Below are 72,089 nucleotides of genomic sequence, written 5' to 3' on the forward strand. Positions count from 1 at the left end.
CATTTTTTCAGGAAACTTCATGAAAATGTTAGGGGAGTGTGTGGGAACTGTTGAATCAGCCTGAACCACTGATTGGTCACCTGAGGCAAGCACCGAGTCAGCCACAGGAGCACAGGTGAAGGTGATATACCTGTGTGATTGGAAGGGGTGGAGCCTGGCTCCGCCTCTCCCAAACCCCATTTAAGGACTGACCACCACCAAGGAAGGATCTCCTCTTGGAGATCCCTGCTGTGTGGAGTCTATGGTAAGCCTCTATCATCCTAAAGGTGAGCCACCCTCTTTGCTAGCTATCTGTGTACCATCTATATCGACCTACTAAAATATACCATCTTCCATACTTTTTTAATTGAGTCCCATCCTTGGGGCTTTTTTTACCCTACAGGGAGGCAGAGGGAACAAGTAAACATTCTTCTTTCTCTATGAAAAGATCTGATTTTAAAAGTTGCGTTCCTCTTCGTTGTGCCTATGACCTTCAGTTTTGATTAGCATATCATTTTCCTAGAAAAAAGAAAAGGAAGAAGACCCTGGGAAGCTGCTATCACAATACGCAGCAGTAAATGCATGTAGATTTTCTCCAAATCTATTAAAAATGTGGTTGCTTTCAAGTTTTGTTAAAAGTATATGTTTTATAAAAGTAGCCTTTCTTTTTATCTCCCTTTTTCAGTTTTTCCTCCCTCCTTGTAAGAAATCTGCTGTGTGCATTTCAAGCATCCATGAGTTAGCTCTGGAAGGGAAACTTGGCTCAGACTTCTGAGGAAATTACTGAATTATGAGAGAGCTGTGAGGATGTCTGCAGAATGGAGTTGCATGAGATAAGACAGGAAAAAATGTAACAGAGGTAGGACTGTTGAAAGTGGGACTGCTGGTAGATGAAGCATTCAAGAGGAAAAACACCAAGATGGAAAAGAAACAAGTCATAAAGAATGAAAAAATATGGATGTTAATGCAGGAACAGCTAAGATCAAGGGAGCAGCAAACACCAGCCTTTGTGAGCTGATCTAGCTTGGGATCTTCTCAACTGGACTCCATTACTAGCTCTCCCTGGCTAGCGAAGACTAGGGGTTTCATGTGGGAAGAAGGAAAGACTGAGTAAATAGGTGTTTAGCCTCATTTTTTACTCTCACTATCTCTTGTACAAAACATTTATATTCTCTAATCTATGTTTATGACGCTGATACAGTCTCTTTGTAAATGGCTAGAAGTGTCCAAAGTGATCCCGAGACAGATAGATCCATGTGGTAACACTCAGCAGCTATGATGAGTTTCTGTTGTTGCCACCTAATACAAATTAGTCCAAAAGCAATTGGTTGTGGAACTTTAATGGAGAGAGGAGTTTGAGGTGTATATCATTGTTGCCTAATGAAAAGTATACATACAAAATGACTTGTACTATATTTTTCATGGTCCAGCCCTTGAAATCCAGCTGTGAGTGTTTCCCTCTGTAACCAGGCAGGAGCAGTACAGTCACAGACTGGTAAACTGCTGTCCCAAACTGAAAATCTGAGCTGAGACTGAGATAACTAGCAACCAGCAGAAGAGCTGTGAACTCTTTCCTCTCTACCTGGGAAGTTCTCTGGAAATAGTCTTCTCTGTATCAAAAGGAAAAACACCAAGATGGAAAGATATCCTCACTAGATCCTGAGGACTAATGGCTAGGGCATCTACCTGGAGTGCCATCTCCACTTCTCCTTTTCTACCATCTTTTCCTTTTATACAAAGACTGTCTGATGTAAAATGAATGAACAGATTCGACAGCAGTACTGAAACTTACAATGGAAAGTATTTCATCCATTAATCCAGGTTATAAACCCATTTTAAAAGCAAAATTTGGACTTCGACCAGTACTTTTCAGAGGGTAGTTTACAGGTATCCAACCTTAGGAAGAATCCAGGCTCTGTGCCAGTCCTATTTAGATATCTAAATCGGAAGGGGGAAAAAAAGTAAGAATTATTCTGCTTAATGTCTCCTTTTTTTTTTTTAACTTCCTCTTAATAGGGAAGAAGGAAGCTGTCAGAAGCCACATAAATCTTTAAGTCATAACATCAGTTTCTAGAAAGAGATCCCTTTTGGTGTGACAGTTCATTTGTGGAGTATCTTTCCAGGCAGTAGGAAGCTTTGGGCTAATTATAAAATGACACCAGAACACCTGATCACTATTTGGAGTTAGATACATAAAATATGGAAGGGTCAGCATTTAAGGTAGAAGGGTATATTGTCAGCAATTATTTCTTCCTTGATGTGTTCTTGAAACTGCTTATGTACATTCATGCATCATTGTACACTGAAATTATTTCACAATTTTCAGTCCATACTGCCAAATGCCTGTGACTCAAGTCCTTTTCTATATTTAAGTAATTTCGAAGTTCTTCTGCCAAGTATATGGTAATTAAAACAGCCTGTATCCCTTTTTCTGAAGTATTTAAAACCAGACCTAGCTCAGGATCTGCAAAGTGAAACCCCACCTAAAAGGAATGAGTAGGAGATTAAAAAAAAGAGGAAAAAAAAAAACCAACAGCAAAAAACTGGCTGACTAACAATTCCAAGACTATTTCTGCTGGATACTAATGAGCCTCATCATCTGTGATGGCCAGCTGCTGAACTATTTGGTCCTTGACTGTTTTTCACTGCTTGGGCTGATCTTGAGGGAACTATTATTGTACAAATGCAGCTGAATAACTTAAATCTCCGCTTTTATTCTTGCTAGCTTTTTAAGTAATTGCAAGAGACAATTTGTGACTGTGTGTTTTCTGACTGCTAAAGCCTCTGTGGTTTAGCACAAGAAATTAATAATAAAATTTTCTACAATAATTCTGGAATTTTGTCTTAGGGCAGACCACTGTGGATGGAAGGCTGTGGAACAGTTGAGCAAAGCCCTGCCACTGACCTTGCCATTCTCCTTCTGCTGGATATTCACACTGGGTGGTTTAGCTGCCTCAACATAGCATTCTCACTTCTCCTCAGTCTGCATTTTGAAGACATGAACATCAAGATGCAAGAAGCAGCCACACAGCCTGAGCCTAGTCTTAGCAATTTTTTCTTTCTGTTGACCGAGTAAAACTTCCATCTCCTTTACTTGGCAGTAGGGAAGAGGCCTATACAAAAGGCACACCTACACTGGTGAAAGGTCTGGGGCACAAGCCTTGTGAGGGATGCCTGACAGAGCTGGGATTGTTTAGTTCAGAGAAAAGGAGGCTCAGGAGAGACTTATCGCTCTCTACAACCACCTGAAAGAGGTGGTGGTGAGGTGGGGACTGGTCTCTTCTCCCAGGTAACAGCAATAAGAAGAGAGGTGATGGCCTTAAGCTGTGCCAGGAGAGGTTCAGGTTGAATATTAGGAAAAAAGTTTTCTCAGCAGGAGTAGTGAAGCACTGGTATAGGCTGCCCAGGGTGGTGGCAGAGCCACGGCTCCTGGAGGTGTTCAGAAATGTATGCACATAGCACTGAGGGGCATGGTTAGTTTATATGGTTGGGATTAGGTGATCTTCGTTATCTTTTCCAACATTAATGTTTCTATGATCTGGACAGTACCAGCAAGTCTGGTCTGGGGTGGGAGCAAAGTTAAATGTGGAGAGTAGTCTGTATGTACTAATATCAAGGTATCTTAGCATATATTCTTGTCATCTTGCCTTCCCATCCATCTCTAAACGCATCCCTCAGTGTTTCTAGAGGATAAGGAAGAAAAAGGTGAGGGGGACAGAAGAGCACTATCAGAAGCACCAAATAAATCTATAAATATTGTGTCTAGACAGAGATAAGTATACAGATAGCATGTATGTTTACCTATATCAGGTTTTGAAAAATTTATTTTCTGAAATAAGAGATTCAGATTTCCTCTTCCTGCCCTTAAGTCCCTGGAGCTCCCTTCTATTGGATCGACAAGCAAGCAACAGCAGCAATCCAGAGAAGGGCCACAACAGAGCCATGCTCCAGCCCTGGGCAGTCTCCACTGTTTCCAGTACCTGACACGACCACAGAGTTGTGTAAGCCAGACCAGAATTCACAAGCAATAACTCACAACAAAGCATGCACATTCATGCATGTTAAGACAAATACTGTGTAATTCTAAATGCATTTTACACTAAAAGATAATGCATTATAAAACAAAATATAAGCATGTATCGCTCCAATTTATATGAGGGAGAAGCGGTTCTTTTGATATATGTGTACTCAGCGACAAGATTAAGTCACAATGGCTCATGTGTTAGCCCAACCAGTTTATTACAAATCCTAATTGCTTAGGGAGGTAGGAAAGGGAATTTAGGCAATAGAAAAGAGATAGGAAATAAGAGAAAGGAGTTTTTGTAGAAAGCAAGAAAGAGAGAGTCACCACCAGGATTCCAACATAGCTTATAGTTCAAACATTGATCTTTGGTAGTTATGCATTGTTGGAGCTTGTGTTGTTTGGTTGAACACTGCTAACAGTGACAGTACAAACAAGTCCAAAGTGGTCAAGTCAGCTCTCTTTGGAGTTATAGCTTCTGGTCTTTAGGCCTCAGAGGGAGCACCTATGTTCATATCTTCCAGGCCTTGACAGTAGATAGAGGGAGCAGGGAGGCACCCACTTGTATCTTACCTTCACAGGATACAATGGTATCATCCCCCAGACTCTTGTACCAAGCTGGAATTATTTGACCATAGGCCAGATCTTCTGCTACTAAATACTCCTGGTCTTTGAAATGTAAAATTGTTCAAAAAATGATGTTGATTGCCACATGGTGACACCCACCACTCACCTCCTAGGTAAGTCAGAATCTTAATGCAAAAAAATGCCTCAGAATGTGAGCATTGAGACGAGAAAAAAGAAGGGTTCAGACAAAGCATGATTTCAGAAAGTTTGAACTGGCCACTTCTGTCAAAAATACAAGCTAAGAAGGCAGGTTATCCAAAACACATACAGTAGAATCTATCTCCTACATCATTATATTTTTAAGTACCAGGTCTCTTTCTAGTACAAAGATGTCACTTTATATACCTCAATTACTAAAATATTTAAACCTCCAACAGTTAAAATGTTATCTATACTGCACCTCAGATGCCATCTCCTGTCTTTCAGAAATCCATGAGATCTGTGCAGCTGTTGGTTATAAACCACTTCAAGCAGAAGAATTTACAGATACTGTTATAGAAAAAGTGCTTACAGACTTACAGTATAAGTGAGAGAAAAGAAAATTGAAGTAAAATTATGACTTTGTTTCTCTTATATGTTTAACTTATGAAATTTGTTATTACGTATGGTCTCACTTTTCTGTCCTGGTTGCTTTTGTACCACTGTGCTACACCATTTTACACAGCACGTGTTGTGCTTCACTTACAACAAGATGGAATTAACAAAATCGTACATTAGTATTTTGTTCAGGCAATCCTGTTCAGAGGTTTTACTATGAGAGCTGTCATATTTTTTTTTCCCCCCTTAGATAATCTTCAGCTTGTTGACTGTAGTCACTTTTAAATCTTTCTTATTACCTCAATAGCACTCAAGGATTTTAACTAAAAAAAAAATAGTAGCTCCATGACAGATTTAACTATATCTATTCTAATAATACATGAAAATGTTCGTATAAATAACTGAAGTGTAACACAGAAGTACTCGAGCTGGGTTTCAACTGGATTATAAAATCACTGGGCCTGGCAGCACACAGACCTGGTATTTGAAGACTGTATTGTGCCATTCAGAAGAGGCTAAGGCTGGAGAGAAGCTGTGGAAGAACAGGCAAGAAAAAAGTAACCACAAAACATAAAATGAGACACGTCTGTTATTGTCTTGTTTTTGCACAGACATGTCTATGCACACACACGACACATTTTGGCTTCTCAGTGGTTAACCAGAAGCTCCTAATTGCAGGTGTGAGAGGAAGCTGAAAATACAAGTTTGAAAAACAGCTTGCACGTTGGTGCTGCTGCAAGAATGCCTGCTGAGGCAAGGCATGCTTTAAAATTGCCCTGTGCAAGAATCTGGGAGAAGTCTGCCTCTTCCCTACATCCCACTACCCTGCAGGGTCTGGCACTGTGGACTCCAATACTGGCCACAGTTTTGAAGTCTACCAGCACAAGAATGAAGCTTTTACTTAAGCAACTCTGGACCAAGGCTGGGCGAGCAGCTAAGTTACTGAACTTTTTTCAACTTCAAAACTGAAGCAGTCATGAAAGCTCTTCTGTTCTCCCACATTTAAACATATGTACTGGAGTACTGTACCCAGTTTTGAGGGCCCCTGCATGAGAAAGAAGCAGAGCTGTTGGAGTGGGTCCAGAGAAGGGCCAAAAAGATGATCAGAGGCTGAAGCACCTCTCCTATGAAGAACAACTGAAGGAGCAGTGCTTGTTCAGCCTGGAGAAGAGTGGGCTCCAAAGAAGCCTCACTGCAGCCTTGCAGTAATTCAGGCAATCTCATAAACAGCATATGCACTCATTTCACGTGTAACAATCATTTTTCCTCTTGAGATTAAAGTCCAGAATACTGTTTTACTTTGTGTACAATACAACGACGCAGGAGAAAACTGAACTCTAGTTTCATAATCCTACCTTGTTTCTCTATCTGCAGCATTAACAAAATAATGAATTTAAATATATTTTATCACTAATATTCCAACGTGTGTGGTGAAATATTACATTTTATCAGTTTCCAAATAAAATCACGTGTTTGGGCGTTCTATGACTTTCTGCATTCTTTGTAAGAAAAAATAAAGAATAATAATGCTTGCAGTTTAAAGTTGAAATCATCCCTTATGTTCTTTCAAAATAATCTTCAAAAATTACAAAGAAAGGAAAAATTACAACAGTTGAAAAATTCCCAATACACTACTGAATATATTTTATCTAAAAGAAACTAATTTGACAGACATCTATTAATTCCTGTACTTCTGGAAAGCAACACGGAGAAACACCTGAACTCAACATGCCAACTCTATCTTTACTGTTCTGTTGATACCGTAATTCAAACTTACAGACTGTTCCCTCCTTTTTTTCCACTCCTAGCAAAAAACAGTACAGTATAATTTTATTGGCCCATCCACTGCAATGTTGTACAACAGCTGTTACCAGCTGCAGATGTTCTCTCTTCAGTTTAACTGACTTTTAGAGGAATTTCTCAAGTCACCTTCAAGTGAACATTTTTTTCTCCTTCACAGGAAATTTTATAACCTATAACTTCAAGACCATCTTTTGAAAGAAGTAAAAATTCTGAAATTACGTATGGATTGCAATAATTAAATGACTCAGATTTACTACAGAAAGGCTGACACTGATTGTTACAAAAAGTGTGCCGACCTCACTAGCAAAATAAAGAGATTTTTAAAATCTGTCGCCAGATCATTAAATCGGGGTGCCATCAGAGGAGTTATACACCTAATCTGTCATTTGCCATAGCTGACAGAACTAAGAGATTTTGACTGATTGCTTTTCACATGAATAAATGGACTTTCTGCTGTTCCAAGCTTTTTAAGCAGATTCAAAACTAGCAGATGTAGTTTCTGTGAAGAGTAAGTGAAAATTGATCAGTAGGCATCACGTAGGTTTGTTGTTGCTGTTTTCCAACCTGTGAAGTTCTGGTACATCAGAAATCCTACTCATGTGTGGCTGAAAAAATTTGCCTTGGAAGTCATCATTGTTGGTGCATGCCAAGTATCAAACTAAAATGACTGTCACTTAGTTACACAGGTTAAATACACGAATCAGCCCTGTGCTTCAGAAGTAAAGAAAACATGAATTGATTAACCAAGAGAGGACCGCTTTCACTATTTGAATAATAAGGTTTTTAATCGTATTTTATGCAACACCATTTATAGCTTCTGACCTAATTAATCAGTTAATTAGCCAGTGATCATATCACACAGTATGTGTAAAGAAAAAAAGCATATATGAAAAGTTCCTTGTGTTGACTAATTACAACTTCCTACCTTTCTCCAGCAATTTATCTTCCTAAAAGCAGGAGGAAAATGGAGAAATTTGGTTCTGATATTCACTAAATTAAGACTTGCATAAATGGACCCAAAGCTACTGTAATACCACAGCTCAGTGGTAGTACAAAGAGAGGCAAGTTTTTTCCTCACCCGTGCAAACAAGCTTCTCCAGTGTTATTATTTGCAGTATTTTAAATGTTAAATTACTATGATTATACATCTTCAACAGACAGCTGCTTGCAGTCTATTGTGTATACATCATTACCTTCAGCAGTATTATCTTTTGGACCTTTGACAGATAATTTAGCAGTTAACAGTGTGGTATTTTAAGTCTTATCTGCAGATGCAAGAAATGTATTTTTTTAAGCTCCTCAAAATGGCGGAAATGTCAGTTATTTTCAGTGTACAGGCACAAGAACATGAAACATGAAATAAAGTCACAGGACTGAGAAGCAGTACCAATGCGTAAACATCTAACAACTAGCGAAGACTTTCTTTGTTCTGCCACTGGTACACAGACTAATAACTTTATGGAAAGCAATCCTCCCACTCCCATAAAAAGCAAAACATTCTTACTCGTATTTTTAGGTTTAAACTTATTCATAGACTTAGCAAGACAGGTATATTCCAAGTATTAATGGAATTAGAATAATTCAGTAAGTTATCCTAGGAATTAATAACTGTTGTCAGTACCATATTCCATGCCTTCTGAATGTCAGTTACTTAAGATTGTGGCTTCTTACTTTCTCCTTTAATAGTACAAGAGCTCCAGCAGGTCCTAAATGTTGCTGTTTTCTCCCTTCTCTTTCCCTAATGGCATTTCTGAAAAGTGGCAATGAATAGGAACACCACTAGACTTTACTTCCCTGAAAGCATAACATCTACAGTTCTTTCTTCTCAGTTCTTTTCTTCCTCCTCTTCTTCGCAACCATCATCACCTAAAATAAGCTTCGTATCACAGTGTAAACTGGAAGGTTTGCTTTCAAGTTATTTAAAAAAGAATCAAATCAAATCAATTTTACACAAGATGTAAATAAGCAAAAAGAATATTCACCTACAAAATCCCTAGTTTCAAAGATGTAACTGTAATTAAGGAAATGGGAGCACTTACTGAAGTAAAAAGTACTACAGGACAATATTTCATAATCAGAGGAGGTCTTTAGGAAGTTCAAACAGCAGACAAGTATTTCAGCCTTTTGATTCCAGCTTTTCCTCTCTTGAGCACTGTTTCTGATGGATGATGATTAGCTGGTAATATGGCTAGTTTTATCTGGGCATTTTTTGTTCTGTTTTGTTGGTTTGTTTTTATATACCAATCAGAATAGACAGAAGACAGATTTTTTTGGTACACAAACAACTTTTCTGGTCTGTCTCAGCTCATACCACTACCTACAGATCTTGTCTTATATTCATTCTTCCTTAGACACCATGCTAGAAATCCTCTGCATACAGAAACCTTAATTATTTTGACTTCTTAGGAAAAGCTTTAGTGCCTGGAACAAGCATTCCTACTTCTTGAATCATTTCCAGCCTTCAACTGTTCCTCGGAATTTTCTTAAAACTAAGCAGATCCACAAAATTCTTCATACCTTTTTCACTTTTTCCAGTAGTCACTATTCTGCCATGAGAAATGATTCTGCTGTGTACTCTCCCAGCCTATGTTCTAGATCAACACACCTCACCCACAGAGCAATATAGTCCAGCCACCAAAGTGTCCATAGAAGATCCCTAAAGATCAACTAAAGATCCCCTTATTACACTGATTTATGAAGTACAGAATTTCCTGTTAAAACATTTTAATGTAAACTTGCAAAATAGTAACTGAAAAAAGAAAAAAACACCAACTAAATTGTTTGACATTATCCAGCATGCTAACTATCATGCTATATATAAATATGCATGAATAACAGAACTAACTTCAAAACTAATTTCTAGCCCTAATTACAACTGAGGCAAAACACAAAATGAGACATGAACTAAATCGGCATACCGAGCCCACTGGATATTTTTAATTGTTTTCTGTGGAAAACAAACCTGCTGTTAATATGCTGTGGGAGTCAGTAGGAAGACTATGAAATTTGCTGAAAAGTTACTACATTTAGATTTGCCAGGCTTGCATAGCTTTGAAGAAAAGTACAACTAGTACTTCCTATTTTTCAAGACATACTTTTTGCTTAAAAATAAATACATAAACAACAAGCAGATATAAAACTTATTTTATTTAATAATTAAAAATATATATATTCAAGGAAATGTTTGGAAATTCATTGCACATTACTGAAAAAGCATATGAAACTTTTTTGAAAGATAAAGTGCAAAAGCTCAGTTATGTCATGGTTGATGGTTTAACTTGCACTGTAATAGACAAAAGATATCATCACAGTTAAGTAATAAATATGTACTGGACGTATATTGGTAAGAATTACCTTATTAGCACCTCAATATGAAGTTTAAGTTCTGTTTTACAGTGTTTATTTACAGAAAGAAACATCAGATCAATGAAATACCCTAAAACCAAAGTGCTACTGAGGTTGCACAGAACTTAATACTAAAACCAATGTCAACAAAGTAAAACAGTACAAAGAAAGCTTATAAATTACTCAGTTACGTACCACATGAAGCACATATCATATTCTTTTTTTTTTAAAAAGTGAATCTCACTGTCAGTAGATAAATATAGTAAAAAATCTATTACACAGTTAATTATTGTCTCCATTTTGAGCAACAGAGGCAAGCATTACTATTTGCTAGGAATTCTCTTACCTAAAAGATTAGACCTCCTCTGAGACCCGCTATTGAATTAAAAGGCGGATATTACTTATCCTGTGGCTTTTTCTCCCTCACCAGCATAGCTTTGCATTCTCTTGCTTCCACAACAGTGTAGCTACAAGCCTTCCTTTTAAGTCCAAAAATACCGCGTTATTCTTCAGCCACAGGTTTAAACAGACATAAAAACACAAAGAAAATTTAAGACAAGTTCATATTATCCGAGTTCATTCATGACCACAAGATTACTTTTACTCTAAGATTAAAAGCCACTTTAAATTAAGAACTGATTTTCATTCTTTGGGACTCCTTCCTTCACTGACTCTGTTACCCACAGCTCAGATACAATTTTAAATTTTTTTCCAAACGTTCTCCTGAGAGCTTTCATCTCTTTTACCCGGGAATGATCTTCTCCTATAACAACATGGGACACACCCTCCTTGAGGAGAGGAACTACTTTTGCACCATAAAAACGGAGCTCCAAAGCTCTAATTGATAGCCTTGTGCCATGGATTTTGGTACTGGGCTCGTTAACAACAGCATAATAGTCCACATAAATAGTGTTTCCTCTGAATATACACAGTTGACAGCTGTTCCATGAATAACGTTCTTCTAACTCAGCAATCATGTCCAAAGGCATCTTCTTATTATCCTTCACTCTTGAGAACACTTCCTTGAGTTGTGCAACATCTGTATCTGCTGTATAGCTGTCTCCATAGCAATCATACTCACGAGCAAAATGTTCTCTGGTGTCAGGAGACATATGAATCATAAAGGCTGGCTGCCAAGGTACCAGCATTTTGGACTGAAAACACTGAAGAAGCCACTCAGCTTTCACCACATCATATTTGTTGGAAGCAATGATGTTTTTAACTCTGACATTCTCAGCTCCTACAATGACACAGTAAGTATCAGGCCCAGGATTCTGTACCACGCTGCCACCACATTCAGCTATTCTGCTTTCCAGTTCAGACTTGGAGTATCTTCCCGTTCCTGTCATAACACAAAATTCTACATCCTCAAACACACTGGAAACTTTGTTGACGTGAGAAAGATCAGGAGCTTTAAACTGCTCAGCTATTCCAATTACCTTCTTCACCTTTGGTACAGTTTTCCTTTTCTTCTCCTGTGGCTCATCATATTCATCAATATAAAGGTGCTTGGATGCCAGCTTCCCTTCTGCTCTGCTTCGGAGATGTTCTAGCATGTCCAAAGTCATGCATTCATACCATTCTTTGTCCTCTCTTATTTTTTCAATTCGGGGGAATCTCAAAGTACAGTCAGTTTTGTACATATCACTGTTAACAATCTCAGCTGCCTTGACCTGAACTATGACAGAGTTGCAAGGCTCAATGTACATTTCAGGTTTTTCAGTGCCACACAAAATGTTAGAGGGAGGGTCCTTCCTATTGTAAGGCTTCCAGTGTTTAGCCAGTTTCAAACCCAGATCATATAATTCCTTCATAGTGTAGCCAGAGCCCACACGACAAATAGAGTGGAAAACAGTAGGTTTTTCATTTAGGGCCGGAGTCTCTGCAATAGCACACAGAAAATGAGACATCATTCCACCACGTGAGCCTTTTCCCCAGTAGCCACCAACAATGAGAAGATCTAGCTCATCCATCAGCCCATTGACATATTCAGGCTTGATTTTTAACCAACCTTCCCCACGTTTGTCGGGCTTGTAGGTGGACATGGGATCTTTTACCATAATCCCCTCCTCTCTGTTATCTATTGCTTCATTTAAAGCATCAATTACTTCTTTTCTTGTCCTGGCACTTTTTTTATGTACAACATGTATCCTGCCTGTTACTGGGGTAAATATGCTACTTAAGATCCTGTATCTTTTGCTCAGGGCTTCATGACCCAATTTCTCATCATTAATCATTAATACATCAAACACACAGAAGCAGGTCTGCAGATCAGAGTCCTCCACCATTCTTTTGATGTCAAATTTGTTTCCTTTTTGCATAAAGGTTTGTGTTTCGGGATTGTAAGCCATCATTTCACCATCAAGAATGCAATTTCGTATGTTGCTTTTAAATACATTATGAATAAATGGTGTCAAAGAACCATCAAGTGGGGACGCACCAAACTGCTGAGTATAGTCAAACCCATTTCTGGAAAAATATTTATACACATCACCATCTTTGTGCATCTGCATACGTTCACCGTCCAGTTTAGTTTCAATGTAGAATATCTGGTTATTCATCTGCTTCTCAATTTGCTGGACATCAGCAATAGCAGCAAGCATTGGTTTAAAGGCAGAAAATAACATGATAGAAACGTCGCTAAGTGAGACAGAGGGGTCATGCAGCTGCCTACAAACTTTTTCCAAATCTGTTGTGACATTGTGTAATTCAGCTGCATCAGGATGAAAAATTGAAAATATAGTTTGCTGACTAACACCAAGTTTCAGATCCTTTATAATCATCCGGATAAGCCACTTCTGCTCCAGTGCTGTGCTTTGGGTAATTAACTGAAGAAGGCTTTTCTTTACCAGTCCCTTGTTTTTAGCAGCATTGTTGTTTGCTATGGCATCCAGCAGTTCATTGACCTGCTCTACTGTCAACCTGCCCCGCTTAGGGCTCCGGGGTTTTAACACAAAGTATGCAATCATTGCAAAGTCTCCAGCATCTCCACGTGAACCAGTGGGCGTTCTGTAATTTAAAAGTTTCACAGCATCCTTTCCATCTTTTGGTAAGTTAAGCAGCTCAATGTACAGTTTTGCAAGCATGGTTTCCTTAATCCCATAAGCCATCCTTTCCCTTTCAAGCTGTGGAAGGATAAGCCGCATAGCAGGATAGAAAGAATCCGTGACATCTTTCTCTTTTTGATGGAGAGCATTGTGGAAGTTTCTCCAGGAATCTAAGAAATCCTTGAAGAACTTGATTTTCTCTGGCCGGGATTTACACGTCTGTATTCGCTCCAGGGTGGAACACAGGTCTGCAAAAGGCACATGAGAGGCCACTGTTGTCTTAGGAGAAGGCTGTGATGCAGGTGCAGAAGCCATCCGGGTTTGTTTTTCACTAGAATAGAAAAATATATATAGAATCATAGAATCACAGGGGTTGGAAGGGACCTCAAGAGATCATCAAGTCCAATCCCCTTGACAAAGCAGGTTCACTACACCAGGTAGGGAATGTTTGTAGAGGAAGATGCCAGCATACTATCCGATCTCAAAGGAAAATACAGTAAATATAGGATGTGTCCCTCCATACACGCCCTTACCGCGGTCAGGCCCACTACAACCATCACACCGTTGCCATGGTAACGACGAGGCCCACCCGCACCGACCGAGAAGTTGAAAGGAACCGCCGCGCCCCGCTAACTCCAAACAGACTTACGGCGACACAGGAAAACACGAAGCCCAAGTCCACTGTGTTCAGCCTTACCCCCACTGCTCCGGAAGGGGTGGAGCGAGGCGGCGGCGTCATCGGCCGCATCGCCACCGGGACCAACGGTTGCGCCTGCGCGGAGCCCGGCGGGGAATGGCACTGCGCCTGCGCAGTGAGCGCTGCCGCGTCGGTGCGGGAGGGCCCGAGAGTAAGGAGATAGCGGAAGCAGTGAGCTGCGCCGCCCGGCCCGGAAGCGGAAACGGAGGCTGCCCGACCCGGAAGCGGGAGTTACGGCCGTGGCCTTCCTGGCTTGGGAGGAACGGAGTTGAAGTTGCGCTTTGGGGCCGCGCACGGCTGAGGCTTCGCCGCCGGCGGTCACCGCGGGACGATGAGGCGGGTGGGTCTGGTCCCTTCCTGTGTGCCCCGCCGGGAGCACATCCGGGGGGCCATCCGGGGCTCCGCCGCGCGAGGCCGCGGAGTCTCTGGGAGCCTGTGGCCGTTCCGTCGGTGGACGCGGCTCCGCTCGGCCGGCCCCGGGCGACTGTCTCAGCGGCTCTGGGCAGCTCCTTCGTGTGCCTATGTGGGCTAACGGAGGCTGCTCTCCCTCGGCCTCGTTAGTTTCCACGTGACGCAGCTCCTACGCGCGGGGGTGTTTGCAGAAGGCAGGACAAGAGATGATGGCTTCTTTTTCCATAATGTGCCACGGGAATAGATGGAAAAGGCTGAACGGGCTGTGAAAATACAAGTAGCACGTTTTAGGAACCCGTACTCGCTAGAATGCTAAGGCTCTAAGACAGTAACAGCCCTCGTTTTTGCTGTTGCGCTTGTTCTCTTAATACGCTGCCACCATAACATACGATATGCTTTTAAGAATCATGAAGATTTGTTATTTGTGCGTGGGATGAAGAGCATAGTGGAGGTTAAGAGGTCTTAGGCATGCGCTGTTTCATGCGGAGCTATGGCAGTGTACTGTTTTAGGAAAAGTAGCTTTCTGGTTCCAAAAAACAGCCCTTCCGTTTTTGACACTACATTGTGAATGCTCTGCTTTTAGCACAGGTGGGAGGAGCAGGTGCTTTTTTTTTCCTCAGTCGGTTAATCTGTAAGATTTTTAGAACTGAGAGTGTATTAAACTTCTTGTAAGTAGACTAGTTCTTTCTCTAGATCTGTATTTTGATAGTTGAGAACTCAGTATTTCTACTTATGGAAGCCTCTGAAAGGAGCGTGAGTAAATGTTAAACTTTTGTAAAGCTTGTCTGGAGGAGGTGGAGTGTGGAGGAAGAAAGTGCCATAGGACAGAACAGGTATCTTCAGATTTTAATCTGTATTTTTTTTAAATAAAAAGCCTCTGTTTCAAAACCATAATGAAATTCTAGGGGCTGCAGTGATTGTTAAAATTTTAACATTTTTGAAGCTCTTTAAAGAGAGATCAGATATAAAGTATCTGAATGCTGCTGTTCTTACAGCTAAGTGTGTTCATATTCTGACTAAAGGTTAGGTTTAGGTGGCACTGTAAATCTATGTAATTTTATTATTACATACTGTACATACTTCATACTATGCATAATATATGATAGTCCTAGACATTTAAGAGTAGTTCTCAAACTACGTTATAAAGTGATGTTTTCAAGTTTATTAGCTCTTTTGTGCAAGAGCTTGAGTATGACATGTCTGGCTTCATCAGTGATTCATGTACATAACTTCTAAGAGTATTGGCTGTCAGCACTCCTTAAGCTTCTTTCAAGTAATCCAATAAAAACATTGATTGTGTGTAATGCAAAAAGCAATTTTACTCAAAGTTCCCAAATGAAATTGTCTTTCAGGCAGAGATGAAGCACGGAAAACCATCACATCCAAAGGTAAATGTTTTATAATGTGATTAGTGTGTAAGATAGCTTTTTCAATTTAGAAAAAGACTGAAAATAAGACTAAATCTGTGGCAAACACAAGGATAATTTCATCTGTTGTTTAAAATGAGTGACTAATTGTTCTAAAGTTTTTATGGACTTAGCTGATAATGATATGAACCATTTAAGACTAGCATTAGGGCACAACAAAATACTATTTAAACATCTTGGTCATTAAGACAGTTTTTTTCTCAGTTTTTATTACGATGATTGATTTATGTTCTGGGTAGTTACTTAAGTAAGAGACATAGCTTATCTGATAAAATACGAAAGTCTGTCTGTGACAATAATTCCTGGACTGTGGATTCAGCAGTGAAGATAGATGGGTAAGGCTGCAACTCAGCGCTGCCAAATTTCACTTCTGTTTTGAGAGGCATCACAGCTTGTAGCACTGTGAACTGAACTGGTCTTTAGTGGTCTTTAAACAAGATGCATTGTTTGAGGAAGAGCAACCTTCTGACTGTGTCTTAATTTCAAATAGTTCTTAATGTTGGCTCATGCCACATTTCTGCTCTTCTGTTTTAAAGGTTTCTGCTATAGAACTTAGTATTTAAATTGTCTTATGCTTGTTCCTTAAGTTTACAAGCATAATCAAAAAAGCTTCAAGAAAACACTGTCTTTTTCAAAAGCTGCCTTTTCTTATATAGCTTTGTCAGAAAGATAGGAGAGCAGTTGAAGCAATTAAATGATGGACAAAATTCTAATCATAATTGTGACTAAGAAAAGAGCAGAAGTGCTTGGTTTATATAGGTTGAAGAAGAACTGAAGGTAAATTACATATTTGGAGTGTATACTTCTAGTATTTGTTGAATTTAGTTTCTGGTAGCAAGGCTTGATTTATGAAATCTTGTTGTTTCATGTATATATTTAATATAGTAGTCATTTTGTTGAATGAAATGTAATAGCACTTTGGTAATATAAAATTATGTTGAGTTGTAGTTGTTGGGAGCATTAGATTTTCTACTCCAGTGGCAAAATACAGCAGCAGTATTTCAGTAGTATAGCACCTTAGTAGGATTATCTGACTGAAAAGAAAATAAGAACCTATGCAGAAATGAAGGTAATGTACTCACAGCTGCTTTTATAACTTACCTATCTGCAACTATCAATCTTTACAATATGTGGAATAGCCATCTGCAGAATATCTAATTGTCTTATGTAAGATTTTTGACTTTTTTTTTGCTAGTCGCATCTTGTTGAGAAAACTTTTGGACTCTATTTCGTTTTGTAAGAGCAAAATAGAGTAGGAGGTGTTGCAGGAGGAGTGTTTTTATTGTTTTGTTAGCAATGCTACCAATTTTCTCAGTGTTCTAATTCAATGCAGGAAAGGTTTGTCCACTTACAGAATCACAGAATGGTTGAAGTGAGATGGGACCATTTGAGATAATCTTGTCCGACCTGCTTGTTCTTCAAGCAGAGTTACCTAGACTAGAACACATTGTTCAGGAGATCACATCCAGACAGGTTTTGAAGAGAAGGAGACTCCGCAGCCTCTCTGGGTCAGCCTATTCAGTGATTCATCTCTTTCAGTCTAAATAAGATTTTTCGATTGTGCAGATGGAACTTCTTATGTTTCAGTTCAAGTTCATTGCCTCTTGTCCTGTTGTCAGGCACCACAGAAAACAGCCTGAACTCATCTTGTTGTTACCCTCCCTTAAGATATTTGTACACATTAATAAGACTGCTTCTTGTTCTTCCCTTCTCCAGGCTGAACAGGCCTAGTTCACTCAGCCTGTCTTCATAAGAGGGATACTGCAGCCCCCTAATCATCTTTGTAGCCTTTTACTGGACTTACTCTTGGAGCTCTGTGTCTTTCTTTTACTGTTGCCCAGAATTCCACACGAAACTTCAGCTGTGGCCTCACCAGGGCAGAGTAGAGGAGAAAGAGAACCTCCCTCAACCTGCTGGCATCACTCTTTCTAGCACCCCAGGATACCATTGGGATACCCCAATATGCATACCCCAGGATACCTCAACTCTCCAGCTTTTTCAGGTCTCTCCAAATGGCAGTGCAGTCCTGTGGTGTATCTGCCTCTTCACCCAATTTGCTATCATCAGCAAACTTGCTGAGGGTGTGCTCTCTGCCTTCATTGGAAGGTGAATAATTGGAACGAGACTGGACCCAGTTGAGACACCTGCTGGACACCACTAGCTACAGGCCTTCAGGCAGACTCAATGCCATTGATCACAACACTGAGCTCTTGTTAGTCAACCAGTTCTTGATCCACCTTGCTGTCCACTCATTTAACCCATGTTTTCTGATCTTACCTGTGACGAAAGAAAGTTCTGTTAGAAATGGAAATACCTAACATCCTCTGTCCTAAATTGATCATAAGACTTAAGTTTTCAGGCAGTGTTTGTGCATACGTGAATGGGATATTGAACACGAAGTCATAAATAATATATGAAAGCTAAGTTGGAAACTTAAGTTCCCTAGGCTGTTTTTTATTTCACTACTTCTACATATTTGGTGTAGGTAGTATGTAAAAAAATACTTTATTTCATGTTTCATTTGGTAAATATGCAAATCTTAAGGTGTAACAGATTTATGATGTACTTGTAGTCATTTGCATAAAATATGGCAGTTTTTCCTAGACTTTTTGCATGCTTATCTGGGAGGTGCGAAGTCTGGCTACAGAGGTGACTTTTTTTTTTTTTTTGCTTGATCCACATAATTTAATCCTTTATCATAGACCGTCACTGTCATTTTATGCTTTGTATGTTTATGATGTCTCTTCTTTTTGGACTTATCAGCAGCTGTGCTTTTCACCGATCAGGGAATAATGTCGGTAGCTACTGTTCTCAGTGGTCTTGTATAATGACAGTCATGCTATTTTGCTGAAGATTCAGTGTGGCTTACTGATCTGATACCATACAACTATCTTTATAAATCAGAACTAATAAAAAAATAGCAAAATGTGTGTTACAGGTGAAGCAGAATGTGGTGTCTTGCTGTAGTGGAGTTTCTTGCTTCTGACAGGTTGATATGTTACTCTGTAATCACAGTTGATCAAGGTTGTGCAACAACTACTGAACAACAGCTCTCCCTATGTGCTCATTGTTAGCCTCGACAGCTTTCAGAGTGAAGTACGTAGGCTTACTGAATGTTCCTCTTAACATTATTTAATCAAGAGCAGCATAGAAAGAAGAGCTATTTTTGTTTGTGTTCCCTGGATGTTAGAATTACTTACAAGAAGCTTTGACAAACTGATGTGTATATTTTCTGCCTTGGATAGCAGGGATGAATGAGGGAAAACAGCTTGTGGTTCCAGTAAACTAATTTTTAGTGCTGCTGTTAGATATTGCCTGTTGAAATACTGGGATCTGGGAATATTTTAAAGTCTTATGTTTGCTTTTCTACTTGTTACTCAGAACTGAATGTTTTCCAAAAATTGGAAGGGGTTTTCCCACTGAGTATAATGTTTATGTTTTTGTGTAGTGATGTACAACAAAAGCATTCATACTTTCAGAAAATTAAATCAATTCTTCTTATGTTTCTTTTTGGATTTTTTACAGGATTTACTTGGAGTTGAAGATCACTGACTACTACAATGGAAAAGTCACGGATGCTTTGGACCTTTGTTGAAAGATGGCTACTAGCTTTGGCTTCCTGGTCTTGGGGTCTCTGCCGAATTTCTCTTTTACCTTTGATAGTAACTTTCCACTTGTATGGAGGCATCATACTACTCTTACTAATATTTGTGTCAATAGCAGGTATATTATATAAATTCCAAGATATGCTGCTTTACTTTCCTGAACAGCCCTCTTCTTCACGCCTTTATGTTCCTATGCCTACTGGTATACCACATGAAAATATCTTCATCAAAACCAAAGATGGAGTTCTTCTCAATCTTATTCTGCTGAGATACACGGGGGACAATGCAGCATATTCTCCAACCATCATTTACTTTCATGGGAATGCAGGCAACATTGGCCACAGGTTGCCAAATGCTTTGTTAATGCTAGTAAACCTGAAAATAAACTTAATCCTAGTTGATTATAGAGGGTATGGAAAAAGTGAAGGAGAAGCAAGTGAAGAAGGCTTGTACATAGATTCTGAGGCTGTGTTAGACTATGTGATGACTCGGTCTGATCTTGATAAAACAAAAATTTTTCTCTTTGGCCGTTCCTTAGGGGGAGCAGTAGCTATTCATTTGGCTTCTGAAAATTCCCATAGGATTTCTGCCATCATGGTCGAGAACACCTTTCTTAGCATCCCACACATGGCCAGCACTTTGTTTTCTTTCTTTCCGATGAGATATCTTCCTTTATGGTGCTACAAAAATAAGTTTCTGTCCTACAGAAAGATCTCTCAGTGCAGAATGCCTTCACTCTTCATCTCTGGGTTGTCTGACCAGTTAATTCCACCAGTTATGATGAAGCAACTTTATGAATTATCCCCAGCTCGGACTAAGAGATTGGCAATTTTTCCTGATGGAACTCATAATGACACTTGGCAGTGCCAGGGATATTTCACTGCACTTGAACAGTTCATCAAAGAAGTAATAAAGAGTCATTCCCCTGAAGAAATGGCAAAAACATCATCTAATGTAACAATAATATAACTGCTATTTTTCTTTGGTGTAGGGGTATACCTGCACTGTATCTTGGTTTGTGAGAAGTGCTAAAAGAATGCCCATTTTTAAATGTATGTCATGTCTGTACTTGCCTGAAGAGTGAAATTAAACTTTGAAAGGTCCGATGCTTTATGAAGATGATACAGATAACTTTTACATTTGCAGCATTGTAAATGAACCATTTTGTCTTTCTCATACTTTTTTGATATCTGTCCAAATATTCCATTTGTTTGATATGTACAACAGTTGCTATTTAAAGAAAAGAAAAAAAACTTGCTACAAGAATAGTACAGAACACGTTAGCTTAGAACAATGGGAGGCCTCACTGCTGTGTGTGTGAGCTTTATGAACAGTCATGGTTTGCTCAATGATTTGTTGTTTCTCCTAGAATTTATTTAAATTGTGCCATGCATGAGATAGTTTTATTCCTTGAAATTTTATATTATGCAAGGTGGGAAGTCTTTTAATGTGCTAAATAATATACAATAACATTAATGATAGTGTATACTTATGGTATACCATCCTTGACTATGACTTTTTTTTTAAACAGTTATGCATACATATATATATTTTGAACTTCAGCTGAAGAGGGAAAGGCATTTTCCCTGTTTTCACTTTACTGTTTGTATTATACTATTGCCCATAAAGTTGTATGTGGCTGAACATGATGGCTGATGGATTTTGCCCAGGCAGTTTCTTCATAAAAGGTGAAGGTAACACTCAAAAAGAGAGCAGCATGATTTAACTTCTATAGCTCTTGTCGAACAAGTCTCATCAGTAACTTACAGGCCAACTATCTGTTGATGTTACCAGCCCTTGTACTTGAGATATTTCCTAAGGCGGAGTGGTCAGTGTGGTGGAAGAGAGCATCACACAGGTTAAAAATATCTGTTTGTGTTTGGTCTTAGGGTGGTGTAATTAAATGATTTTGCTCTTCATTTCTTTTGGAGATAAATCATCTAAATAAATGGCAGTGATTACAGTTAGGGAGGAACACACGTAGACGTTACAGTAAGAATAATACAAATGAGCAGCACATTAAGTTTAACAGGCATAAAATTAGTCAGAGATGGTTAACACTGTTATTCATTTGCTTATAAAACAATTCTTTTTTTACAATGCTATCATGGTGTGAAAGTAGTCCATGCATTGGCAGTAGGAATGAGTTTTAGTTACACTGCTTTTTTTTAGGATCATATCTCACCACATCAGAGCAAGCAATACTTTTGAGTGAATGAGCCTGACTCTGACTGAATGTTGGATTTTGGCTTTATCTTAGGTAATCTTTCCGAAGTTGTATGGTACTAGTTCAGTGTAATGGGGTGTGTTGTATAAATTGCTCACTGCTGCAGCTGAGAGTTTGCCTCTTTGAGACATTTTTATGGGAAGAGCTGTGGAAAATCTTCCACCAAACCTGTACAATTGCCCTTCAGGTTGAAATTTTTAAATAAACTTATTTTTTCACCATGATGCTGTGGTTCAGAAAAGCATCACAACATTTTAAGCTTGTGCTTAAGTTCTTTTGTTGAATAAAACTGCTTTCCTGGACTGGTGCTTTAATAGTTATGCCTCCAATTTTTTTACATGGAATTAGTTATTACATGGACATGCTTATTGTCAAGATTACAGATAGTGGTACTTATTTTATTATAAACACTTCAATATCATCTTTTCTATTTTTTTCTTTTTTAAACAAGCATACGTACCAGAATTTGCTTCTAACTCTGGTGAGTATATTTTGTCATCCTATTACTTAGATTTGTTTAGAGATAGTTGAATAAGGTATAGACAATTTTGAACTTAAAGACTTAAAATTGTCATAGAGTATAGCTTAGAACGTGACAAACCATCTCCTCAAATGTAAATGGTAATTTGTTTTCAGAGATTTTTGGAAGAAAAGATTCTGGTGCCAATCACTTTGGGAGGACTGAGGAGGTGTTTGTATAGCAAAAGAACTTGTGGACACAGCGTTCCCTTTTTGTCATGTTTTATAAAAGAATGTTGGTTCTTCTGTCACCAGTGATATATTGCTTCAGCTATTTCATAATCCTTTTGAATTAAGGTGGGAGGGATAAGGAAGAAAGAAAAAAAAAATAAGTGGGTGTGTACTGCTTTTTCTGAAAACAAGTGATAAAGCCAAAAGAAAAAAGATTGCTTGAAGACTGAATGCAGATAAATAGTTGTTTCAGAAGTTGTCATAGCCTGTCATTAAACACAATTGTATTTTTCATTAAATGTGAATTTCCTAAGTAATAGATGATTCTACTCCACTTTGCGCAGATCAAATAGGCAGACAAAAACATCAACCCCAAACACCTCCAGTAGCCTTCCAGCCTTCTGGGTTATGTGGCACTCTCATACAAATGAAGTATTCACGTTTGGGCCCACAGCGAAGTCAGTGTCAAATGTGTGGCCTTGGATCATGGTAATCAGGAGCTCTTCATAGTGCACTGTATTTAAACCTTACTTTTTATTATCAAGCCATATCTTTTCACCATAGTGTCTGCAGGACATAAAGATATCTGGTTTTACAAACAATGAGTATGAGAAGATGTAATCAATATATATGCATACTTAATGTCTTTTCTTCTACCTTCCACATAAGGAAGAAGTAAAAATAGGCTTAATACATTGGACACATCCACATGTGGATTAATATCTATTATCATTCTGTTTTTCATAGCTATGAAATCCACCAAAAGAAAACAGGAAGGAAGTAGTTATGCAAATATTCAAATGCTATGAATATGATCTGAGGGAAAAAGGGGAGGAAACTTGCAGCTTGACAAGACAGAACTTGCTTTGTTTTGTGGTCTGTATGGTGACAACTCATGGTTGTCTGCTGCTGAAAGCCATTTTCAGACAGTACATTGCAAGAATCATAGTAATAATTTCAAATTGCCAAAAATTCTTACGATGCTATTGCATTTATTGCACTTAATACCATTATATGTTTTTTCCATACCAGTTCTCCATTTGTGTATAGATGTTTCCCAAGTGTTTGTTGTATGTATGTACATGTTTCTAGTTTGAGAAGAGGAAGTTGATTTATTTTCACAGATTTGTAAGAAAGCCTTTCACATTGAATATATTCATTAAATGAATTGTCTCTTTTATAAGAGGAACTTTGTTTAAAAAAAAAAAAAGAAAAAAAAAAGAAAAAAAAGTCCAGGGATGGGGAAGGAATGGTGGAGTAATGAACAGCTGTAGCTGTAGAGTCCTTGTAAGGAATCATGTAGTAGAAGACCTTGTGTGTGTGGTATTAATTAGTGGAAATACTTGAGGCTTTCTGCTGACCCAAGTTTACATTCCTGGTATTTGCTTCTGAACTGTGAAACGCAGAGATAAGCTATGCTTTGAGATGGGGAAAAAAGCAAAAGGTAAACTGATAAAACTGCCCTCATGTCCATTTCTCAGGTAAAATTAGAAATATAGCACAAATGCATTTGGTAGGCTATGGACAATCTCTCAGACGAAGGGCAAATGGCTTAACTATTTATACAGAATATGCATATCAGCATCTCTTAGCTAATCATTTGTGTCACCTTGAATGTTCCTAGTGAAGAATATAAGGCTGAATACCAAGGTATGGTCTCCTATTAGCAAAAAGATGCAGACATACCTCCCTTTGTATTCCATAGTTTAGTTCTTGAAAAGTTGATTTTTATTTTGTTAATAACAAGTGATTTTCCTAAGAGTACATCTGCCAAATACAAAAGCAGTGCCTCCTGCACTGGTGGGATCAGCCTGGTGTATCCCATTGAGAATAATTTACGATGCCATCCTGCTTGTGTAATTTAGAGTAGAATTGTGCAGAAGTGTAGATAGAGAAAGCATATTCAAGTTCTAAATAACACTCATGTTTTGAATTCAGGAATAGTCACTGAATAAACGATTCAAGCTTTCTATTTGATTTTTATTTAGTGTATAGTTAATGGAAAAATGTCTTATTAAAGTATTCTTATGTTTTGTAGATGAAGCATAAATGTTACTGTATATGTGCTAATTGTGGCAGAGTTTTACATTCTCATTCTAGTCTCGTTTTTACAATAAAATTAATTTTACAAAAACCACTTTTCTATTTTTATGTACTGACATATGCAATAAATTGATACCTTAAAAGTGCTGTTATGTCTTGTTCTAGTTTGTGACCTGTCTTCAGTATGAGTACAGGGTAATTTTGTATGCCTGGTGAGGGTATCATTTTCAGTTACTAATAAAACAAATTAGAGTACATGAAATAGTCATCTATGTTGTTAGAGGTGGCGTTTGTGGAGAGTTATTACAGCTGGGGGGAAAAGAGCTAAATTAACTGTGTTTCTAAGCTTACTCACGTTCTTGCTTTCACAAAGTGTTAGTAGGTAAAACAGATGGTACCCCTCCATGGTTTTCTATCACCTGCCTTTCAGAACTTCCCTTTTGTCTGGAGATCTGAGAGTTGGTCTGAACATGTCACCTAGGAAATATTTTTCATTGTGTTTCTGACTAATTTTATCACCCATTACTGTTCATATTTTAAATGTCAGTGTTAAATTTGTTAATAATGGTCCACTAGCAGGCTTATAGTTATAACACATGTAGTTACCATGGAGTACTCAGACCAAAGCATTTACTGCTCTCTCAGGATCTACTGCAACTCAGATTTGACTACTTCATGTATATAATACCCTTCTCAAGTGAAAAGCAGATTGCTGTCTCGTGAACTGTTGCTAAACCTTGCTTGAGCAGTGTTATTCTGAAGAATACAAGTCTTGTGCTTGGTTTTTCTTATTAGAAAATTGTTTAGCACCTGGGTTACAAAACGGAACAAAAATGGTATCCTGGAATGCCTCCTGAAGTTACTTGTTTGTAAGTGAATCTATATTGATTTGATTAGTTGATGTGTGTAGGCTCTTTTATCATATAGAGAAAAGGACAGTATTTGAACTCCTAAGAATTTGCAAGGACTGCTTAAATCATACTATAAGTTCATAGAGTCCTGTAAGACTCAGAGCTAAAGTGTTAGAAATGAATCTTAAACCAAAAGTAGTGAACTTCACAAGACCATACGTAGATATCGTCTTGAGAAAATACTGAACCATTGGCTCCTAAGGTAATGAGTGTCCCTGAGTGTTAAATCCTTTGCCAGACCCTTTTCAAGGTCTTAGTTCTAGTTTACAGAGTTCTCTTTCTGTAAGTAGATAAGGAAAATAAACTGAATATTTTCTGGAAGCATGCTGAAAACATTGTTGTGATTAATTTGTTATGGTTCCGCTTGAGTGGGGACAGAATAACCTTCCTCTGTCTTGAAGAATGGCAATTTTCCTTCCTCCAAAAATAATGCAGAATAAGAGCAGTCTTGTTTTTAATGCATTTTGAAGCTTGATTTCACTCACAGCATTAAATATATTTAATTGTCTTAAGTGCAAAGCTGCAAAGGCATAGTTGCTGGCATAAAATTTAACTGTGTTCATAGACCAAATTCCAGAAAGATGTTGCTGCTAGTTTTGACAAGCATCTACAAAGCAGATTTTGCTGCTTGAAGATGGAAAGAAAGGAAGTTCTACAGCTGTTCTGCTTTATGCTTATGTCTGGTGTGGGGTAATTATTTACAAGAAGCCAAAGTAAAAGGTCAGGCAGAATAGTGTCCCTTTCAGTCCTTGGGGATTCAGGAACAGTGTAGCAAATAGATGTAGCTATAGAGAAATAACGCTATGATTTGAAAATATTTGGATTCCCATCCTATGCCCTCTATTAAAGGTCCACAAACTTCATCAGCAGAAGAGCAGCCATTCCCATGTGAAAGGCCATGGCTCATTGTTTACTTTGCTGCCATACAGATGCATTTTTAGCCCATCTGTGTAAAATTTGTCAAGATGCATTGTGTCAAAGAGGTGGAGAAACACTCTGTGTTGCTAGTTACCCAAACCAGTGAGGCTACAGGACAAGTGAGCTACAGCTGTATGACAGAGCTTTTCCTCCGCGCAGTAAGAAGGAATTACCATAGCGTCACGGGGGGAGTGGGTGAGAAGTAAGCTGGCATAAGGTCCTGTAGTATATAATTTGTGTGGGTGTTTTTGTTGTTTGTTTGTTTTTCTAATTATTTATTTATTTTATTTTTCTTTGTTCTGTTGCGTACTTTGAGAGAGATCTATAAGAATTGCTTTTCCTACCTGTGACATTTCCTATCCTCTTTGAAAGCGCTGTAATAGCCATGTAAATGGCAATGATGATTGCAAGTCAGTTGCATATTTGCTTTGTGTAGCGTATGTGCAAGGTTTGGATCAAAGCTGTCTAGGTGTGTAGAAAAATAGTCTTAGGTGAGGCATAAATCGAGCACTGCTATCTCAGATGTGTGGAGATATTGGTATTGTCCTAGGAGGCAAAGACAAAAGAATATTCTCGTTTCAGAAAATTCTCGTATGGCTTATTTTTCTTTTAACCAGTTAATATATAATATTTAAAACATTTGTATAACACTTCCTCTACTTGTGATGTATTCAGTAGTTTCCTGAGCTTTAATGGGGTGTAAATACTCAGTCACATGTAAATCCTAGCTAGTAGCTGAAGGAACTTGGTAAGTGTCCTTGAAGAGAATGTGTGCTGTTTCAGAATTCTGTTTATGATAACTGTAACAGCAGGATTTATTCTAATCTTCTCCACAACAATTTGACGCTTTTCTCCATCATCAGAAAGGATTTGAAATGCATAAGCTTTGCTCATTCTGTGCTCTATCTGCTCCGTGCTGCCTTGTGTAGTACAAGTGCCATAGTTGGTCTTTTTTTTTTTTTTTTTTTTTTTTTTTTTTTGCAATAGCCACAGGAACCAGTTCCATTTTGTGGCTGTTTCACAAGTATATTGGACCTTTGCCACTAGAAACATACTCTTTAATATGACCATTGATATTGGCTGCATCTCTATGTTGTAGCATCTGCACAACCTCCCTCTTAAAAACAGAATATTTGCTTTTAGGTAAATTATTACATTTCTTCAGTGAGCCTTTTTTATTATTTTTTAATCCAGATCTTTTTATTTAAATCAGCTGCTTCTCTTTTTTACATTAAACTTCATTAGAAGATTTTCCTTCCTCTCAAAGCAGAAGATGCTTTTTGTGGTTGAAGTACAGTGCTGGATTTCAAGAAATCAAGGGTTTAGTTTCTGGTTCAACCACAAATTTCCTGTGTGATTGCTCGCTATCTCTGCTTTGGTTCCCTGCAGATGTAGTGATTATGTTTTACTCATTTTCAGGTTAGCAGGGGCCATCTTGACCTTTTAATCAGATATCTCGTGTAACGGAAACAAAAGAATTTAGCTGCTTGCAGAAATTAGACTTCGTTTCAGCTGTAATAACTCAGAAGTCTAACCAGTCTTCATTTTGTTAAAGATCCCACCTTATCTCCAAGCAAACCACCCTCACCATTAATAATCTCAAGTGGTATGGTTTCTTTTAACTATTACTTTTTTCCCCTTCTTAGTTTGACTTACACTCTCAAGAAACTTGTAGATGTAGTACTAAGGTGGTAGGTGGAGTTGAACTAGATGATCTTTTCCAACCTTTATGATTCTACCTCATACTCTTTTTTCCCAAAAGTAAAAGTCTGGCTTCAGTAAAATTTTTAACCAGCTAATCCATTTCTTAATAACTTTCCTTGGCAAAATTAGAAAAGTCTCTTACCCAGTCAGCCTGTGTTTAAAATAGCTCATTATTTGGATTAAGGTTGCACTAAATGGTTGGATTATTCTGCATGAATCAGTCATAATGTGCATGTAGAATAGACCATATTTTCAGAATAGCATTATTTTAAAGGCTTAATCCTATTTACTTCCAGTATTATACGGCCAGTACTAGACTACTGCAATTCAATGCAGTGGTATTTAATTTTCTGGAGATACTTTGGAAGAAAATGCTTTGAACTGAGCTTGAGGTGGCCACTTGTTGCCATAAGGTTTTACTGCATGCATTCATAGCACAGTGTGTGCATCCTGAGCCAAAAGAGTTAACATGGCACAAACTTTTGCAGAGGAGCTTTCAAGAACGACAGGCACTAGAAACTGGCTGCTAACCACAGAGTGAATGCCCTTTCTATAAATTAATTCTGATGTGCATGGTCATTCTGGATTTTCATTCTGAACCATCTTCACTGCGAAGTTTTGGCAATGTAGGTTAGTTAAAGCACAGTAATGACTGCCTCTTATTTTAGCACAGTATTTTGCTCCAGTATATATATCCAAATGCTCCACTTCTGTTTCAACAAGGAAATCCTATTGAAAGCTCATGTTCAGATCCCAATGTCAGGCCTAACCTGAGCACCCTGCTTTAGTCATACCATAGCTTAAGGAGCTGAAAAAACTGCTCTTCTGTTAACCTTACTGGCATTGCTTCAAGGCAAGTGTGAGGCCTGCTGTGTTGCACTGACAAGGCCCAGCCCCAAGGCACCACCTGCCCATGAGATTCACAAGCTACACCCTGCAGCCAGCATGCTCGTTTGTTTTCTAAACTAAACTTTCTGAGACATTGTTTTGATGCCTTTTGTGGTCTAATTTACTGAAGCTTCACTTCACTGTGATAAAATGTTAAGTTGTACAACTATGTAAATATATAGGCAGTTTGTGCTTTTTTTCCCCTCACGACTGATTTCTCAGTGTCATTATTTATTGTTCCACTGCATTTCTGTCATGGCAAAATTCATCAACAATTGTATTTTCCTTCTAATCACTTAAATGCTTGTGAAACTGTAAAACAGCATGCCATCAAAACCAGACTGATCCCTTTGATACTTGAACAGAAACACCTGTTGAATCAAGAATTTGCTATGTGTGGGTTGCTCTGATTTTCCTCCTCTTCCCTTTGAAGTTTTCATCTGTCAGAACGATGAGCAAGCCAAAGCCAGATGTCTTACAGGAGACCTCTGTGTCACTGCAATTATTTTGCCCAAATAGCGAACCCATTTAAAGATGTGGGAGATGGAAACAGTCTGTTTTCTGTAGAAGTAATGAGATTGATGCTAATTACAGATCCATCAGCTATTTTCTTGTATGTTAATGACCACAGAGACCACACTGGCCAATTGTTTCCCAGTATTCCTGGATAGGAAGTTATGAATTTCATTTCCTCACTTTGTTTCATTTGCTTATATAGCATGCCTTTTCTGGCTATCATATTATTTTGAAACACAGAATAGTAACATTCTGATGTCTGTTGATACTTCAAGGCACATCTGTTTAGTTCTAATCACTGCTTATTGTGTGCCAAAAACCTACCATAATACATCGTAAATTTCCTTTAAAATGCAGTCCCACCTTAGTTGCACCTTAGCCTTGTAAACAGATACAGGCAGGTTATGGTATTGGTATGGTATTCTGCTCTCGTTCCACTATATGCTAGTTTCCATATCACTTTTCAAGGTACATAGATGCCTTCTAGAAGTGTGTGGTATCTATTTATTTTTTTTCTCTGCTTTTAGGAAAAGAATATCTATGCAGGACATTGAGTAGTTGTTAGAGGTGGCAAAGCAAGGAAAAGAATACCTTGGACTGCAATGGGAGGTGATAAAGCCTTTAATTACACCAATTTCCCAGAGAAGAAACAGATTTGGGAGGGACTACATAATTTTTTTACTTTATTTCTGCTCCATCTTTCTCCTTCTCAACAGTATCGGCTTGATCTGAACTGTTCTGACAGATCAGAAGATACAATTCACTTGCACAGTATTTGAACAGACCTGTAAAAGCTCTCTCTTTCTCATGCAGTTAAAGTTTACTTATGTGGCCAAAAATTACAGTTTGCAGTGGGGGCTGAACTGTTGGTTTTAGTCCTAATTGTGATTCTTTTCATCTTTCTCATTTTTTCTGGTGCAGATCACTGAAACCCTTCATGAAGAATTTATTTATTTATTTTTCTGAGAAGCCAATACAAAAAGCAGACACATGTTTGGGAAATTGTAGTAGAAGAGAAGAATTCCTGATTCAGGGGCATAAGATGGAAGGATCAGTAAAATCTTACAAAAAGATTAACTGAGGCCAGGCACAAAGGATTCACCTGAAAAACTTTCCCTTTTCAAAATTCTCTAAACGTTATTTTTCTTCTACACCCATCTGTTTTCTTTCTTCCTGTTCTTCTTTTCCCTCTCTTATTCCTTCCCATTTTCTAGGTCTCCTCTCCCTCACTCTGTGTCCTCATTTGCATCAATGCAGGTCCTTGAATTCTACAGTGGAGTCTCATTTATCAGATGAGCTTGATTAGAAGTCATCCCTTTCCATGTGCATAATGAATTGAACTGCAGTCTCTGCCACTTCATGCACTTGAGAGACCAGTAATTTGTTATTCATACCTGGGAATATTTTTCACCACTGTGATTAGGAAAACCCCCCAAAATGATATTTCAATAGGTTGCTACTTCCATAGGCTTACAGTCACTTCAGATATATAATGTATATATATATTATATACATATATGCATATATTTACAGGCATGCATAATGACATATGTTTATCTCTTTTAAGTAGCACTCAGAGATATGCTGCAAAGAAACCTTATGTTGTTTCTGCACTTGTAGATAAGGTTTTAAATACCCATGGTACTGGTCGTGTCTAAATTTAAAGATAATGGGAAATGGTGAAAGCGAGTTGCCACAAAAATAAATAGCTGAAAATGAAAGGAGGAAGGCAGACTGAGCAAGAGCTCATCGGCAAGCACTCATTGCCAGAATGCAGCACAGAAAGGAGAAAACTAAACGGAGACTGAATCAGATGTTCACTCTGTACATTAGGTTTAATGGTTGTATCAACGGCTTCATATGACAGGAAATGATCTGGGCGTTTTGTTCACTTATTCTGGATGCCCTTAGTTTCACAGAGCAACGGGTAACATGGATTGCACCTCGGAAGGGGACAGCTGAACTCTCCGTCTGGCTTTAGTGAGGAAAGAACAGCGATGAAATCCGTGGACTGTGTGCACGTCATCCAGCAGAAGGATACCGCCTCCTCTCCCTCTGGCCCCCCCGGTGCTGCTTCAGGCACCACGGGACTTTTTTCTGTCACATTCCTGTGGCTTGCAATGCTCCTGTCCTCTTGCCTTGCAGCAGCGTCTCTTTACCATGCTATCACCCTGAAAACAGAGCTAGAAGCTCTGCGCAGTGAGCTGATCTACAGGGTCCGGGCAAGGTCTCCGCTAGAGCAGCCACCTGTGGTCCCTGGTGACAAGAAAGCAGGTGTCCCTGTTTCTTCCTTCCTGCAAGTGTCTGCAGCTGGCGCCAGGCAGGTAAGCGTGCGTGATGGCTGCAGGGCATGAACTCGCAGGAGATGGGCTTCTCGCACTGACTGCTGTCTGTCCCTGCTAGGAGAACAGGCTGCCTGGTCCTAGCCCAGCTGAAAGTTTCCAAAAGGAAATCCGGGATGGGAGCAGAAACAGGGGCAGAAGGTCTGTTGTCCACACAGAAGAAACAGGTAAATAGCACTGGGCAGAGTGGGATGGGATGCTGAAGCTGATTGCTTTCTGAAGCAAGAAGCAACGCTTGCCTCCTGTCTCCTCCTCTAAGCTAAGTACTGCTCCCAAAGCTTATTAGAACTATAAAATTATAAATACAGTTATTATTAATTGATGCTCTGAACGGCATTTTCTAATCTTATTACCATACTGTTTAAGGTACCAGATATTCCTGCCGACTGTGCGTTGAAGTTTGGACATTGGTTCCCAGTTCTTGTCACTCAAGTATTTCTCAGTGATCAACAGTAGTGTTGAGTATGGGGACTTGAACTTTTTCATGTTGGCAGTTGCTTGATTCTAAATCCATCATTCTCAGATCAGGGTAATGCTTAACTTGTTTCTCTCTGGTGAATATTAAAAAAAGGAAAGCTATTATTAACAATTGTAACGTCATTTTTCTGGGAAAACATACTCATCCTAAAAGAGAGAAGTAGCAACAAAGCTCCTTGACTTTAGGGAAGTAGGAGCTTTCAAAGAGAAATGCTTGCTTATACCTGTCTGAAAAGACATACTACAAAGAATTCAGAAGATTAGCATTATCTCTGCATAAAACCATCTATTAATATAAATAGAAAAACTAATAAAGGCATGCCCATTCAATAAGGTTAATACTGTGGCATTTTTCAAAGGTGCTGTAGCAAATACTGAATACTATGCTCTATAAAACATCTCTGATGTGCATTATAATGTTGATATATTTAATGGGATACAATTGTTTTCTTCAGGAATACAATTCCTACTTTTTTTTTTTTTGTCTTTCCAATACATTGATGGATGATAAAATGAAATGCTAAATCAGTTCAGTCTCCTTAGATACTTTCAGATTGCTTTGTCTGATGGAAGCTGATATCTTGAATTACTGATTAAGGTAAAATGAAATAATTTGTAACTAAAGACTTAATCAGAGTTTGCTTAAAATGTATTTTTGATTATTTAATGTGAAATGTATTTCAGACAGGATTCAGAGAGCTAACTGAAATCTAAGTTCTATTGCACTATCACTCAATTTACCTCCAAGTCTCTCAACAGAGAATATTCAATTAGGAAATGACCCCAAATCCATAGGCTTAAATTGAGTTTATTCTATTTTGTTTATTTATGTTATATTATTTATGTTGATAATCGTTGGTTCGGAGTTTTGGTTAAGAGTGATTTCACAAATAAGGCTGAAGATGAGATTACTTCAATCATTTTTTCTTGAAGATTATTTTTAACTGAGGTAGTCACAGAACTTCCCTGCTCTCCCCACCGTAATGTTTTCCAGATAAAAGCTAGTGATCTTTTAAACCTAAATCACAACTACCACCAAATATAAGGAGACTTGTCTTCTTTTAAATTAGTGTTACAGGCATCAGCGCTCTGCAAGTTAATCAGTTCCCTTCACAGTAGTTTTAATCTTTATTCTTACTGCTATTTGAGAGTGCTTGGGGAGAGGAGAGTTTTGTGTTCCTCAGCTGTGCTTCTGGCTGGCTTAAAATTATTCTCCCCAGGCAGTCACCTCTGAATATATCCATATATCTTTCTTCATCTGAGCTTCTAATTAAGCTTTCAAATTAAGGTATATGGATAACATCACAGAATGTGAACATTTATTTGAAAGGAAAACCCATATAGACTGATATACTACAAAACTGTTTACTTACACAATTATCTTACTTTGTATATAAACAGAAGAAAAAGAATCATATTACAAATCTTACACTTACATGTGTCCACAAATCATAGTTTAAATTAAAATGACAATTGAACAAAAATAGATCCAATGCAATGCTGTTCTTCTGTGTTTTTATAGGCTAGATGTTAGTCTGTGTTCATGCATGAAAGTATTAGTCATTAGTATTTGTACATTTTGTGTCTTGAGAAAATTTCCAACACAAGTGTGTTGAAGAAATAGGATTTGAGTATCAGTTACAAATAGAACTACAGAGTTAGCAGCCAGAACAAGAGTTTTTGATACAATGAGTGAGAGATAATGGAGGGTTTTATTATTATGTGGACAGATAGATCATCTAACCACTTCTAGCAGATGTCATGTCAAGACAGTTAGGAAACGAGATACATTTTTGTCTTTTTCTAAATTTTGCCTGTAGAGGAAAGCTGAAATAGAAACCCCTCCTTGTTATCCTTGTCACAGTTACTGTCTGCCTTGACAGTATGCTGCTCTCTGAGATATTTGAGTTCTTCAGTCCAGGATCAAGGTACAGAACTCATTACACAAGGCAGCTCAGAACAGGAAGTTTAATTCATACACTCTCTAGGTGCCTTGTTCTGATCATCACTGTGTCTTCTGACTCCCATGGTCAGCTAGGAAAGTGAGCATCAAATCTTCTGTAAACTCAAATTCAGGAAAAAGTTCTCATTTGATCAGATCACGGCACCTGTGGCTGTTTATTTCAATATATTGAGGTTATCCATCTCAAACAGTATGATTTGTGTATATGGAAGAAACCCAAAGTCCACATAGCAATGAAACAGGATAACCCAGCATTGTAACTTGGCACTTTTTCACTAGCAGTTCTCAAGTTCTTCTATGTCAATTGCATTAACACAAAACAACTAATATCATAAAAGCATAGAGTGTAAGTTGTGAGAAGGCATCACCTTTGCCATTGTTCTTGGTACAACTGCCTTATTGTCAAGCTGGTATATTTCCATCCACAGAGTGGTACATTCTCTGATGCAAACTAGTTTGACTCGCTGTGTTGTTTTATAGAATCATGGTATCACAGAATTATTTAGGTTGGAAAGGACCTGAAAGCCACCTAGTTCCAAACCCCTGCCATTGACAGGGACATTTCCCACCAGATCAGGCTGCCCAGAGCCCTATCTAACCCAGCCTTGAACACCTCCAGCGAGACGACAGGTCTCCATGAGAGAGATGGCATGAACTTTTACAAGTGGAACTTGATTTCAGAGATCTTGAAGTCAGAAAAGCTAGCATTTTCTTTCTAAAAGAAGAAGTCTAAAAAAATGTACATGAAATTCCCTCACCGAATACTCAAATTACTTCTTATTTTACTGTTCCAAGAGGGGAAATACAAGAGTTCTCTCTCTTCATTTTTTAATACGTGTATTTTTAAAAGCTTACTTCTTGAAAGATGTTATTCTTTTTAGTTTCTGCTGACAACAGGCTAACTCTAAAGGAAGTATGCCCTTCAGTGTGAAAGGGTAGAAAATGACTTTAATCAGAGCTTGCAATTTTACTTGAAGGATTCCACTTACTGAATGAATGAATGAATGAATGAATGAATGAGTGTTTTGTATGCAGACTACTGTGCAATCTAAAATAAACAGAATATTTTTTTAAATAACATCCTAATTTATGCTGTGTAATAGAAATCTATATAAACTGTTCTTAAATGTTAGTAAATTATTCCTCATTACATTGATTCTAACCTGTTATTGGTGATTCCATTAAGATCAAAATAATGCTACCAGTACTTCAAAGACATTTGTTAGATCTAGGTCATATCTGTTACTTTGACCAAGCAATTTTTATGCAGGGATTGGTTTAATCCATAATAAATGACACATAAAAACACTGTAACAAAAAAATCAACAAATAAAATAGTCTGTAAACCTGCACAAGCAAAAAGAAAAGGAAGATATCTAATGATAAGAAATGAATAACCTAAGGAAAGGTGCACATCATCCAAGAACATGCATATCATTTATAAATTAAATTATCTACTATATAACATGTTTCAGGAAGTCTACAGAGAACAAATCATGACCAAAGTTGGAACCTAACCAAGCAGGTCTGTTTTTTAAAGTTCAGGGTTTTTTTTAATTATTTTTTGTTTCAGCAAAAAATGAGATAGATTTCTCAGGCCTCAGATACTGAAGCTTAAAAATTTATGTGCAAGTTTGCATATAACAAACTTGCAGTTTTCTCTGGATGAAGTTAGATTTCAAACTATTAAAAAGGTTACAGAAGTTAAATGATACAAAAACTTGCATTGGAGGGGGGATTTGTCCTTACAGATAGGTCTTAAATTATGCAGAAAGCTGAGTTCTTATCCTTCTACAGAAGCTGGCTGTTTGATTGGTTTTTTTTTTTTCAAAGTTGTGGTTACATTGCTCAAATGGTGGAGAACATATTCCTTCATGTGCTAGCTGTGGTTTATAAGGGCATCTGAAAGCACTAATTTCTTCAGAATTGGTCGTTTAGTTCATGGAAGAAGATTCTGAAATGTTCTTCTCCCACCCACACACCACAGCACAGTTTACATCACAAGAAAAAAATTCTCATCAAAGCAAAACTTGTGTCTGAAATCAGAAGAGGTCAGGGCACTCTGACCTCATATTGTTCTAGGTACACATTGTTTTGTACAGTGAGTCTTCTCAGTGATGTTCACTTTAGATATTTTTATACATTTTTACAAAGCATGTTATTAATTATGTATTCTACTTACATTATTAACTATCCCAAAATACTCCAGACTACAAAACTGATGTTCAGGTTTAATCTACATTGAACTGAGGCCTTTCAGTTCGAGCTTTTTATTTACTCAGCTCTGTAGTGATAGTAAATATTCAAGTCATGTTTGATCATGTGTGTATTTTTTATATTGTACTTCAGGTAAGATTTGAGTCTTTCTAGGAATGGAATTCTTAACATTTCTTAACAACATCAGTATTTTTACTGAAAATTCCTATTACTTTACCCAGAAAATAAACTTTTTATATCCATTCCTTTTGTTTAATAAGTGGTAAACTTGTTTGGTTTGAATTTGTTTCAATGAACTATTTAACATTAAGCACATGTATAGTTCCACTGAGGTCAAAGAGAAGTATTTGTCTCTGTGATTGGAAATAGTTATGTGTTAGTAGTGGCTTCCAAGCAATTGTTTTTAAAGCATATTGGTGATCAATCCCCCAAACAGTTTTTTAGGATATTACTTTTCCTTGTTGTGGCTTTAGATAAAATGGTCGCTGTGCTGATTTCTGTTTTCTTTACTGTCATGAATGACATTTCTGTACCTGTATTTCTTCCTGATGAGCAAATTTACTTTATTCTTTTGAGCTTTGAAGACTGTGGAATACGTATACACTAACAGAAAAGATGGCTATGTGGGGAAGTATATGTAGATTTGGGATCATACAATATCCTGAGTAGAAGGAGACCCACAAAGGTCACAGAGTTCAACTCTTGGCTCCACACAGGACCACCCAATATTCACACCCTGTGTCAGAGAGCACTGTCCAAATGCTCCTTGAACTCCATCAGCTCAGGCTTTGCCCAGTGCCCTGTGCAGCCCATTCCATGCCCACCACCCTCTGCTGCAGAACTTTTCCCTAACCCACAGTTGCACCTCTCCTGACAGCTCCATGCCATTCCCTCAAATCCTGTCGCTGTCACCAGAGAGAAGACATCAGATACGTGCAGAAAGCAGCAGAATTGTTAAGTGTTTTAAAATACATGAAAACGTTCTCAGACCATATTGAACTTGCTGATTTCAATTAGTGCGTGGCAGTTTTCAGGAAAGATGACTAGTATTTCAGTGCTGCAATGAAACAAACACAAATCTAGATAACAAATCTAGTTTACTCTCTTGTTTGGTTAGTGGAAATTCCAGTGGCAACACTGATGAGTTCCCTTGAAAACAGGAATGAAAATTTTGATTTGGATTGCTGAAATAAGTAAGTAAGGAACCTACATATTACCTTCACTAAGAACGCGCTTCGTTCCAAAGAGGAGTAAATGAATACCTTGTGAAATAAATGCTTGATGTGCTTTGTTGTGCAATTACAGGAAATGATATTTTGTATTTGATTGGAAGTTTCTCTTTCAGAACATTTTGTTACAGTTGAGATTTAAAAACTTAATGAAGTATAAGACTTTGTTGTTGTTGTTGTTTATTTAGTTTCCTTTTCCTTGGCAAAAGGCAATGAATCCCTGGAGGCATTCAAGGCAAGGCTGGATGTGGCTCTGGGCAGCCTGGTCTAGTGGTTGGCAACCCTGTCCACAGCAAAGGAGGGTTGAAACGAAATGATCTTTAAGGTCATTTTCAACCCAGGTGATTCTATGATTCAAGAATTTAGATACCTTTAAATTATTGTTTTGAAAATCCACAGGTTTTTTGTCATCTTATAGGAAGTACTGACTGACTTCCAGAATGGGAGTTTGCAGGACAGTGCTCCTGTTAATGACAGTAGGGTTCAGTTTGAGTTATTTGGTTCTTGAGGCTTTGAAGCATTCCCACACTTGAATTTTTTCCTACATTCTGTCAGTGCCAGTGATGTGCTTTTCAGCACCTAGCCCTACTCTGGTATTTGCTGATAACCCCCTTGAAAGAAGACTGCTTTCTTCTCCAACCCTGACTTCCATGCAGTGCAGTGAGAGGTGGGCACAGATGGTCACATGGTTTGGCATAGCAATGCCACTGACTGGTATAGAAATGTGATCTTGTGGAGTAAGGCACTGCCCTTTATAGCAAGCATGTCTGATCCTGGCCCATAGCATTTTTACTTGGAGAAAGAAAAAGGCAAGCAAAAATGGAGATTCAGCAATCTAAGGCAGAATTTTCTTCTTTTAAATTACTTCTGATTTCTGAAGAGTGTAGTAAATGTAACAACTTGCATTCTGGCCTTCAGAATACCCCTGCAAGTAGATGTTTTCAAGGAAATCTACTCTATCCACTTGTCTTTTATCCTATTCACTTACAGAGGTGGTTAGCAGATTTATTTAAAATAAATAAATAAATAAAAGATCGTTGTATCACTTTGGAGTTTTTGTTTCAAAATACCACAGTATTTTTTATCAGATCAAGCTCCTATTTACTCTTTAGCATCTTCAGCCTCTACAGTTTTGAGTAATGCATCATTTTTTGTCACATACAAAGTTATTTGTTATGTGTGCATTTATTTACTACCATTCATTTCTGTACTTTCTCTCTTAGTGTTCAGGATGAAAGAATGTAGTTTCCTGAAAAAATACACTGAAAGTACATCTACATATATTTGCTATTTTTGAAATTACTCTGTAGCCAATATATATCATTAACCTTTCACAGAATCCGTGACAGGAAACTAATTTAAGTAATATAGTAAATATCATTAGCAAATCTGGTATCTGTCTTAGCTGGCAGGGTTGGATTTTTTTTAATTTTTTTTTTTGAGCTTTTGCAAAGAAAATTAATGGAGCTAATTGATCTGATGGTTCCTACCTCATTTGACTTACTGCTGCATTTGCAAACTGTATTAGGACCAAAGATTAAAACAAGCAAATATAATTTATGTTGCTATCTGAGGCTCATGCTTATTTGCATGTTCTCTGAAAGAAGTACACAGTGCAGTATAAATTTTATTCTGGCATGTCTGAGTAAGATCTACCTTGACATCAATAGAAAGATTCTGTTTTCAAATTGCCATTGAGAGTGAGATTCTTTTTTTCTCATATTCTTCCTTTTTTTATTATTATTATTATTTTTTTACGTAGTTCAAAAGTTTACTGTATTCTACAAATGATTTGTATGCTTTCACTTTGCAGTGCTGCAGGCCTGCCTGCAATTGATTGCTGACAGCAAAAGTGATATCCAACAGAAAGGTAGGAATATATTCTATGGCTGATAGCTCACTTTTCCATGTTTTAGCTCTTTCCCATATTTTAGCAAGCTTCAAATCAGTAAATGTGTTATCTGGCCTGATTTAGAACTAAAATAATAAAATATAATAATGCAGTCTCTGCATCTGGACAGTTCTTGCAAATATCCTCTTTTAAGGGGGAAATCCAGTGAATGAGACTGGAAGTCGTAACTAAAAGTCAGCTTTATTAGCTTATGGCAGATGAAAACTAGGGAAGTGAATTTGTGGGTTGGTGTTTTGTTTTGTTTTCTGATTACTCCAAAATTCTTGTTTCTTTTAGATGATTCAAGCATTGTCCCTTGGCTTCTGAGCTTTAAGCGTGGAACAGCTCTGGAAGAACAGGGAAATAAAATAGTAATCAAAGAAACAGGATATTTTTTTATATATGGCCAGGTAAGAAAGCTCAATTCACTCCAGGATCTGGCTTTTAAAGGATTTTTAATGTCTCCATACAATACATTTGAAGTCTGTACTCCTTCATCCTGTAGGTTTTATATACTGATACAACATTTGCGATGGGACATCTAATACAGAGGAAGAAAGCCCACGTGTTTGGTGATGATCTCAGCTTGGTGACATTATTCCGTTGTATCCAAAATATGCCACAGTCTTACCCGAACAATTCTTGCTATACTGCTGGTAAACATCTCAATTTTTCTCTTTGCTGTTTGCAAATAAACTGTATTAAACAAAATCTGTAGCGGTGGGTGATTAAAGATTGTGGGAGTTATAAAGAAAACGAACCTCATTCACAGAGCCAGTCAATTGCAAAACTGCAGAATACTTTTGAAAAGTATGGCTTTATATAAAGCCTCAGCAGTTGGACTTTCTGCATCTAATTGCATGATCTCAGCAATTCCCCTCTCTCCATTAACCTTATAAAATGGTTGAATACTTTGGTGCTTTTACAGTTAATTGCCTGAAGCAGACAAAAGGACTAGGCACTGTCCTAGAAGAATACTGAGCTTAACTTAGGTGTTGAATTCTTCATTTGACTGTGCCAGTAGAATATTTAGGAGCTGTGTACTGCTTCAATATATCACACTTGAATTTTAGCCACCCAATTTTTACACACCTTGCTGTGGGCTTTTCAAGAATGTTCACTATCAGCTTAGATCTCTACTCCTAATAATGACTACTACAGTTTTATTATTTGGATAGATGAAAAAGAGTTTATTTCTATAATGAGATTTTTGACTACACTAATCAGAAACACCACAAAATAAGACCCACTACAATATTTAATGCAAGTCCAGTAAGCTCAGTGCTTAATATTTATGTATTTTCCTGCTGTAGCATTTCAGGAATTACTGTCTAGGCCTATCAAATCATGTTCAGTAGCTCTTATCTGTCTGCCTTTCTTCTTTCCTCGTGGACTTGGGGATTTTCAGCTTTGCTATTTTCTATTTAGGTCTCTGAATAAAAGCCATCTTTTTTTTCAGTGTCTTGTGTAAAAAGTGGGTGACATTCAGTAACAGGCAGCTGGATGGCACTGAACAAATGGGACTGGGAAGGAATTATTTTGTTTTCCCTCACAGAAATTGAGGCTGTCCAAACTTCATGTCCCTCAATCTACATATTTGGACATCACAACTACTTTCAGTTTCATGTATCTTTTTTTCCCACCCTTGTATTATGCTCCCCGCCACTGTTTCTTAACTAGAATCTCTACTCCCTCATGCCACTTCACAATTCCTGCTTTCCAGAATCCCACCACTTGCTTTCACCTGGAAAAAAAACTTCTCTGCAGCATCTCATGTTGTTGAGTGTGTTGCTGCAGAAGTCACTTCTGCTCTCAGTTTAGTGAATGCAATATGAAAGCTAGGTGCTTTCATCTGTCACATCAGCTGTTGTGTGGCTTGAAGGAAATAGACTTCTGTGTTCCACAGTTACAGTGGGTCACCTGATGTCTGCTAACTTCACTTGTCTGGTAAAGCTGATGAAATCTCCTCCATAATTGTGGGAACAGTGGTCTAGGACCAGCAGTGCCCAGTGCTGACCTTGGCTGTCACATCACCATGAGATGCGCAATCTGGGTGCACTGCAGTTATGTGATTTTTTTATTATTTTATTTTTTATTTTTTGCATTTTTTGCTTAAGTTAACTGTGACATGCTGAGCACAGAATGGAATTGCAAAGGAAAGTAAGGTGGATCCAGCTCCACAGAGGCTGTTAAGTGTGAGATTTCAGTGGTCTGAACTTTGTGCCTAAAGACAAAACAAGCACTTGTTACAAGTAATGAGTCATGTTTAGATTTTTTTTAAGATATGCCATGACATTTTGAACAACTTTTATGAAAATGATGTCTGTGAAATATTAACTAAAAATATTCCAAATCTTTTGTCAGGCATTGCAAAATTAGAAGAAGGGGATGAACTTCAACTTACAATACCACGAAGAAGAGCTAAAATATCTTTGGATGGAGATGGTACTTTTTTTGGTGCAGTTAGACTCCTCTGAAGCCCTTTATTTCTGTTATTGTGCTTAGTGCAATTTTCTTCTTCTTCCAATGCATTTGTCAAAGAAAAAAAGAAATTGAATTCTACTGTAACTGCCAATTCATTCTCTCTCCTTCCACCATCAGTTCTTGAAACCTATTCTTTGGTCTAATAAGAAAACCCAAAACAGGAAGTAGACCAGACATACTTGTGAGATAAAAACGTCATGTGATTACCAGAAAGAAGATTTGTATTACACAGTGGGAGACTCTAAACAACAGTTATAAGGACATGATTTTTTGGTTTCGATATAATTTCTGTGAAGCAAACCAAAGACAAAGTTGACCACAAAGTATAGCATGAACAGGACCATTCTGTTTTTATCCAGAAATGGAAAGCTAAAACACAAGTGCATCTTACTTTGCTTTTTTTCACCAAGGAAAACACAAACCCAAAGTAAAAAAAAAAAAAAAGCATTAAGTACAGGGAAGGGTAATGAGACAGTATATTCCTCATCACGAAATAGTGGTGTCAGCTAGTTTCTGTTTATTTTTGTTGTTTGTTTCTTAGCTTGACACAGAGATTTGTTTTGGGAAGGAAAGAAGTCTAAAAGAACAGGATAATAAAGCGAACTCATCTGATAAGTATGTAGAACGGTACTCACTGCCTTGCTTCTACCCTGGGGACAAAAAGACATTACCAAAATCTATTAGTATTTACTAATTAAGATGAGTTTTACTGGAAATAAGATGGATAAGATGCGTTGACAGCCCAATCTTCAGGGAATATGAGTATACATATATGTAAACAAGGCGGGCATAGAAATAAACTCAATGAAATTAGGCACAGTATAATAGGCCAAAGTGGATTTCTGACTTCATAGTTTCTGCACTCATATGTATATGTATGTGTGTGTGTTCTCTGTATATAAATATATATATGCAGTATATATATACATATATATATATGATAGTATCTACACACATGTATGAGCCTTTAGCGCTTAGGTATAGTATCCTATCTTTTTTTGGACAGCCTATCCAATGGAAATATTGCTGCATATATATTTCTTGTATTTGTCTTGCTTTGCTATTATCCATGCTAAGGAATACTGTAAAAATAAAAATCCAACAAATATGGTACCAGCCATATAACCAATAAAATACATTTATTTCCCACAGATCTGGCCTCAATTGCTAGGATAGATATAGATATTTCTGTGCAGTTTTGAATAAGAGAAGGCCCTGGGGAGACCTGGTAGTGGCCTTTCAGCCTATAAAGGGAGGCTATAAGGAAGAAGGAGACAGACTCTCTAGTACATTCTGTGGTGATAGGAGAAGGGGAAATGGTTTCAAACAAAAAGAGGGAAGATTTAGACTGGATATAAGAAAGGTTTTTTACAGTAAGGGTGGGGAAGCACTGCAACAGGTTGCCCAATAATGTGATGGATGCCCCATCCTTAGAGACATTCAAGATCAAGCTAGAAGGGGCTCTGGGCAACTTCATCGAGCAGTAGGTGTTTCTGTTCATTGCAGGGAGTTGGACTAGAGAACCTTTAAAGAACTCTTCCAGCTCAACATTCCAAAAGTGGACCTGTAGAAGGACAGATTTTTTTTTTCTTCCCTTTTATCTGTTTGCTTTATTCAGATGATGAGATTTGCTTCTTTCCCCATCCAGAAATCCATATACTGCATCTGATAGGGTGGTTCAAACCTTATAGGAGCTACAGTGATGAAAATGAAAATGTTGAATGCTTATACCATCGATGGTGGAGAAATATGAATGTGATACTGAAATAGGTAAAATAATAAGAGTTGCAGTACTGAACTGTGCTTCATTAGAAAATGTATGTTTAGAGATTGAGAATTTTGTCATAAAATCTAATTAGTAAAGATGCTTTGTATATTGCAGTATCCTTGCTTGTTTTTATAAATAGCACTGACCAATTTGATTGAATTCATATGGTGATAGAAAATAAATAAAACAGATTTGAAGCTAGGAGTTGTGGACTGTGGTGAACTAATGAAAGAATTAATTCAACTCCTCTCTGTTACAAAAAAGACATTTCAGCAATGAGGGTACATGCACTGGGTTACCATACTGGGATTTTTGTGAGGCCTAAGTTTTCAAACTGTATGGAAAACTTCTGTACACAAATAAATTAAAATATCTGTGCTTTATTTATGTATCCTGAAGGTAAAACTGAATTTTTTTATTATTTTGTAACTGCAATGCTAGGTTTACAAGGAAGAGGTCTGAAATCCTCTACTGGAGTCCTCAAATCAGATGAAGTTTTTATGATGCTGCATGTAAATAAAGCAGTTATTAGCATGCACCATGCTGACTCTTATTACTGAAGTATGTTGAAGAGGTGCACAGAATCCTGAATCAGATCCTTTTTGGTCTGAGTGTTGATAATATGAAAAAAAAAGAAAAAAAAATCTTGTTTTCCCTTAGACTTGATGTTTAAATGTGCAAAATTACCTTTTGGTATGTAAGTTTTCCATGACAATTTATTAGACTTGTATATGGTTAACGTAAGCCAATTCTGAACCATAGTGGACTGGCATCATACAAGATGTAGCTTTGATACTTTAATAAAGTTTTAAGATTTTAAATATTTTAAATTTGTTCTGTAATATATATATATATGTTTTAAGCATACAGCATAATATCTGTGAAGCAAAATCTGTTGTCATCGCTGCCCCTATTCCTAAATGTACTTCTTCCTTCTTCTGCTAGCACACAGGGTCAGTGCAGAACTTTGAAAAGTGTTTGGGGTGTGGTATGACTCTGAGAGGAAAGAGTCAAAACCTGCTCCCTTCCTACAGTGGGATGGAACTGAACTTCAAGTTTCTTCACAAAAAAAAATGTGAACTGTGAAAAATCCCATCTGTACAGAGGGAGCTAATCAATGGGCTAGTCAGATATTCCTATTGGGAATTTTGTTGTTGGGTTAGTTTGCAGCTGGCTTCATGAGAAAACTTATGTTCTCAAAACAGACCTGCCTCTACACAAAGTTGAATTTTAAAAGAGCAGCATTTTCACACAAAAGCAGGAAGAAAAGGAGAATAATTCCTGATGGTTCTGCTAACAGAACAGGTGGGAAATAACAAAATGCGTTCAGACCACAACCATATTTATGCTTCAGTTTGTGGGATTTGCTGAAACTTCCTGCATTTGATAAACGGTATTTAAATGTGTGATAGATAATAAGCAGTATCGAGTTGATTCATATTTTACACTCTTGTTAAAGACATTTAATATTTATTTCTGCAAATGCAACAAACTGCAAGTAATATATATTTTTTATAATTCATGTGACAAGCAGCATCTTTGCAGACATAAGGGATTTGAATATTTTGTTTCCAGTAAATTGCCATGGAAATATGTAATTGTATCATTCATTTAGGCTCATGGTTTTATAGTACATGGGGTTATGTCAGGCTGGCAGCAAGTCACTAGTGGCATTGCACATGGCTCTGTTTTTGGGCAATGTTTTCATCAATGGTTTTGATGCAGGAAATGATGGTACACTAAGTAAGTTTGTGGATGATACTAAATTGGAAGGAGCTGTTGACTCCCTGAAGGGTAGAGATTCTGCAGAGATCTTGACAGCCAAGAAAGCTGGGCAATCACCAACTGTGTTAAGTTTGACAAGAGTGGGTGCTTAATTCTGCACCTGGCATGGGGCAACCTTGGATCTATGTACAGACTGGGGAATGAGAGACTGAAATCAGCCCCACAGAAAGGGATCTGGGGGTTCTGGCTAACGGCAAGTTGTATCTGAGCCAGCAACTTGCCCTGGCAGCCAAAAAGGTCAACCATACCCTGGGATGCATCAGACATGACACTGCCACTGGATGAAGGAAGGGTTTGTCCCACTGTGCTCTGCACTGTGCAGTTTCACCTCCAACACTGGGTGCAGATTTGGGTGGCACAGTATAGGGAAGGCATAAAGCTACTAGAGGGTGTCCTAAGGAGGGCTTATGAAGAAGGTGAAGGTTCTAGAGGGCAAGGTGTGTAAGGGGCAGCTGAAGTCCCTTGGTATGTTCATCCCAGAGCAGAGGAGGCTAAGAGGATGCTTCATGGCGTCTACAGCTCCTGTATGCTCTGTGGTGACAGTGGACCCAAGGGAACAGCAAGGAGCTGTGTCAGGAGAGGATCAGATTGGGTATTAGGAAAATGTCCTTCACCAGAGGTCAATGGGCACGACCCCAAGGGGCTGCAGTTCAAGGAGCAGTGTTCTCACATGTAGGGTTTGAATGTTGAGTGGTGCTGTGTGCCAGGAGCCAGGAGGTGGACTCAAAAGATTTTTGTTTTGTCTCTTCTGACTTTGGATATTCTATGATTTCCTTGTTAATGATGGACAGTTGACAGATACATAGATGCTTTGAAACACAATATTTATATCTTAAAATGAAAATGTGTATGTCATGTGCAGTCACACACATGGTTCTTCTGCCTCTCGAATTTCAATTTTCTCAAATTGCTCAGCATCTGAAGTAGTAATAACTTAATTGCAATTGTCCAATAATTGTTCCAAGTTTATACTATAGTATCTCTGTTTTATGTCTTACGTTGAATTATCTTGGACATTAACACCCGAAGTTCTGCTGTTCTAAAGATGAAACCAAGTAAAAATGCATTATTTTTATTATTTTTAATTATTTTACTAAATTTTTATGACTAATGGTCAGGGTAATGCTTTGGAAGAAGAAATTTGTGCAATGTGTGTTTTTCTTTGTTTTAAGCAGGTTTGATTATTTTTTATTTATTTATTTATTTTTGTTTCCTCCTTTCTTGTGCACTCATACTTGATCAAGGTGTATGCTGTTGAAGAATATTTTTTGCTTGCTCTTTTTGAAGACTATACTTTCTCCACAAAATTTTTATCAGTACAGAGAGGAAAGTTCACAGTTGTTTCATCTTTTGGCTCAGTCTTCGGGTTAGAACCATTAGTGAGATCTAAGGTTGTCCAGGAAGCAGTGAGAAAGAAGATGATGCAAACACAGGGAAGAGGGAAGCTAAATATTTGATGCAGAAAGGATTTCACAGAATTGTAGATTGCGTAGTTGTTAGAGGTGGTGGTGGGAAACAAACTAGATTTGGATTTGGAGGAAAGAAATTGGAGGGAAGATAATAAGGATTTAATTGTTTGTGATGGGGGAGACATGTAAGTGCATGAAAGGATCTGTCTCTGAAATGTCTGATAAATAAATGAAGTTAGGCGAAGATGGCAGCTTTGTGGAAAAGAGCCAACAGTTCTTGCAGTAAAGCAAGCCAAAAATAAGTCCATAATGAGTTGTGTCAAAGATGAAGGCTAGCAGCATACACAACTGTATTAACCAGCAGATTATGGGAAGGGTTTATTCTCTTTCCTTGGCACATTTCAGAGTATATCTGGGACACTGCAGTCAGTTTTGGCACATTATACCCCAAATACAAGAAAGATAGTGAGAAACTTGAAGGGAGTCCATTGAAAGGCAAGGAGATAGTTGGCATGGAGTACACATCTGCCCTGCAATTTGGGATTGAGGAATGTGGGTTTGCACAGCCTAGAGAAGAGGCAAAGGGTTCCATATAGCAACCTTACAATATCTATTAAGAGGTTCTCAAGAAAACAGTCATACCCTTTCATAGGTCTACAGTTGTAACAGAAGAGGCAATAGGCTCAAATCAAACCGGGAAGTTCAAACCTGACATAAGGAAAAAAAACATTACCATGGGGACAGTCAGACACTGAAGCAGATTGCCTTGAAAAGCTATGGAATCTTTGTTCCTAAAGATTTCCAAAACCTTAATGGGTAAAGCAACTGGAGCAAATTCTTCTGAGTTCAGCATTAATACTACTTTGAATGGATGCTGCAAGTGATACATTTGCCCTGAGTGATTCTGTGGTAAGACATCAGAAGACATGAGAGCAGAGGAAGGACTGAGACTTGAGGGAACAGATCAGAAAAGATTCTGCTAGTGTAAGAAGTGTTTTTTCCCTGGGTGCATATGAAACTTGGATTCCTCAGTGTGTGCTTCAGCAGTGTCAGCAAGCCTTTCTGTAATGCACAGCACAAGTTCCAATTAAGTACAGCAAGAGTGTAAATTGAATCAAAATGAGTGGCCAACTAATAATCTTCATTCACTCACTCAACAGGTTTCTTTGGCTTTTTTTCCTACACCCCACCTTCCTCCCCCCCCCCCCCCCCCCTCCCACACACACACACACACACACACACACACACATGCACAGTTTATTCAGTAGATAGGAGATACTTACTTCATCCCATGGAAAACAGGATATTGATGGAAAGTGTTTTAAGATGAGCCTCAGCCTAATTCTCAGAAATATTGGAAGGAAGTGGTAAATGAGGCAGAACATGACAGAAAAGAAATTATGATGGCCTATATAATAAGAACTGTATTCCCTTTCTGTCTATGAGATCTGAAAAGCCATGTTTACTTTTCACAGATGATGATGATGATGATGATGATTGTTGTGGTTATAATTATTATTTTATTCTGGAGTTATTTCAAGTCTGACTTAAAACTATTTATACCCAAACTTTTTTTTCATAAGCTTCTGTTCCCCAGGTCCTGTTTCTGATCCTGATGGGTATTAATCTCTCTGACAGCTGCAGGATCTCTCCATGTATAGATGAGGAATTATACTCACCTCCTAGATCTTTATATCCTGGGGAAGAGTCTTGATGAACTTGCTTGAAACAAGTGATTGCCACATCCAGTGGCAATACCCCATAACCCTTTCTGAATTCTAAGCTGTGCTCCTTCTAGACCTCACTTCCAATTTGGTAAAAATTCCTTTAGTATGAAACACTTTAAACGAAACCTGTGGGTTCCACAGACTGATGGTTTTGATGATGCTCTGCTTTGTCCAAAAATTTCCTAACTGCCCTTGTCTACACCACAGAGTTCCTTAAACCAGATTTTTCACAGGTGGTCACTGATTGAACGTTCCTCATTTCTGGGCTGACCAAGTGGTGCTCTTGTGATCTGGTTTGCAGAAGTGTTGAAATTCACAGCTGCAACTAAAATTAGCTGTGCTCTGAGTTTGTGGAGAGCTGTATGATTCTGCTTAGAAATACTAGAACAGCAAATATTCTGAAAGAGTCATGGGGGAAATAAATTCTTATCCAGAGGCAGAATTAGTTAAGAATTTGCAGTGAGCCAAAGAAGTATACTTTGTCAAAAGTGGGAGGAAAGATTCTTAAATCATCAGTTGGGTGCTGGACCCTATGTGCATTTAGTGTGATAGGGATCTTTATGGGAAAGCCAATGTGAGGCTACATGAAGTAACTTCTGTTATATATGCAAGGAAGTAGGACTGAGGTTATGAAGTCAATTTTGGCTCATCCTTACTGTAAGCATTTAAAGTTTACATCAGAAAATTTGGTGGCACTGAAGACAGAGGACCTTCAGGGACCTGCACCAATCTCATGCCATAAAAGATACATTGCACTCACCTCAGCCTTTGCAGAAACTACTGTATGTATGTACCTATGGAAGAGGTGGTGATTCCACCTGTGCTCAGTCAGTGTTTGTATCCCTACTAAGGGAAATAGAAAGCAACCACTTCATAGTTACTGACACCACTGGTGAGCAACCCTAGCACTTTTGAAGCAAGAAGAGTAAAGGGGAAGAACTGCCAGAGCACACAAGATAATGTCTAGTGGCAGGCTGCTGGCTCAGCTGGCTTTGTTTGTCCTCTGGATGAAAAAGGCACAAGAATGAGAGGTTTGCAAGTCTGTTTTACAATAATCACTCTACTGATTTGCAGCCTCTCCAGGCCACAAGCAAGAAAGAGATGGTAAGAGGAAGTGGAAGTGAGGGAAGTGAGTAGATAGAGTGGAGAGGCATGCCCAGTGCTGTTTGGGGTGGAAAGGGAGGAGAAAGGCAAGAGAACAAGAATTTTTCTTACAGTAGAAAACTAGATCATTTATCTGACCTCCCTTGTTAACTAGTTGTGGATAGCCTCACAGAAGCATGTTTTTAGCAATGCCAAGCTCGGGGAGATTCAATCCTCCGCTGAAGATGCACTCAGTCGCTCGCCCGCCAGAGGGCAGCGGTGCCCACGGCATGCGCCGTTCCCTTCACAGTCGGCTGAATCGCAGAATCACGGGCAGAAGAGGAGAGACAGAGCCTGTGGAGGTGACATAGCCCACCCCCACTCAAGTAGGGACATGCTGCCCGGGACCACGCCTAGATGGCTTTTGAAGCAAGTTTCTAAGTTGGAGCGAGAAGTTCAGAGTTGTCAACTAGATTTGATGGGGGAAGAGGATGGAGGTCCATAGGACAGATAAGGGCTTGGGGGTGTTGTTGTAGGAAGTTGCAGAGAAATTCCCTCTAGGAAGCAGTGAGGAACACTTCAGATTTCATTTCGAGTTTTGAGGGAGGTAAAGGTAGCGTGTGCCAGAAAGTCCAGCTGGGGTGCCTTTACACCAATGCACACAGCAAGGGAAATGAGCAGGAGGAATTGGAAACTACGATGTGCTTGGAAAATTATGATCTGGTTGCTATCACGTGGAAACGTGGTGGGATAAATCTCATGACTAGCACACTGCGATTGAGAGCTACAGGCTCTTCAGAAGGGATAGGCAGGGTAGGAGGGGAGAGGGAGTTGCCCTCCATGTTAGGAAGTAGATAGATTGTGAAGAGCTGTGTCTGAGAAACAACCATGACCAAGTTGAGAGCTTATGAGTTAAAATCAGGGATCGGTCCAGTAAAGGACATTTAGTGGTTGGGGTCTTCTACAGGCCACCTGATCAGGGGGAGCCTTTTATTGATGCCTTCTTGCTTCAGCTGCAAGAAGTGTTGTGCTCTCAATCTCTTGTTCTGATGGGGGATTTCAACCTCCCGGATATCCATTGAGATAGCAGCATGGTGGGTGGCAGACAATCCAGGAGATTCCTGGAGGCTGTTGAGGATAACTTCCTGGTCCAGGTACTAGATGGACCAACCCAAGGTGAAGCCTTACTGGACCTGGTGCTCGCTAAAAAGAGCACTATATAGATCAAGATTGCAGGAAACCCGGGCTGTAGTGACAATGCCTGGCTTGAGTTTGTGATCTGAAGGAATGTAGGCCTGAAAAAAATCAGAGTCAGGACTCTGAAATTCAGGAGAGCAAGTTCCAGCTGCTCAAGGAACTGCTGGGAAACTGTTCTTATGGGCGTAGGAGCAGAACAGAGCTGGTAGCTCTTTAAGGATGCCCTCCTGCAACTGTAAGATCTCTCCATTACACAGCAGAAGAAATCAAGTACAGGAGGCAGGCAACTGGCATGGCTGATCAAGGACCTGCAGCTTAAACTGAGGAAAAAGAGAGATAGCAACAGGAAATGGAAGGAAGGTCATGTAGCCTGGGGAAGCAAGGCACAGATGGAGCTGAACTTGGCAAAGGATGTGAGAAACAAGAAGGGGTTCTAAGGGTATGTAGGCAGGAAGAAACAGACCAAAGGAATGTTCCCTCTCTGATAAATGAGAATGGATAATTGGCCTCCTCAGACATGGAGAAAGCTCAGGTGCTCAATAAGTGCTTTGCTTCAGCCTTCACTGGTGCTCTCTGTGTCTGCCAGGACCCTGATAATCTAGGTGTGGGTGAGAGAGGCAGGTTATGTCCCACTGTAACAGTAGAACAAGTCCAAAACCTCCTTGTGAAGCTGAATGTAAATAAGTCCATGTGGTCAGATGATATGTAACCCAGGATTCTGAGAGAGATGGCTGATGTGGTTGCCAAGCCACTCTCCATCGTATTTGAAAAATCGTTCACTGTCAGGTGAAATCCCCAAGCCTGGAAAAAAAAGGAAACTTGACCCCATTTTTAAGAAAGGGAGAAAGGATGACATGGGAAACCACAGGCCGGTGAGCCTAACCTCTATGCCTGGGAAGATCATGGAGCACATCCTCTTGGTTACCATGTTAAGGCACATAAAAGACAAAGAGGTGATCTGAAACAGCCACCATGGCTTCACCAAGGACAGCTCTTGCCTGACCAATCTGGTGGCCTTCTATGATGGAGTGATGGCATCAGTGGACAGCAGAGGGGCAGCAAATTCGGTCATGAGTGGTGTCCCCCAAGAGTCAGTCTTGGGACTGATGTTCTTCAATGCCTTCATCAATGACATAGATTATGGAATCAAGTGAACCCTCAGCAAGTTGGCAGTCAACAAAAAGCTGAGTGGTGCAGTTGACACATTGGAGGAAAGAGAAGCCATCCAGAGGGGCCTGAACAGGCTGGAGAAGTGGGCCCATGTGCACCTAATGAGGTTCAACAAGGCCAAGTGCAAGGTGTTGCACTTGAGCTGGGGCAATCCCAGGTATTTATACAGACTCGGGGAAGAACTCCTGGAGAGCAGCTGTGCAGAGAAGGACTTGGGGGTCCTGATGGACAAGAATCTGGACAGGGAAGTTATTGTCCCCCTCTACTCAGCACTTGTGAGGCCTCATCTGGAGTACTGCATTCAGACCTAGGTCCTCCAGCACAGGAAAGACACAGAGCTCTTGGGTCCAGAGGACAGCCATGAAGATAGTAAGAGGGCTGGAGCACCTCTCCTTTGAGGAAAGGTTGAGGGAAGTGAGCTTGTTTAGCTTGGAGAAGAGATGGCTCTGGGGAGACCTCATTTTGTCCTTCCAGTACTTGAATTGAGCATATAAACAGGAGTAGGAAAGACTGTTTACTTGGGTTTATAGTGATAGGACACGGGGCAATGGTTTTAAACTAAGTCAGGGAAGATTTAGTTTAGATATTAGTAGGAAGTTTTTTACTCTGAGGATGGTGATGCACTAGAACAGGTTGCCCAGAGGTTGTGGATGCATCCTTGGAGACATTCAAAGCAGGGCTGGATGTGGCTCTGGGCAGCCTAATCCAGTGGTTGGCAACACTGCCCATGGCAAGGGGGTTGAAATTAGATGATCTTTGAGATATTTTTCAACTTGGGACATACTATGATTCCACGATTCTATTATTCTGTGATTCTATGATTGAGTAATGTTTTGGACTTTTGCATCAAAGATGTCTGTCTCTGTAGTTCTTATTTATGACAGTCTTGGATCTAGATCTTGGATCAAGAGAAACATGCCATCTCAGGAGCTTTATCCTAGATAAGCAGGACATCTAGAACTTAAAGCAGAGCTTCAAAACTGAGCAAAATACTTCAATCAGACACAAGTATTAAATAATCAGCTTTTGAGACATCAATATTAGCTGCAAATTTCTTATGTAGTGCTGTGTTAAAACATAAACATAGTAAATCTGATCCTTTCATACAGCTTTCAAGTTCACAGCTTCTAGATTGAATGTGCTGTTTTAGTCTCCACCAATATTTCCATCTCTCATCAGCTCAGGTTTCTCAGGGCCCCATGTAGCCCAGTCTTGAACACTTCCAGGGATGGGGCATACCCAGTTTCTCTGGTCAGCCTGTGTTGTGCCTCACCACCCTCTGAGTAAAGAACTTCTTCCAAGATAAATTAATGAAAACAAACAAAAAAAAAAAAGCTGAAGTTACATGAAGATACAGATAATATGAAGAAGAAATTGAATAAGGGTACACAAGATTGATTCAAGTAAGATTTTGTTTTTTGCTTGCATTAATTATACAACTGTTTATAGGTCTGATTCTTAAAGTTTACATCTAAACGAACACACACAACAACAAGTACTGAAGAAGCATGATTTGGATATTAAATTAATGAAGGCTATCCATAAGTACATTTATTGTGAAATGGACTAAGCGTGGATCTGCTCATGGATCTCTTCCAGATTGTTCACACTTTTTGTGCAAGGCTATTCTAAGTATCTACACAAGCACAGATCAGGAAACCCAGAGTGCTAAGGCTGGATCCTGGCAGCCTGGAAGAACCTCACAGCTGGCAGCCTATCCTTCCCTTGTGCTATGCCTGCTGCTCATCACTAACACATCACTTACCTGATTTTATGCTCTTCCTTTTTTTTTTTTCATCTTGCTGAGGTAGTCTTCTGTCAGCCATGTGAACATGAATTGACTTGGCTTGTAAAATCAGATGGGAGAGAGAGATTTTTCTATGGATTATTTAATATTCTAAGCTTGGTGCTTAATATAAATGGTGTGCCTTTGTGTTCTTTGTGGTCAGTGATATTTAAAAATCAGATAGCTTCTTCTGCATCTTGATAAAGACAATTTTATTTTCTATTCTAGATCATGTTGTATGTGACAAGAGGCTATGAACTTTCTCTGCCTTTGTTTCAGGCTGCAGGAATGTAAGTGATCTTTAAATTTTAAATCTTTAAATTTATCTTTAAATCTTTAATTCATGCACAGCTTTGTAAGGCTAATGTTTTATTAAAGACTGATGCTGCATTCTGCCATCATATCTTACTGTGATTTTTACGGTTTATTCATCCCAAGGTATTCTAAATTATCTGCCATCTCTGATTTTTATGTGACAGACCACTCTAGGAAGAATATATTGCAGGAGATGTTATAATGTTCAGTTCTACAGACAGTTAACTGCAATTAAAGCATATACATTCCTTCTCTAAAGTGTCATCTGAAATTTGAGAACAAACTCACCAGGTCCACTGTGGTGTTAGTAAGCAGGTATTCTTTATTTATGATGTTGGATGTAGGAGGGGATATCTCCTCCCTAACCATGCGTACCTTGAACAAAAGACCTTCAGCCTATGTATACTACTTGTTTTCCATATGCAAAATTTTCCCCACACAGTACATACCTATTCAGTGCTCCCCCCAGAATTATTAACATAGGCTCCCACCTCCTTGCACATGATCAGTGATTTTGGGTGGGGATCTCAGGACCCTCAAGGATGAAGTAAGCACTCCTCCTCATGACTTCAGATTGCCCTCCTCTTGTTTTTTCCAGGTTGACAGTTTTAGAGTGATATTCTGGAGAGTGCACCCACACTCATCTAGATAACAACTGGGCTTCTTAAGTAGGTAAAGGATGTTCTGCTTAGCATCAGCTAGTTTTGTGAAAGCAAGTGTTGTTCAATTAAGGATATCAAAAGCATGTTTCCAAAAAAACAATTTAGCTTTTGAGTATTGTTTTCCTCAAAATAACAACATTAAAAAAATATTTGGATGTAAAACTATTCAATTCATATTCTTTTACAGAAGTCAGAAACAAAGCAGTGCATTGATTTATCAAAGCCTTATAATTAACTAGTCATCAATCAACTATGTTTTCAGGATCAATTTCAACAAACAAACCACAATATCCAACACTTGAAAAATGTAGATAATGCTTTCACATTTCTAAGTGCCTTTCATTTATAACATGCTGAACAGAACTCACCCCACACACACTTCCATTAGCAGTCCCTCCCATGCATAGCCCTCCTGTGGAGCAGCTGAGTGCCCCTGCCTTGTATCTGTCCCCATGCCTCTTCTGCACCTATGGGCCCATGCACTGGTGAGGAGGGCACACATCTCCCCGTGTCTTGGTGAGATGGCTGACAGCAGCCCCATCTACCTTTGTACCTTCTCCCCATTTCCCACTCTCAGTACAAATTTCCATCTCTGTTCTATATTTGTTTGCAGGCTGATTGTTGCTGTGCCAAAAATCTCTTTGTTATTTGCTAGTTCCTTTTTAATTTGACCGATGATTATTTTCCTTTTCAGCACAATTGGATGTGATGTGGTCTTTTATCACCTTCCATTCCTTGCATCAATCTCCCTGTATTGTATCAGTTGTTGTAATCCAGGTTGCTTTGTAAGGGGGTACCATGCAAGCACTCTCTACTACTCATAGTTTACATATGAAAATTAGTTTATTAGAGTCTCTCTGTTCCTTTTAAATTGGACTAGGCATGCTCATCTTTCTTTCTACTTGGCTGCTTTTCTTTTCTCTCTTTTGGGACAAATCTCAATCATGTCAGACTTGCTCAAATACTTATGGTATTGCTTTACCTTGACTTTGCAGACAAACAGAGCCCCATTTTAGCAAAAAAAAAAAAAAAATATATATAGTTGCTCTGTGTTATTGTGATTATCCCCAGCAGAAGCAGTGGTGAGTTCTGGCTCCGTACCTCTCTACTTGCACCTGCCATTGAAGTTAGCACTGTCACCCTCACCCATCAAATTAAGGCTCCAGCTCTGTCCCACTCAGTGAAGCTTTCTTCCATTTTTCTAAACCCACAAAAATCTCAATTCAACTACTCACCCACTCATTTGCAAAACACTTTCCTAGGGGCAGGCTGAGATCAAGGACTCCACACAGACAGGGAATTTTTTAATGCTATCTCAACTCTCTGTGATAGTATCACCCCTTCCACCCCCTCAAAAAAAAATGAAACCACTAAGTGTTTTTTGAATTCCTGGGTAGAGGTCCACGGAGTGTCACGAAAGCTGAACATCAGAATGAGTTATAGAATGTCACCAAAAGCATGAATCAAATTAAATACAAATAATTTCAGTCAAGGTGCATCCACCTTAACTCCATGTAACTATTTAGGCAGACAAGTAATAGCAGTCTGTATTCTTTCAGCTCTCCATGGTTAAAGCTCCCTCATGTACATACCACACCACAGCTAAATGGCTGTCTCAGTACTTATCTCAAGTGTAAATCTGTTTGACATTCATAAACTTATCACCCCTCCTTATGACAGCTCTGAGCATAGCACATTTTCATTCCCAAACATGGCCACAAGAGGAGGAAGTGGTGGCCTGACCTTATTATACACAATAGCTTAGTGGTTACTGCACTTGGTGAAGAAATAAGACACAGAAAGCTCAGTGTTCTCATTAGCCTGGGAGGGGAAGCAAACATCCCTCAGGTCTCCTCTCTAACACTGCATGCATTGACAGAAGGAGCAAGGCCAACTCTCACAGCTGAAAGCAGGATGTGAGCATCAGATCCCCTCTGAGTCTTCTTTTCTCAAAGCTAAACAGACCCAGGTCTCTCAGCCTTTCCTCATAAGAGAGGTGCTTCAGGCCCTTCAACATCTTCATGGCCCTATGCTGGACTCTTCCGAGGAGATCCCTGTCTTTTTTTGTACTGGGGAGACCAAAACTGGACACAGTACTCCAGAAACATGCTGCCAAAATTGATACATATCAAGGAATGCTTTGTAAAGACAAAACAGCAGGGGGACATTCAGTGTGTAACTCAAGGGGATTTGATGCTCGGAGAGAATAGTCAGTAGTTTTAGGTGTATGTGTGCATATGTATACATATAGGGAAAAAAAAGTGTAATTGCTGTGCTGCTGTGGGCTTGGTTCCTGTCTGCCAACGCACACAGACAACCTTATAAGACTCTTGGGTTACCAGGAGAGTTACAAATATAGGGGGAAAATGATACAAGTAACCATTTAATTGCTTTCAGAAAGGCCTTGCAAGAGATAAATAAAAAAGTGGCCTTAAATAAATCTCTGAGTTCTGATTCCCCAGCATATCCGTTCCAACCAGGATACTGGGTGTATGTCAAATCCTGGACTTCTGAAGCACTGCAAGAAAAATTGTAGATTCTTCTTCTGTGGAGATATTCAAGCTCCGTTTGGATGCCTACCCATGCCACCTATTGTAGTGTACCTGCTTTAGCAGGGCAGTTAGACTTGGTGATCTCCTGAGGTTCCTTCCAAACCTTGTGATTCTGTGATTCTATGAAGTGGAAAGGAACCATGCAAGTTCTATTGAGCCCCTACACTGCAACAAAATTAGAAGGAAAAGGACCCTGGATTCCTCATTCTTGGATTAAGAAGGCACCTTTGATGCGGAAAGCTGAAGAGACCACCTCATAGGTTCATAGGTTCATAGGTTCATAAGGTTGGAAAGGACCTACAAGATCATCTAGTCCAACCATCCTCCTATCACTATCCCTACCCAGCTACTAAATCAAATCCCTTAGCACCTCATCTAAACGCTTCTTGAACAGCACTAGGGATGGTGCCTCAACCACCTCCCTAGGCAGGCCATTCCAGTGCCTGACCACTCTTTCAGAGAAAAAATGTTTCCTCAGGTCTAATCTAAATCTTCCCCGGCACAACTTGTGGCCATTCCCTCTCGTCCTGTCGTTATTTATCAGGGAGAAGAGGCCCACCCCCTCCTCACCACAACCCCCCTTCAGGAAGTGGTAGAGTGCAATAAGGTCTCCTCTGAGCCTCCTCTTCTCCAGACTGAACAATCCCAGCTCCCTCAGCCGCTCCTCATAAGACTTGTGCTCCAGACCCCTCACCAGTTTTGTTGCCCTTCTCTGAACACGCTCCAGGGCCTCAATGTCCTTCTTGTAGTGAGGGGCCCAAAACTGAACACAGTACTCGAGGTGCGGCCGCACCAGAGCTGAGTACAGGGGAATTATCACCTCCCTGCTCCTGCTGGCTACTCTATTTCTAATACAGGCCAGGATGCCGTTGGCCTTCTTGGCCACCTGGGCACACTGCTGGCTCATGCTAAACCAACACCCCCAGGTCTTTTTCCTCTCTACATTCTTCAAGCCATTCTGCCCCAAGCCTATAGCATTGCATGGGGTTATTGTGGCCAAAGTGCAGGACCCAGCACTTGGTCTTATTGAACCTCATCCCATTGAGCTCAGCCCAGCTGTTCAGCCTATCCAAATCCCTCTGAAGGGCCTCCCTACCTCGCCGTTGAAAGTTAAGATAACTAAGCAAACATAACATATAAAGTAACTTTGCTGGTTACCCCCATACTTCCAGCACTAAAAAGAAAGAATGGCTTCATCCAGATCCTTTTAACCTATAGAGAAACCTGCTTGAGCTGTGGACTGGGACCTGGCAGCTCTCCAGATGCTATCCCAGGGCAACAGGCACTAGGGTTCAAGGACTGCTGGGCGGACAGACTGGCATACACCTTCTACTTTTTTGTTTTTTTGTTTTTTATGTGTTGAGCTGTGCTTTAGGCTGGCCTTAGCACAGAGCAAAAGCAACAATTTGCTGTTCAAAATCCAAGGCTGAAATTCCTGAAACAGCCTTTAGAGGACAGTGAAGAATTGCAAATGAAACGTTTTCAGGTCTGCTCTCAGTCTGGGATCTGTAGGGTTCTTCTGCTCTTGTTTTTTCTTTTTAGATGGATTATGAGTTTGGATTTAAAATGTAGCCTAGGTGTGACTACTGTATTAATATGTGCTGGTTTATGTGTTATAGCTTTCTAAGTCAATGTTATTTTTGTTAATTTTACTGTAGTGTTTTCTACTGTTACAAATTCCAGTATGTGGCATCCCATATGTCTTTCCAGGTTGTATTAACTAGAAAATTATAGACTGCTGGAGAGGATTTTCACCAAGTCATCCCTCCGTAGTGATGGGCTGGGAATGAGTCAGCCCTCCACAAACATTTTTCATTCCCAGGTGTATTTTGAATACACTTCTGGCTCAATGCTTCTAGTTTCAAATGTAAAATTCATGAGAAATTTAACCAGATGATGGTGAGCTTAAGATTTGCTGATGTGGACATAAGCTAGTCTGCACAAAGCCAGTTTTGTTTGAGTCCAGATTCAGATAAAATCAATGATGAGTTCTCATACCAGATTGGGTTGACTGTTCACTTTTCCAGTGGAGACAAGATTGACAAGATTATTCATCCATAGAGGAAGAGTATAAACTTCTTCCACATCATCTTCCCCTAGCATAAAACAGAAACAGACTGAAAAATCAGTGCAAAGAATGAACCACTCATGTACCAAAAACGTAAGTTCCACAGTTTGTTTTGGGTTTCAGACAACCTGCAAAATATGTACATACAGATGAACAGTGATTAAAAGGATAGGATGATCCATCAGGTATGAATTTGGTGATTCGTTTATTGCTTATCAGTAGCTACCCAAGAAGAAAGACAGAGTGTTTTTTTTTAAGGTTTAGGGCACTGCTCCTTTTTTAATTTTCCACACTCACATCAGCTTTTTTAGGGCCATAGTAGGCATACTGTCCATTAAATACTGGGGAATCCCCTTTCTGATTCTCTCAGCCCACAGAAGTTTTTTCTTTGCCCCCAGGGTTCTTGTGGGGAGATCTATTTTACCACATTCCCAAACTTCCTACGGTCATTTTTGATTTTGTAGTTTCCCCTATGATTCCCATCCTCCTAGCATAACTTATTACTTAGGCTTTCTGTCTCCATGTTATGGGTCCTCCTCCTCATGCCCATCTCTTTCCTTGTAGGGCTAATATGTCCCACGAATGGTTTTGTAGTTGTACTAGATATAGTATCAAGAAATCAGGTAGGCCCCAAATCCAGTGAGTCATTCTATTGGGCTTAGTAATTACTAGCATCTGGGAAGGCTGTTGAGGGACTAATCACCTATCATGTATTAGTGGAAGACAAGTATCCTTTTGCTAACCTTCGATCAAACACTTTATAGTCAGAGTCTCAGTATTTTCAAGATTCTCCTTTCCAGTAGATCCTAAATCCCTGCCCAATAAGCAGCCCAATGAGTTAACAACCATGGCCGAGCTTGTAATTCCCAGTTCACTATGTGGAACAGAATTACAGTCTGTCTGGTCAGAAGAACCTTGTCCTCCTTCCTCTAATTCAGACTCTAAAATATTCTGTCAGGTCAGTGCATTGGACAGAGTCACATGGAGTCACTGAGTAGTATTACACTGAACAGTTGATTGGCTCTGCAGGGATTTTTTTGTTATTGTTCTTGCAATGATTTTACCATTTCATCATTTGTTTGTTTAATCTGGTGCATCACCTTCTCCTTCCTTTTTCCCTTCTTTTTCCTTCCTTAGTTGTTCTTTTGCAAGTATTGTAATTCTATCCACTATAGTATTCAGATCGAGCCAAATAATATGGGCTCATGCCATTCCTGGTGAGTTGGGATATGCCTTTCATATGGTTTAAATCAGCAGATAGCTGAACACCATGGAGTCTTTTGCTCACTAGACCCCTACGTGCCTCTATTTATTGGCCCCAATTCCAGGACTTCTGGAATCTTCTCTTGCTTCAGCTGCAGGGCTGGCTGAGTGACATCAAGCCCCTTCCCTTGATTTGGTTGCACAGGAAAGTGTCCAAGCAGGTTTTGAGTATCTCCGGAGAAGGAGACTCCACAGCTTTTCTTCATCAGTTCCAGTGCTCTGTCATCTTCAAAGGAATGAAGTTCTCTCTCATGCTTTGATGGAATTTCCTGTGCTCCAATTTGTTCCCATTGCCCCTTGCTCTATTGTTCCTCACCATCAAAAAGAGTCTGCCCACATTGACTTGACTCCTGCACTTTAGATATTTACAGTTATAAGATCCCCACCCAGCCTTGTCTTCTCCAGACTGAAGAGTCCCTGGTCTCTCAGCCTTTCTTTGTATGGGAGAGGCTCCAAGCCACCATGGCCCTCCACTGGACTCTGTCTAGAAGATTCCTGTCTTTTTTTGCTCAAGAGCCTAGAGGTAGACACAATTTTCTGAAGCAATCAAGACATTTAATTTATAGGATTAGTAAGCAGCTTTCCTGCTTAACAATGGGAGGAACCTGCCTTCCCTCAGCCTACACTTTCTGTCCAGAAGTATAGCTTATTCCTCACCTGTGTTACAGGATGAGTGGATGTCCTCTGTCCTGACAAGTAGACTTCTCTGTCTTCTCCACTCCTGTGAAATAAAATATATAAATGTTTTTTTTTGTTGTTCTTTTCATTTCCACTTAAAGGACCTGCCAGTGCAGCCTCATGGGAACATTTTCAGGCAGCATTTCATCCAGGAGAAAGTCTGGTCTGTGAGGCAAGTGATACAGAAAGTGTGGAAATCTGAAGGATTCAGAGGAATGTAGTTTAGAGGACTGTAAAGTCATGTTGCCTCTGGAAATCTGAGTAGAGCTACAGACCTCTTACAAATGTTCTCAATGGCCAATGGCTCACTCGCTATCCATTGTAGGCAATTTCTGTGTATTGTTACTGCCACATCAGCTCTGTCAGTTTTTTAAAACTCAGGGTTCAGCTATAGGAATGTGTAAATAATTTTATGGTCCTTGCTGTTGTTACTGTTGCACAAGTGTTTCAGGAGGTATTTATTCTTATACGTGCAATGCAGCTACCTGTGTGTTGGCCTTTTCAAATACGTAGACAGGAATCAGTGTAACTACCAATAACTTGCTTAGCTGTAGCCACATTTCAGTATTTTGGAGAGGAAAAGAGACATTTGCTAGATCCATTTCTTACTGCTGTGTAAGATGTTGTTAATATGCATCCAGACCTACCATCAGCAAGTACCCAAGCCTAATTGGAAAAAATATTTTTATTAGCATAATTACAAAATATAACCAGGCTTTTAGCACTTGGAGAACCAAGCCACAATCACACAAGCTAAAATGAGAGATGTGAAAGGCTCATGATCCAAAATGTCCAATACTAAAATGATCAAAAAAGACCGCAAATTCTGCTCTACTGCAGAACAGTTGCAAGGCAGGGACTGTAGTTCTTGTTTTTGTTTCTGACCAACAGCAGTGGATAACAGGTACTTGTGAAAGCTGTTCATGGATTTAATAGTATTTCAAAAGCTTCTTTCTGATGCTGAGTTTGTATCGGATGTCCCATAGCTTATCACTGGCAAGCTTCACTTTATTCCTTTTCCCATTTGAGTGTACTTTAAAGTTCTACCAGTCAGCCCTGCTAACTCCTGCTCAATAATCTTTTTTCTCCTCTGAGAAAGGTGCACCCCACCTGTCTCCAGCAGGCCTGGTGTTGTGTAGAATATTTCATGATCAAGGAACCCAAAATTTTGCCTGTGACAGCATTCTCTGACCCACATCCTGATCAGCTGGGCCTACCTGTTCATTTCGGTATTGCTCCCTGCAACTGGAGGATAGACGAAAAACAGTACCTATTCATTAACCAATTGCCCCAAGGCCCTGAAGTCTGTTTAGGTTTCTCCTGGACTTCTTTTTGCTGCTTCATGGCCACTGACATGAAAAAACAACAATGGATAATAACCAAAGGCCCACACCAAGCTAGTGTGTTTTCTGGTAATGTCGCTTACTTGGACTCCAGGGGGACAGCAGACTTCTTTGTGAGTCAGGTCTGGTCAGCATACTGAGTCCTCTGTTTCTCATTTTCAACAGTGACCACAACCCTTCTTTACTTGATGGAAGTTGGTCGTGATAGGGACAAGCTGACTAGCCCTAGGTCATCTTCCAGTCTCTTTGGTCCCTTCCTTCTGCATGGTGGCTAGAGGGTAGGGGATTCTTTGTGTCTTGTACTGTGTTTGGCTGATGCATTCCACCAGATTATCTCTTTCTCTGACTCTCTGATACTCCTCAGCCTGCCCACCTCCTCATGAAGCTCTCAGAAGTCTGAGAAGTTCTTCTACCAGGGCACACCTCCCACAGATGTCCTTACTCCCCAGGCAACACAAACCAGAGACTGCCACAAAGGCTCTTAGACTTCATTTTTCATAGGACTTTATGATTTGCAGTCCTTGTGTTTCTCTTGCCATCTCCAGATGGAAGGAGGGAATCATGCAATTCTATGTATTAGAAGGGGAGATTCTGCGTTACTGATAATTTCAGTGTTTGACATTTCTGTGTGATTTGTCTCAACACTGACAGGACACTTTCTTTTTCACTTTGCCAGTGTCTCTGAATGACTGAAAATCCTAGAACTGCAAGATTTTCTTGATTTCTGAAGCAACAAATGGAACTTCCAAGTTACTGCAAACTGTTACACTGTGGAGATTCTCTTTAGATTGTCTCTAGAACTGCTTTTATGGCTATGGCAGTTATGACTCTTCTAATAATCTGTTTTAGTGAGACACAGCCAAACTCCCTCTTATCCTTAAAACCTATGCAAGTAGTTACAGAGAACGTCAAGGAGAAGGATGGTCTTTGCTGTCTTCATAAATACCTTGTTCCTATCTCAAGTGCTAAAAGCTTTCCTAATAAACACTGAGGAACAGTGCCTTTAATAAGCACTGATTTAGAGTGCTACAATTCCAACACTGAAGAAAGACTTGCCAAGCTTTTCTAATGATTAAAATTTGTTGTTACATTTAATGTTTTCATCTCTACACATTCAGTCCTGGCTCTGGAGTATAGGTCTGGGCTCTAAGCCACTTCCCAAAAGGAAACCTTAACTGTATCTATAACCAGCCTAAAGGTATATGTTTCTATGCCAGTATCAACCTAAAGGACGAGTTTCTCTCCTTCCATCCTCTTATTCATCCAGGTTCACACAAAGCCACTCAACAATGATGTGATAGTCCATCCAAGCGCTGTTTCATCCCTACCAATTACATCAGCAAACACTGTGCCAGGAGAGTGTGCAAAACTCTCCTTTCCCTGCAGGCTCTTCCCCTCGGGCTCTCACCACTCCCCCAGAGGATGATCTTGTATTTAGTTTGCATTAATTCTCCTAAGCACTCTTTTCAATCTGCTGAAATTACCAGATATCTGCTGTGAAAAGAAGCACCCTCCCCTCAATGCATTTAATCAGACTTCTTTCCCTGGAGCCTCCGTATTCCTGTACCTTGGGACTTCAGGAGTAACAACTTTGCATTCATCTCAGCTAGTTCTCACAGAATTTTGGAAGCACTAGCCACTACCCTGAGCCTCAAGAGGCTCAGCCTGTCTCATCCCTTCTCATCAGCCTTTACTTCTGATTACTATTGGTATGAATTTGACCATAAGGTCATTTTCAGACCTAGTTTTGAATGATCAAGGACCTGCAGCTTAAACTAAGGGAAAAGAGAGAGATGCACAGGAATTGGAAGCAGGGTTGTGTAGCCTGGGAAGAATATAGGGGCGACGTCTGCATGTGAAGAAATAAGATCAAGAAAGCCAAGGGACAGATGGAACTGAACTTGGCAAAGGATGTGAAAAATATTAAGAAGGGGTTCTACAGGTATATAGGCAGGAGGAGACAGGCCAAGGAGAGTGTTCCCTCTCTGATAAATGAGAACAGAGGACTGGCCACCTCAGACATGGAGAAAACTGAAGTACTCAAGGAAGCTTTGTCTCTGTCTTCATTGGTGATGAGGCTCTGCATGTCTGCCTGTACCCTGGGCCTCTAGGTGAGGGTGAGAAGAGTGGATTCTGTCTCACAAGTCCGGGACCTCCTCAGGAAATGGAATGTATGTCTATGCAGCCAGATATGCAACCCAGAGTTCTGAGAGAGATGGCTGATGTGGTTGCTGAACCATCATATTTGAAAAATATGGCAAAATCCCTAGAGCCTGGGAAAAAGGAAACATGACTCCCATTTTTAAAAAGGGAGAAAGGTTGACATGGGGAAGTACAGACCTCACCTCTGTGCCTGGGAAGATTACGAAGTAGATCCTCTTGGTTACCATACATATAAGACAAAGAGGTGATCTGAGACAGACAGCGTGGTTTCACCAAGAACAGATCTTGCCTGACCAATCTGGTGGCCTTCTATGATGAAGTGATGGCATCAGTGGACAGTGGAAGGGTGACAAACCTCATTTACCTGTACTTGTGCAAGGCCTTTGACATGGACCTTCACAGCATCCTTCTCTCTAAGTTGGAGAGGTATGGATTTGAAGGATGGACTGTTTGATGGATTAAGAACTGGTTGGCTGGTTGCAGCCAAAGGGTTGTGATCAACGGTTTTATGTCTGGTTGGAGGCTGGTCCCAAGTGGTGTTGCCAAAGAATTGGTCTTGTGACTGATGCTCTTCAACATCTTCATCAACTACATAGATTATGGAATCAAGTGAACCCTCAGCAAGTTGGCAGTCAACAACAAGCTGAGTGGTGCAGTTGACACATTGGAGGAAAGAGAAGCCATCCAGAGGGGCTTGAACAGGCTGGAGAAGTGGGCCCATGTGCACCTAATGAGGTTCAACAAGGCCAAGTGCAAGGTGTTGCACTTGGGCTGGGGCAGTCCCAGGTATTTTTGCAGACTCGGGGAAGAACTCCTGGAGAGCAGCTGTGCAGAGAAGGACTTGGGGGTCCTGGTGGACCAGAAGCTGGACATGAGTCAGCAGTGCATGATTGCAGCCTGGAGGGCCAACTATATCCTGGGCTGCATTAAAAAAGGGGTGGCCAGCAGGGAGAGGGAGGTGATTGTCCCCCTCTACTCAGCACTTGTGAGGCCTCATCTGGAGTACTGCATTCAGGCCTGGGGCCCCAGCACAAGAAAGATGCAGAGCTCATGGAACAGCTCCATAGGGCAGCCATGAAGATAATCAGAGGGGCTGGAGCACCTCTCCTATGAGGAAAGGTTGAGGGAAGTGGGCTTGTGTAGCTTGGGAAAGAGAAGGCTCTTGGGAGAGCTCATTGTGGCCTTCTAGTACTTGAAGGGAGGGTATAAATAGGAGTTGGAATGCCTGTTTACATGAGTTGATAGTGACAGGACAAGGGGGAATGGATTTAAACTAAGCCAGGGGAGATTTAGGTTAGATATTAGGAGGAAGTTTTTAATTCAGAGGATGGTGACTCTCTGGAACAGGTTGCCCAGGGAGGTTGTGGATGAAGACTTTCAAAGCAGTGCTGGATGTGGCTCTAGGCCACTACTGGTCTAGTGGATGCTAACTTCTCCCAGCTGTCTTGAAACCTAATAGTCGTTAAGGTCTTTTTCAACTCAGGCCATTCTATGATTCTATGATGGCTCAGCTATAGAAATATAATGGCAATATAGATGTGAACTCTGACAACAGCAGGAATGTGTGAGATCTCTTGTACAACTTGAAAATCCTTGTGACAGATAATCAAATCTGAAAATATGATACTTAATGAAATTTCAAGGGCATATAGCAGTTATCACTAACTAGTTCAGCTGGAAGAAGAGCTGGGACATAAAAGCACAGGAGATCTTGTTATTTCATATCACATGCATCACACTTGCACAACTTCTGCTCTGAGTAACACCAGAATTAACTGTGTTTGTCCAATACAATATAACTGACCAGAACATCTCCAGCTACGAAATTACTGTATCATATTATTCCTAGAGTATCGAGTGATTTCTTCTTTAGCCTTCACAATACTTTATGAGCAAGTGCACATTTTGGAATTTTTCTTCACACGAATGAAATAACAACCTCTCCAGACAGAATGTGTGTGGTGGTTAAGTGTCTGGACTAGGGCACATAACCATGTCATTAAGTAATTCTGTGCTTTTAGTGGGGATGCTCAGAGGTTGTTCCATTGAGTCACCAAAGATGATATTTTCAAGTGTCTGTTTACTTACTTGGTTTATACTTTTACCCTTGTTAAGTCCATGTTCACTTTTCTTGATCACCTTACTGTCTTCATTTGCCTGGAAATGGTTTCCATTACGGCTTGCTCAGAATTGTCCTAGGTAGACAAGTAAGCGTGGTGGATGTGTAGTCTCCCAGATCTTTCTTTTTGCTCTTTTGTAGATGGACATATTATTAATCTTTTGCTACTTGTCTGGTACTCTCTGACCTACATGACCTTTCATAGATGATAGCAAGAGGTGTTGCAACAATGTCAGACAATTTTTTACCTCTCTCAGCTGGATATCCTCAGGTCCCAAATACTTGTAAATATTGAGTTTGTACAGATGGTCCCTAGCTCAGCAGCCCTCCTCTATTGTTGGTGAGAATTGTACATCCACATTTCCCATTCTTCTAAAACTTCTGATGAACCATGCTTTGTTTAAGTGAGCATTTCCTGTCATCAAATCTTTTTATCCAAATATAGTTTTTTAATTTTTACTTTCATTTTTTCTGATTATGATTATATACTTCACATGTTAGAGAGGACTTCTTATTTGGCACAAGTACAACGCAGTTGAAAATAAAATAAAAAAAAAAATCTTTTTTTCATATAGACATCTTTATAATATTCTTTGTAGATGAATGAATCCAAGTTCTGCACCAATAGGACATGATATCTGAATTTAAACTACCAAAAAATCTCAGAGGAAATCCTAAATCATTATTTGAATAGATGAGATAAAAGCAAGTACTCGTTATTGAAAGTACTATTTGTTGCTCAAAGGTGAAATTCAGTGGGAAAAAAAAATAATCAAAGTAGTGTATTCTGCCAGGGATGCATGTGAACTTTCAGTGCATACAGATGAGTGTAGGGCTTCAGCGCTTCGAGTACCAATAGCTGTGGGAGATGTGCCACCTGGTGGAAAAACAGCAGCAGCTCAGGGGGCTGACAGCTCTTCAGGGGTGGTGAGAAAAACCTTTTGAAAGATTTTTAAAATCGTGTGTTCTGACACCAAAGCCAGCAAAACACAAACCTGTGAACAGAGGAGGAAGGAAAGAAAAAATACAGTCACTGATGTGGCCTTGTGTAGCCTGCTCAGACCTTACAGCTCACAAAGAGAATGCGGTAGAAGCAGCAGTCTTCAGCTTGCATGCCTGACTCAGGCAGAATTTTCCTTGAAGTCAGTGGAAGTTCTGCCTGTATGAAAAACAGGATTGGTCCAACGTGAGTTTGGCCTCACCGTACCCTTGCAGAGCAACACATTGTATTCGGGAAGGATATGCAAGTTCCAGCACTAAACCAATGACAACGCTGATTTTGAAATGGTTTTAATGATAGACAATCTGCATGCCAATTGACTCATTTGCGTATACAAATGCTTGGAACAATACCAGAGAAATATGTAGAAAGTCTGTAATGCTCTATGACAATAGCTTCCAAGTACGCTGACCTTTGGTAAATGAAACAAACAGAAAGTACAGTACTCTTTTGATGAGGCATTAATGAAAGATTAAGAACGGATACAGCTGCATCACATGAGCAGTTTGTTAGATGTACTATTTTCCCTTCACGCCTTTCCCATAATTACAAAAGAAACACTCTGCAAGGCAGCCAACGAGCATATGCTGTACATGTTTCTATTTTGCTGCAAGCAGGCTGTACAGAGCAGCACAACGTGGCAGGGGATGACAGCCCCAGAGTGGACGGTGCTGTAGCTCTGGGTGCTCTTGCACTGTTTTCAGGGCATCCCTGCTGGGACTGGAGAAGACAGGATGGTAAGGGCTCTTTCCCACCTCTGCAGGTAGGACACCAGAAATACATCCCAGCCAGCTACAGTGCTGCAATGTTCTAAGGTAGGATACACAGGCAACACAAATACAAAACCTTGGGAAGAAAATAAAATTATTAAGTAAAAGGAGAGGACATGAACACTCGTGCAACTACTGTGTCACCAGGGCTGTGATGCTTCTTTTAACAGCTGCAGAGAGCAGGGGTCATGGAGGGGTTTGTTGGCTGTCTCAAAGTCTTACCATGTGCAATATAATGTGCAATTGACTCCATCTATTTCAAAAGATTCCAGCTGTATGAAGCAGTTCTCAATTCCTCACTGAGTGAGTGGTGACTATGTACTGAAAGAAGATGAAGCACAAGCTTTGAATGCCTCATAGTTCTGCTGTCTTTGTGGCCAAACAAGTTAACTTGTCTCCTCTCCTGTCTGAAGAATCTTGTAAAAGATCACTTGGATGGTGTGGTCAATCTCTTCATTTATTTTTAATGCAATGATCTTCCTTGGAGCTTATCCAAGCTGGCAACAATGTTGGCACAGGTATATGTGACTGCAGCAAAGAGATGGGAACAAAAAGGTATACATCTTAAGAAGTATATTATTTTAAATTTTGATAGAATTGTAGTATCACAGACTGATTTGGGTTGAAGGGATCTTAAAGATCATCTAGTTCCAACCCTCAGTCATGGGCAGGACTGCAACCCATTAGATAAGACTGCTCAGGGCCCCGTACATCCTGACCTTGAATGCCTCCAGTGGTCCATAGCTTCTCTTGGTAGCCTGTGCCAGTGTCTCACCTCTCCTGTAATTCTTTCTTTATTTCTATTACCTAAACTAAATCTACTCTCTTATAGTTTAAAAACATTATCCCTTCTCCTATCACTGCACACTCTGATGAAGAGCCTCTCTCCACCTTTTCTGTATGCCCCATTTAGGCTGGAAAGCTCTTCTCTAGACTCAATAACCCTAGCTGCAGAGTGGACTTGATAGCTTCTTAAAGCACCTTCCAGAGCAACACATACATTTTTAAAACATCTTTCTCCCAGTTACTATTCTAGTTACTATTCTAAATCCTAGTCTAGTTACTATTCTAAATCAAAATTACTTACTATTCTAAATAAAAATTACTTAGTTTTATCTTCAGTGCTTATCCTGCTAGTTGTTAAGAAAATCAGATGGTTGCATTCAATGTAAATTCATACAGAGCTGATAAGAAAAATTGCAAGTATACAACAGTTCTCAACTGAGCAAGTAGCAAAAGGTAACAAGATTTACATTTTCACTGATGCTTGTAGGTGAAGTGCCTTTATTACTACCTATTTAAATAATAGCATCATCAACAGTAATAATAATAATAAATAGTCTGTATCTACATGTTTGTGACAGACAAATCTTCTAGGAGACAGTGTCGATTTGTGCTGGGTGAAGTTCCATGAGGTAACTATTTTGGGGCTATCTCCTACCTTTTCAGAGTCTTGAGTTGGTTGGTTGGTTGTTTTTTTTAATTCTTCATTTGCATTACCTGCTTTTCAATTTTATCACCATCTCTGTTCAGATCTATAGTTCTGTACAAGAACAAGGCAGTAAGTATCTGTCATTGATATGGAAAAATAAGAATACAAATAAAAACTGTCTCTTTTGATCATTGTTTTTATTTTTGTAGAGAAGGTAAAAGTGGAACAGAATCAGGTCCAATTTCATCTTGCAGGCCACAAGATCATTTTAACTTAACTGATGAATCTGTCAAGCTTTTCACTTCCTCCCCTCTGTCTTTCTCTTCTTCCTTCCCTCCTTTCTTCCCTCTCTCCCTCTCCAAAGAAACTTTGGCTAATAAGGCTTTTCAGCACATTAACAGGGCTTTGATAAGAGGTGTGTAGGGTGCTGTCAGAATAATGCTGGATAGTCCATCCGATAGAGTTTATTGTCTAAGAATAATGACTACTAGAAACTGTAGGAGTATATTTCCGGTTTTGACTCATTGATAGAATTAATTTAAAAATATCTTGTCACTAAAAAATTAGAACTAGAGACTATGTAATTGTATAGATTCAAAATAAAGACTGTAAATTGCAGATTTGGAGTAAAAAAAGTTGAAAGATAAAAGATGTATAAATCTAACATATCTGAGCTTCATTGAGAGGAAATGTGAGATTAGTCCATAAAAGTGAAGACTGTTTGTGAACATCCTTGTTTGTAAAAATCCAGTATTTTACAAGGCAATATTTTAGAATAACATGAAGAAAATTGCAAAAAATGCTTTTGCCTTTGAAATGGCAAATAAATCCTGACCATACCTTTCATATGTCTCACTAGCTGGAATACATAACTGAGAAAAAAAGAGAAAGTAGTTTTCTGCAACATAGACTACCTGTGCTCTTTACAGATGCTTCCATCTTAACTTTCTTTTGGAAATTGAAATCCTCTTTTTTTAAACAGCCTGCCTAATGAAAACTGGACTTGTTTTCTTCCTCACTTTGAAACCCTCTGAAATACATAAGCTGCCATACTGGCTCAGCCCATTTTGGTTTGTTGCAGTGCTCTGCACTTACATTCTCCAAAGGAATAATGGAAATGCAGCAGATGGAATGTCATCCTGAGCACTAAAACAGGATCTAGGATACTCAGGCTGTTCCTGAGAAATGTTTGTTTCTCCTATTCTTAAAGAGCTCCATCAGTGGAAATGCTACGTTGCAATGATTTACACCTTTCCAGTATTTTTCCATTGGATTAAAAAGCTTATTTGCTCCAGTCTCTGGAGTAGAATAATCTGCAGGGGTTCTCTTACCTCACTTGGGGGATTTTCAAGCTAGCTGGGGATTTCCAAGTAATTCAAGCAGGATGGCAGCCCCAAAGGCTGTAAATTATAGCTGTTGTACGTCCACACAAGAGGAGACAGTGAATTGCATAGTTGGAGGTAAATGGAAAAGAGAAGGATGGAAGTGATTGATTACAATAGGTGATGAACAGAGGCTGCTGTGACTGAAACCAAAGGCTTTGGATTCCCACGTTTCTTTCTAAGCCACCCCTCACTTGTTTCAAGTCCACCAAAGAGAAGCAAACCAAAGCGGTATGAATGTGGATCTGAACATGCTCATGCATTTTAGTAAAAGTGAGTGTGCTACCATTAGATACAATTTATGCTCCTCTAATTCATGTAGGAAGAAAAAAGAAGGCCTGGAAAAAATGTCCAATGTGACAGAGAGTAAAAGTTTCTTAAAGTTCAAGCATTTTTTTTTTCATAGAAAGCCTTATTA

General features: G+C 39.3%; 3 protein-coding genes across 5 annotated transcripts; 2 read left to right on the forward strand and 1 right to left on the reverse strand.

Annotated features, from left to right (window-relative positions):
- Positions 1–10,677: 10,677 nt before the first annotated feature.
- On the reverse strand, positions 10,678–14,047 carry LIG4 (DNA ligase 4). Of its 2 annotated transcripts, none has more exons than XM_065740973.1 (2): positions 14,009–14,047; positions 10,678–13,690 (listed from the first exon to the last, which is right to left on the reverse strand). In XM_065740973.1, the coding sequence occupies exon 2, from the start codon at positions 13,672–13,674 to the stop codon at positions 10,936–10,938; it is 2,739 nt and encodes a 912-aa protein (XP_065597045.1). In that variant the 5' UTR covers positions 13,675–13,690; positions 14,009–14,047; the 3' UTR covers positions 10,678–10,935. The 2 variants fall into 2 exon arrangements, with proteins under 2 accessions (XP_065597045.1, XP_065597044.1); XM_065740972.1 differs by having other exon boundaries at positions 13,893–14,020.
- A 207-nt stretch (positions 14,048–14,254) lies between these two features.
- On the forward strand, positions 14,255–22,028 carry ABHD13 (abhydrolase domain containing 13). 2 transcript variants are annotated; one of them, XM_065740969.1, is made up of 3 exons: positions 14,255–14,396; positions 15,820–15,855; positions 19,420–22,028. In XM_065740969.1, exon 3 carries the CDS (start codon positions 19,455–19,457, stop codon positions 20,466–20,468), a length of 1,014 nt encoding a protein of 337 aa, XP_065597041.1. In that variant the 5' UTR covers positions 14,255–14,396; positions 15,820–15,855; positions 19,420–19,454; the 3' UTR covers positions 20,469–22,028. The 2 variants fall into 2 exon arrangements, with proteins under 2 accessions (XP_065597041.1, XP_065597042.1); XM_065740970.1 differs by lacking the exon at positions 15,820–15,855.
- Positions 22,029–31,029: 9,001 nt separating this feature from the next.
- Positions 31,030–42,617, forward strand: TNFSF13B (TNF superfamily member 13b). Its single transcript, XM_065740975.1, has 6 exons — positions 31,030–31,720; positions 31,800–31,905; positions 39,438–39,494; positions 39,813–39,925; positions 40,021–40,171; positions 41,880–42,617. The coding sequence occupies exons 1-6, from the start codon at positions 31,394–31,396 to the stop codon at positions 41,990–41,992; spliced, it is 867 nt and encodes a 288-aa protein (XP_065597047.1). The 5' UTR covers positions 31,030–31,393; the 3' UTR covers positions 41,993–42,617.
- The last annotated feature ends 29,472 nt before the right edge of the window (positions 42,618–72,089 follow it).

This window comes from Cyrtonyx montezumae, unplaced genomic scaffold, assembly GCF_038088225.1.
Source record: "Cyrtonyx montezumae isolate F1298 unplaced genomic scaffold, pur_monq_1.0 scaffold_3, whole genome shotgun sequence".
Classification (NCBI taxonomy): Eukaryota; Metazoa; Chordata; class Aves; order Galliformes; family Odontophoridae; genus Cyrtonyx; species Cyrtonyx montezumae.

What these genes read in the sequence shown, in the direction of transcription:
- ABHD13 (XM_065740969.1), top strand. Translation starts at nt 19,455, where the DNA reads ATGGAAAAGTCACGGATGCTTTGGACCTTTGTTGAAAGATGGCTACTA.
- TNFSF13B (XM_065740975.1), top strand. Translation starts at nt 31,394, where the DNA reads ATGAAATCCGTGGACTGTGTGCACGTCATCCAGCAGAAGGATACCGCC. An exon ending in CTGCAGCTGGCGCCAGGCAG is followed by an intron (nt 31,721 to 31,799) that starts GTAAGCGTGCGT and finishes TGTCCCTGCTAG; the next exon opens with GAGAACAGGCTGCCTGGTCC. An exon ending in TGTCCACACAGAAGAAACAG is followed by an intron (nt 31,906 to 39,437) that starts GTAAATAGCACT and finishes TTCACTTTGCAG; the next exon opens with TGCTGCAGGCCTGCCTGCAA.
- LIG4 (XM_065740973.1), bottom strand. Translation starts at nt 13,674, where the DNA reads ATGGCTTCTGCACCTGCATCACAGCCTTCTCCTAAGACAACAGTGGCC.